This window comes from Phoenix dactylifera, chromosome 4, assembly GCF_051530095.1.
Source record: "Phoenix dactylifera cultivar Ajwa chromosome 4, Ajwa_hap1_PhDact_Kaust_v1.1, whole genome shotgun sequence".
In the NCBI taxonomy this organism is placed as follows: domain Eukaryota; kingdom Viridiplantae; phylum Streptophyta; class Magnoliopsida; order Arecales; family Arecaceae; genus Phoenix; species Phoenix dactylifera.
In genome coordinates, this window is record NC_143193.1 from 40,437,375 (window position 1) to 40,509,463 (window position 72,089).

General features: G+C 37.5%; 1 protein-coding gene across 6 annotated transcripts; it reads left to right on the forward strand.

Moving 5' to 3' along the window:
- The first annotated feature begins 22,585 nt into the window (after window positions 1-22,585).
- LOC103724199 (uncharacterized) lies at window positions 22,586-52,696 on the forward strand. 6 transcript variants are annotated; one of them, XM_088719860.1, is made up of 17 exons: window positions 22,630-22,876; window positions 22,963-23,094; window positions 23,207-23,325; window positions 31,540-31,656; window positions 35,119-35,169; window positions 36,105-36,194; window positions 36,322-36,468; window positions 36,582-36,734; window positions 39,124-39,195; window positions 40,049-40,801; window positions 43,926-44,096; window positions 49,814-49,976; window positions 50,050-50,177; window positions 51,237-51,515; window positions 51,617-51,751; window positions 51,848-52,029; window positions 52,507-52,696. In XM_088719860.1, exons 3-17 carry the CDS (start codon window positions 23,305-23,307, stop codon window positions 52,571-52,573), a joined length of 2,529 nt encoding a protein of 842 aa, XP_088575986.1. In that variant the 5' UTR covers window positions 22,630-22,876; window positions 22,963-23,094; window positions 23,207-23,304; the 3' UTR covers window positions 52,574-52,696. The 6 variants fall into 6 exon arrangements, with proteins under 6 accessions (XP_008813612.3, XP_038989822.2, XP_008813611.3 ...); XM_088719861.1 differs by having other exon boundaries at window positions 36,582-36,692; XM_008815390.5 differs by lacking the exon at window positions 23,207-23,325 and having other exon boundaries at window positions 22,586-22,876; window positions 36,582-36,692.
- Window positions 52,697-72,089: the final 19,393 nt, after the last annotated feature.

A 72,089-nucleotide genomic window follows, 5' to 3' on the forward strand; every position in this document is an offset into this window, starting at 1 on the left:
CAAGATATTTTGTCACAAAATTTATAATTTTTTAGTGATGCTAAATTGGTCGTGATTTAGTAAAGATTGTCACAAAAAAAATTCCCTCCATATGATAGAAATTGGCACAAGATCTTTGGTGACGTAATTTTTTGATAAAAGTTAGTTTTTGTCACAAAAAAATGACTAATTCTAATAGCATGAGAAAAGATAATTTTCATCACCAAAGTTATATTTTTTATGACGAAATTTCTTTTGTCACTAGTAGTCTCTTTTGTTGTAGTAAGTTAATTAAATAATCGTGCAAGAAAACTTTTTCGGAGTATATCTCCTCCCATCCCATGGTCAATGCTCGTATTTATGATAAAACAAATAGGTCCAAGGGAGGAAGTCTATAGGGTATTAGATCACAAATATTCTATTAGAGAATTATCGTATAGACTACAACAAAGGGTTTGGGCTAATCTTGACAAATTCTATTGAGAAATTAAGATACTCATTGCAATGCTTTTAATATGCTTTGACTACAGAAAAATCCAATTGATTTGTACCATGTGTGTAATATATAGAAATCTAAAACCAAGTCCAAGATCGAATACAATAGGTTTTCTTTAGATGGATACAATCAATACTAAGCAAGGTTCAAGTCCACATGACACATCACTCATTGCACAATATAAGTTACACAGGGATTTTTCTTTATGATTTTATTAGCTTTAAAAATTAAACCTTTTGTAGGGGATTGTTGGAAATATTTATTTTCTTTTAGAAAAGATTTCAATTTTTAAATGAAAATTTTAATTATTTCCTTTTTGAAATGATTCAAATTTTTAAAATCTCATTCTTAATAGTCTGATATTGGTTATTTAAATGAAAATATATTTGTTTATTGATGTCTCATTCTTCGAATCCTAAGTTGGGTTTTAGGGGCTGGTGAACACTTGCATGCTTCCTTTTCGAGCTCGGCTCGGCCATGCCATGCAAATGCACATGGCGTGGCGAGGCGATGCAAGGCAAGGCATGTGCATGGGTGGGCATGGCATGCACGAGCATGCTACATACATGCTCATGGGTAGTACGCACTCACAACCTTATTTCAATCTGAATTTAAATATGAACTTTGATTTCAATCTGGATTGTAATTGTTACAAATCAATTTTAATTCGTCTTTGACTTTGGAATCACAGCATATGCATTATGATTTGATTTGATTTGAGTTACGATTAGATTTGTTTTGAATTTCAATTCAAAATTTAAATTGTTGTTTTAAGCTAACTTATCCATCGTAATGTATATGTTATGGATTATAAAGCATATGCACTGTTGGTTAGCAAGCCATTAAGGCTTTTATTGAGAAAGTTGTTGAGGCCTTTATGGCCTCTCATTGGTTACTTGGAGTAAGCCTAGCTCTAAGTTCTGGATCTCAAGTACAACACAAAAGACATATCAGGCCCTATGCTAATACTCTTAAGTCTGAGAGAGCTCCCCATTTTGCTCTCTTTTTCCACATTTTTCTGCTTCTTTCAATTTTTCCTAAGTCTTCTTGTGGACAACTGAAGGAGTTGATTGCATCAGGCCTCCCACATGATTATGCTCGTGATAGGATGATTCAAGCTGAGTCGAGTTTATTGTACCTTGAGGATGATCTTGCTGTAGACCCACATGAGAAGGTGAATTTCATTCTTAGAATAGTATCTTCACATATCTGGTACCAGGCATATCTTCTAATTCTTTAATTTGTTTTGTTATTTAACTTTTGAAATTATTATTTTATGTAATTATTGGCATAGAACCACACCTCCAAAATAACATTCCCATGAACTTTAGCCCAATCTCTGGCCATGATGATTTAGCTATGATCAAGAAAAATAATAGTTACTGATTTTGGTTATGGGTAAGCTCTTACCATCACCAACAAGCACCTAATCCAAACCAAAATAGTTTTGTGATTGTTGCAAGAGAGAAGGATCAAAAGTTATGTTGCTTGTGGCACTTGAGTCCATGATCCATTGAGAATCAAAAGATGCTTGAGGTTGCCTTGTCCTTGTTGAGGTCCAAGATGTAGTCCTCTAAATGCTTGAGAGGGATTACTATTATAGGAGGTATTATACCTATAATAATATTTGTCAGCCAAATGTCCTAGTTTATGGTAGAACTGTCATTTGATTGGAGGATACCCTTGTGAATTATTCATTTGGAAATCATGTGCACCAAAGTTGAACTTGAAATGGTTAGATTGCTCAGTTCTCGATTGTTGCCATTAGACCATTGAGCTTTAGTCTCATGAAACGAGAAGTCATTACAATTCAAAGATTGGTAAGGGCATTGCCTGCATCTATGTTTCGATTTAAAAATAGGTATGTCTGATTCCCTATGTCTCCAAGTGATGTAGAGCTTTTTATGATTGCTCTCTTTGTTTATGACTTAGCAATCTAGCATGAAGCTCAATGAAAGTGGATATTTTAACTCGATTTTTCATTGCCATCACACTCTGATAGTAATCTAATCCCAAACCATTAAGTGTAATGGTCACCGTGTTTCAACTAAAAACTCTATGGCCAATAGTAGCAAGTGAATCGGCATTTTTTTTATATTTTAATGATAATAATGGTTTTAGAGCTTGTTTTAGTGCTATGAAGTTCATCAGAAAGACATGATTTCTTTAACCTAGGATTGTTGAACAAATAATTCATGTGATATGTTCCAAACTTCTTATGATGTCGACAATCCTAGAACTTGGGTGGCAAGACCTTCAGTAAGAGTAGCATGAAGACAAGATTTTACAAAATGATTTTTCATCATGTAATACATTTATGATTCAAGGAGGTTTTAGCAAAGACTTGGTTAGGATCCTTTCAAGGTTCTTGTAGATTGTTCAATTGACCCATCAACATATCCAATCAAATCGGTACTAATGAATATGAATTCAATCTAATTTCTCCATGCTAGGTAGTTGGAACCATCCAACATATTCAAAATAGGTTATGTTTCTAATGGGAAATGATGAAGATGATGGAACAAATGCTATGTTTCAATAGAGTGGATTTGACATAAAAATAGTGTAGCAAGAAACAAAAGTAAGAACAAGAAACGAGCAAGCAAAGAAGAAATATACACTTTTGAAGAAATGGAGAAGAAACCAATTACTTCCTAATGGTTAGGACAGATTGACTTGTTTGATTATGGAATGAAAATCTGCTTTTGTACTATGCAACAATTGGTGCTAGTGGGCAAAGTTTTGTGGTGACATACATAAGTGGGTTCACAATGTATATATATATTTGTTTTAGTTTATTGCAAATTCTATACTGATAAGAATAGAGTATAATTTTGGATGATATTTATAACCAAATATATTTGGTATAATAGATAGAGTTGTGGGGTTTGTCGCTATTGTTGGCAAAGCTTTTCATAATGCAATGTGTTAGTGTTATCAGTTCAAGAGAGAACATCATAATCAGAACATGCATTTATACATCACTTTAAGCAGTACATTGCTATTGTTCAAGTTAACAGTGGTAGAGAGTTGTTTATCAATTGAAAACTATTTTCATAATGATAATGAGATTTTGGGTGGATACCATGCACTTCGTCTAATCTTTAGTTAACTAAGAAAACTCTAAGAAGGATTGCAGACATCAAACGTGCAAATTTTACGCATCAAGTAGTGGTCACATGCAAAATATTTTATCAAGATTCGGGTATCAAGTAACGAACTAAAAACAAATTTACATAAATTGGTGAAGAAAGGGAATATGTACGAGAGAATCTACTTTAAAGTTCATGTAAGAGGAGTTCTAGTGCAAAACCAAAATAACAGTCTCATTTATGTGCTCTACATGCCTCAAGGTTCATTTACCTAACATACATTTTGTTAATACATCACAAATCTATGCTCCATATATTACCACTTGAGAATATTTGTATAATCTAGAATGGAAAGTAAGAATCTATAATTACTAAAAATTCAACAATGAAAACCAATTTTCATACTAACAACTCCTATAATGCTTACAAGTGGGGAACATATAAGAAAACAATAAGCTATGTGATGCTTTATTTTAATAAAAGCTAGTATTCAATTATTACCAAACTATTGCACTTCACTTCAAGCAAGGGACTAGGCAGACAACAAAGTCTCTTGTAAAAGGTTGTCTGTATATGGAGAATCACATGATATTGACTTGTATCTAAATTTTTAGATCCTGCAATTCTGAGGTTTATAGAGCCTCACGAAGTTTATATATAGCCTGCTTGTATAGAATATACATAGGGATGTCATTATATGAGATTGAAGAGTTGTGGTGGAGTATATGTGATTAGAACATAGTCATGCATAAAGTTGCAGTGAAAAATTAACCATACTTGACGAATAAGGCAAATTAACACCACAAATTCATGCACAATTAAGAAAATTAATTATAATAAGTAGTTAAGCATTTTCTGATGTTGATTTTGAAGAATATGATACTCCTAAGTAATGCAAAAATCATGAACTTAAAAACTTTATTTATCAATCGAACAAGATCAAGGCGATCAAGGCAAGATAATAATTCAATAAGGTTTGCAAATTTAGAAGAGCATATCGGGCAAGAAAAGAGGAAGGAAAATAAAGAGCAAGGAGTACTAAATGCCTAATCTTTTAAGAAGGTTAAATCTTATTTGCTTTGAAAACTAAGGTAATTTATATTATTTGTGCCAAGCATCCATGAACCTTCAGATATCTTGCTTGGCATCTTGGCCACAAAGGATATCTTATAGTTAGAATATTTTCTTTCCAAATGTAGCAACAAGCAATGTTTGAAGTGAATAGAGGATAACCAAAGGACTTGTGTGATGACCCAAAGATTGATTTAAAGATTGATTTTGATGATCACAAAACCTTGAAGTATAAATACTAACGTTTGTGTTGCAAGGAGAAAGATAGTTATTTTGCAAGGAATATAGCAAGTTGGAAGAACACAAGAAGGCCTCCAAAGCTCTCAAGAAAAGTTGGAAGAAAGCTACAATTTATTGACCCAAGTTTCAAGTTCAAAGGACTCAAGTTGGAAGAGCAAATTCAAAGAAAAATCCAAAAGAATAGTCCTCGAGTCGACTCCTGGATAGTACGAGTCGACTCCAGGGAGTAACAAGGCAGAAACACAGAGAAGCTATTTTGGACCCTGAGAGCCGAGTCGACTCCTGAGGAACTCGAGTCGACTCCGATGGTTGGCAGGTCGACTCCAAAGGAAGCTAGAGTCGACTCCCAGAGGAAAACAAGCAAAAAGTCAGAGAGCCAATTTCAGACACTGAGAGCCGAGTCGACTCCCGCAAAATCCGAGTCGACTCCGAGGCAGCGCAACCCCAAAGACAGAAGACGGCATTTTCGTCCCTGAGAGGCGAGTCGACTCCAAGACAGTTCGAGTCGACTCCAAGGCAGCGCGACCCCAAAAGACAGAAGACTGTTTTTTGGATACTGAGGGCCGAGTCGACTCCGAGACAGTTCTAGTCGACTCCGAGACAGCACGAGCCAAAAGACAGAAGCTCGGGAGTTCGGACTCTGAGCACCGAGTCGACTCCCAGAATTTTCGAGTCGACTCGAGTAAGCAAAGTTGAAAAATGCATCCATGGATTCCTTGGGATGAGCCGACTCCAAAAGTGCAAGGTCAGCTCCAGATTTTGGCAAGTCGACTCCGGGTTAAGTCGAGTCGACTCCCAGTCGAGAAGACCACTTTAATTCAAATCTGAAACAGTTGCCGAGCCGACTCCAGAAAAACATGAGTCGACTCCTGCTACAGTCGAGTCGACTCCAGATCGCGCGAGTCGACTCCAATCCCAACGGAAACTTTGTCAGGAGTTGCAGACTGTGGACAACGGCTCTATTTTTGTCTCTAACGGCTAGATTTCTGGTTCCACGACATGTAAAGCTATAAAATCAAGAGGAGAGCTAGGGGAGACGGTATGGAAGTGGGAGAGAACATTTAGGGAAGAGATTTCAAAGAGATTACAAGGAAAATCTCCCATAAGCACAAAAGGGCCATCCAAAGCGAAACAGAGAGAAGAAGAGCATCCAAGTGAATCCCAAAGCTTCCTCTCCATCCGTGTGCTGCCTCGGTGATCCTCTACTTCGTGCCAAATCAGAAGAGGGTCAAGTAAAGAAGAAGCCGAGCTCCTTCATCTTCAAAACTCGTTTAAGGGCTTCTCTTTACTCTATTTGTTCATATTGTTATATTTGCTTGTTTAAGAAGCTTTGATTTGTTTTAAACCTTTGTTTTAATATCTTGTAACTTGATTCAATCAAGGGATTGAATCAAGGGGTTAAGGTTTGTTGGTGAGCCAAAGGGGAAAACCAACGGTGTTAGGTTGTGGTTGGTGAGCCTTTGGGAAAACCAACTGGGTTGATTGTGAACCCGAAAAACAATCGTTGTAAGGTTGTGGTTGGTGAGCCTGTGGAAAAACCAACTGGGTTTGATTGTGAACCCGGAAAAACAATCGGTTGGTTCTAGTCGGTGAGCCGGTGAAAACCGACCAAGTTCGTTGTTATCTTGCAAAACAACAAGTTGGGTTGTGAGCTTGTAAAACAACCGGCTGTAATCTGTAGGATTATAGTGAAATTCCCAAGAGGTCTTGGGGAGTGGATGTAGGTGCTGGGGTGCACCGAACCACTATATATTTGTTGTGTTTGTGATGCTTTTTGTCATTGTCTATCTTGCTCACTTACTTACCTAGATAAATTGCCTGCTTAACTCTTCTTCGTGCATCCTTTAGTTGCAAGCATATTCAATTTACTTAATCAAGTCTCATTCAATTGAATTGCATACTTGGGCAAACCTAGACTAATCTTTTATTGAATCCGCTGCTTAATAGTTGATTAGATTAGAATCATACTCTTGCTAAGTTTAAATTTCACTAAGCATCCATACAACTTAGCTTAATTAACTCTAAAAGATTAGAAGTAGTTTAAAAGTTTTTAAAAGACCCAATTCACCCCCCCTCTTGGGTTGTCACCTTGGGCAACAAGTGGTATCAGAGCAGGTGCTCAAATATTATTTGTAGTCTTAACCGACTAGAGCCAAAGATCATGACAACCCCACATAACGTATTACTTGCTGAGGGACTTTTCACAAACAGACCTCCACTGTTTGATGGATCTAACTATATTCAATGGAAAGCTAGAATAAAAATCTTTACTCAATCACAAAACTATGAGTTATGGAATGTCATAACAAATGGCCTACACACACCCACGAAATTAATTGAAAGTATGTTCGATAAAAATTTGGCTGAACTAAATGCTAAGGCTATGAACCTTCTCTACTGTGCATTTAATAAAAATATTTTCAACCAAATTTGTATATGTTCATCTGCCAAACAAATATGGGATACTCTTGAAGCAACTTATGATATTTCCGAAGAACCCCATGTTAGTTTACTTGAGGATAATTGCAAGACTAACATTGAGCATGCAGGAAACACTCTAAATCAGGAAGAAAGATTCAAAAGCTTCCTAAAGACAAAGAAGAAGAGGAAGCTAGAAGAAAGGAAGAAAGAGATAAAAAGGAAGAAAGCCTTGACCAAGAAAGAGTCAAGCAAGAAATTAAAAGTTAGGAGCAACAATGATGATATTAGCTCCAAGGAACTACAAGAGGTAACTAACTCGTGCTTTATGGCACAAGAAGACAAGGTAAAATCTGAATCTACTCTTACCTCAAATGATTTTCAAGAAGAATTCTCTTATGATGAATTATTAAATGCTTTTCATGATTTGTATGGTGAATGTAGAAAATTAGCTGTGAAGAATAAAAATCTTAAGAAACTAAATCTGAAAATTTCAAAAGAAAGAAATTCTAATGATGAAATACAAGATAAACTAAATTCTGAAAATGAAATTTTAAGGTTAAATTCAGAACAATTAATTCAGAAAAATCAGAATTTAATTAAAGAAAATCAAAACTTAAGTAAAGAAATTAACCAATTGAAGTCTTTTATTAACAAATTTACTGTAAGTTCAGAAAGATTAAAAATGATGTTTGAAAGCCAACATGCAGATTTTGATAAATCAAAATTTGGCTTAACTCCTTCACTTAGCAATGAATCCCTAAAGAAAAAGGTTATCAATTCACCAAGCAAACCATTAAATAAGATAACTTATTTCAAACATGAAAAGAATGGGCATAACAACTTTACCTATCGTTCTAACATAATTAAATCAAGTAGTAAAGTTATTACAATTAAACAAATTTGGGTTCCAAAAGGAACTATATGTCCTAACTCTCAAGAACCCAAGCAAGCTTGGGTACCCAAAATGAAAATATGAGGATGTAGATTAAGGTGTGCCAAGATACCTATGAAACAAATAGAACTTTCATACAAATGGGTGCTCTAGACACACATTAAAGAGTGAAACTTAAAATACACTTATAAAAATAATAATAATAATAATAATAATGAAATCAGTAATCCTTGCATCTCATCATTATTTTTGCTTTAGTATTTGATTAAAATATGAATTGCATGTATTGATCAATTTTGTGATATAGAAAATACTTTTGGAAATATAATCAAATCACTTCATTTTATAGTATACTTTACTCACTATTGGATAAGTTGCTAAATGATTAATCAATTTATTAAGAATAACTCTATGAATTCTCTATATGCTTGATTGAGAGTTTTTATCCATGGCATTATTGTTTATTGATCATAGATATGATAATGTGTACTTGGTGTGCTTTTGAATATATGCACTATGAATACCAAGATTAAAGAAACCATCTTTGGCATATAAAATCAACTCATGCTAGTATGTACTTAATCTCAAAAGACCTTGCCATTGGCTTACTTAGATTATCTTCTGAAAGGTCAAAGTTTGCTATGCATGCTAACTCAGAAAACAAACAAAAATCAATTTCTAAATCTAAAGATGTTGTTTCCATCACTAAGTTTTCAAAAGCTTACATTGGATTTGTTCTTGGCAAATAAAATTGAAATATTTTCTGTATTTGCTAAATCTTGTAAAAGTGTTTCAAATGATAAAGGTTTCCAAACTATGAAGGTAAAGAGTATCATGGCACAGTGTTGAAAACCAAAATCCTGATAAAGTTCATACAGAAATTAATTATTTCAGCACCAAGGACACCATAAGTAAAATAGGGTTAATAGAATTCTTGAAGAAATGAAAAAGACAATTGTGTATGATAGTCATCTACTTAAATATTTTTTTAAGCTATCATCACTGCTTGTCATACATATGATTTCTATTAGATCTATTTTTGATGAAAACTCCTTTTGATCTTCTGAAAAATAGAAAATGATCTATTGCATATCTTTCATATTTTTCAGTAACTTATGATATGCTTGATTTGGTCTTTTGAAAATAATGCCAAATCTGATACAGATATTTTTATCTTTGGATATCATTCATCAAGCAATGCATATAGAACATTCATGAAAAGATTCTAGTTGTAGAAATATGAATTCATTTTATTCTCTATGAGACTAATGATTTATTATCAAGATACTAAAATTAGATTATATATGTATATGGTTAATCTTTTACATATAACAATCTGAAAACTTGTTAATAATTAGAACCAAATTGAGTTTTTCAGAAATGCACTCAATAAAGAAAAATTGATAACTACTAAAAGACTAAATCAAGAAAAGATGAAATAGATCTTGATGAAATTCTTGCATGATTAGAAGTAAAGATCACCATTATCATCTGCTTGCTTTATGAGCTTTATATTCTGTCAAATGAATGTGTAGAATACACTTCTATGTGGTTATTTCATTAAAAAGGGATCTATGTAAAATAACCATCTTATTTGAAAACACTCATTACAAAAATGATAAAGCAATTTGTGATTTGGAACAAGCATCAAAAGCATGATAGAATAATTATTTAATAGATCAGACTGTGTGATCATTATGTGCCCTTGTGCAAGACTTCAATCTAACTCTAATGAATCATAATTTATTGATAACAAATGAATCATAATCTGAATTTTGATAGAAACAATTGTTTAAGGCAATTTGATCAAAACTTAGCTAGCATGCCTTATTGATAATTATCTTAAGCAAATAGAATCTAAGCTAAATTGATGTTGAAAATAAGAAATTGATTTGATCTTGATAAATCTTTCTATTGTCTCACATGCTTGTCCTTGAACCTTCTTGGTTAATGAAACTATCTCTTAAGTTCAAGTGACATGTGTTTGCTTATATTTAGGCAATCTCTTGAGTAAAGTGACTCAACATTCAATTGTTGTCATATCCTATGATTGAGTCACCCAGTTAAGAAATATGCTCTATGAATGTTTTGTATCTTGAAGAAACTAATGACTTTCTTTCAAGAAAGAAAAGGAGTTTGTTAATAATGCAGGATCCTTGAGCAAGAAAATGAGAGATTTCTACTTGAAGGATATCTCCATGTAAGATACAATAAACATTCACATGCAAACAAGAGAGAGGACCTTCATCAGCCAAAAGTTCATACATAAGAAATCTAGTAGGTATTTGACTGAAGAATGTAGAATAAATTGGTAATTCTAGATACCTCTCTCATAAATTAATTGAGCAAAGTCAATAACTTAAATCTTATTATGGCATGATTAAGATCTTTAATTGTTAATTTTTGATATCATGTCTATATATATATATTGATTGACTTATACTTTTAGAAATTGTTTCATGGTTTGCCCAAACTAAAATATATCTTTGCCTATGTCATAACCATGAAATACACAAGTTTATGCTTAAAATTTTGATTTAAAATAACTTGTGAGAAATTATGAATCCATGAGCTTAATGAAAATGTTGTTTGCATGATATACATCTATATGATACATAAGATTATTTCTTTATTCTGTTCTTTCATGTAAATTACTTGAGAATAACAAAAAGAGAGAGAGATAAAGAAAAGAAAATGGATATTATTCAAGAGAAGGCAAGTACTCCAATCTTAAGCAAAAGCAAAAACAAGCATAATATATTCGGCACATTTGTGATACTTGTGTGAGCATTCTTTTGGAAGGGATAAAATTCGTAATTAATTACACTTAAATAGAGAGAGTTTCAAGTGAACATTTTAACCTTTCTATATTGCTCATCATAGGGATGGTGCCAATGCGGAGGCTAGTGGTAGTACCCGGCACTATTTGACCCAACTATTCGGTGTAGGGCATATTAGGGACGGCACAAGAGGGAGGCTAGTGGTAGTACTTCGTGCCCCTTCCAACTCCACCGGATAGGGAGCAAATAGAGTATAGAGCACAAGAAAGTAAAAATGAATGACAAAGTAAATGAAAGTATAAGAAGAATCAAGTCAAGCTTTAATCACTTGGAAACACACCTTAAGAATGAAATCAGTGCAAGATTATATTTAAATAAGGGGAGTTTATTTGAAAAGAATTGATTTTGGTCCTTGACATGCTTATTCTTAATATTTCAATGTATGACTTAACACATAATCTATTTTGCATATGGCATGATGTCTTGAATTATGGGTTCTCAATATTTTGTAATGCTCCATGCTTGGATAAGTTGATTGGAATATGTCTTAACTTTGCTCACAAGTTTTTGCTTCACCCTTGCCTCAAACTAACTTGTGTTCCAATGCTTGAATGTTTGAAATACTACATAAAGTTTTTAAGTAATATTAAGAAGAAATTTCAGTTTTATCATTCACGATTATCTTTGGAAGTTAAATAGATTTACAAAAAGAAGATGAGAATGATACTTCTATTTAGGCAAAATGAATTAATCTTGATCTATCTTTCTGCTTGCCTAACTTTGATACATAATGTCCTAATACTTATTAAAATATCCTCCATTGTGTATCGAAACTCAATATTAAATATAAAGATTCTGAAAGTGCTCTAATGTTATTGAAATATGTGTTTCCAATCTTAGTGATTTAAGATGAGCTTCAATGTGAAAGATACATATCTCAAATCATGATTTAAAAGCCTCTATTGAAAATCTTTATAAAATTCAGAATCTGATTTTGTATAAAAGCTTAAACTCAATATGATTCCTAGATAAAAACTACAGTTTAAGAAAAATAGAATAATTCTGATGCCTTGATTGTTTGCCCCGATACGCATCTGAAACATATCATTTCTTATCCTTACAGTGTACCAATATTGGTCCAAATGATGTGTCTTTCGATGATCTTGATTGCAAACAAAAATTTCTAAATATATAATTTTATTTTGATATGAAAAAGGGATTTATTGTGTTTCATGTATACATTGCTGAAAAACTGTGATTAAGTAATTGAGTTCTATAAATCTATATACCTCAATGATCATCTATATATTTTTCTCTCCTACATTCTTCAAGACTTCCATCAGAATATATATAGAGTGAATGATCTTAAAGCTAGAAATATTTCAGCTCACTCAAATGATTCTAAAAGAAAGAAAATGTAAATGCTTTTGAAAGAAACTGAGCTTAAAATGAATCATTTTCTGTTTAATATTTCTATACATTTTCTCTAAGATTAAGAGAAAGCATAACTTGTTCTTGAAGGATTAGAAAGAGTAATTGCCACAAATTTTGAATAATACTAGATTACTCTACATTCTCGATATCATAGAATTTCAGTCTTATTCACGTTTATCATTAAAATCTGAAATTCAACAATAGAAAAGAATGATTAAAGAAGAATGCATCTTTTGAGGGGGAGCTTTAGATATTCAGTATCTTTTTATGGATTGATTTTAATGAACCTTCTTATATTGCAAGACTTGCTTTAATTATATAATGAGTTTATACCTTGAGATGGGTTCTATAAAGGTTGTCTTATCTCAAACATTGAGTCTTATGAAAATAAGCTGAAACTTATAGAAAATATTTTTTTTTTGCGATTGACAATTTTACTGAACATTATCTTCCAATTCTAAACTCTTAAATGGAATGATCAATTGAGGGGGAGAAAGAAAATCTCAGAAGGAGAGATCTTATGGAACTTAATCGCATAAATCTATAACTAAAGGAGAGAGAAAGCATACTAAATGAAAAGTGATCCTAATGCTCTCCAAAATGTATCATCTGAAATTTAAATATACAAATTTTTATGATACACCTTGAGGCTTGTTATTTGGTTAATATATCTTATGCATAAATCATGAACCAAATTGCAATTCAAACAGTTGATCTTAAGAGCCTCTAACTTAATGAAAAAGGGGGAGAATTATGTGTTGAATTTTCTTGAGTATCTCTTAGAAAACCTATTTTTGAAATTTACTGATGAGGTCTCATTGGCTTGTTCTTTAGAACTTCAATTTTTGTGCCAATTCATTATTATATGTACCAAAATTTTTTTTAAGGATTAAAGTTTTTATAAGAACCTTCAAAGCTTTGAATTTTATGTATGCTCTAAGATATATCATAAATTGCATGAATTCATGTTTTTGGCATTTATGCCACAATATTTTTACACCATAAAAGAACTTTGCAATCATACTTAATATACTGCACTTATACTCTGAAAATTAATTAAATTGCTCTCATGTTGATAAAATACTTAATATATTGGGCAAAAGATCTTAAATGAACAAGCTTTCATACTTATTATTGAAGAGAGGTTAGATTTCCATTCGTGCTTTCTTTGAATATCATTCGTGGTACTTCTTGAATTAACTTAAGAAAGATTCCATCTACACTTGAGTTGAAAACTATCCTTGGAATCACATTCGATGTGTTCTGCTCTGAAATTATCTTAATTGGCTCTGATCTATGCTCATTAATCTTATTCTAATATTATTGCCTTGAGTTATATGATTCATATCCTTGCAATAATTTGAGTAGTCTTATCTTTGTGCTTAATGTTTCACTATCTTTTTGATGTTGTCAAAAAGGGGGAGAAATATCTAAATATATGTTCACAATGCTTTATGTTTTGAATTGAATACAAACCAGCTTAAATTTAGATATGTTGATTATATTAAGCTGATTAAATCTAAAGCATTATCATGAAGTATGTTTTAAATATATATGTTTTCTACTTCATGCAACTTAGCTATGCACTACTTCTAGAACACAATATATTTTATATTGCATATACTCCAAGTTTTGTCATCATCAAAAAGGGGGAGACTGATGACCCAAAGATTGATTTAAAGATTGATTTTGATGATCACAAAACCTTGAAGTATAAATACTAACGTTTGTGTTGCAAAGAGAAAGATAGTTATTTTGCAAGGAATATAGCAAGTTGGAAGAACACAAGAAGGCCTCCAAAGCTCTCAAGAAAAGTTGGAAGAAAGCTACAATTTATTGACCCAAGTTTCAAGTTCAGAGGACTCAAGTTGGAAGAGCAAATTCAAAGGAAAATCCAAAAGAATAGTCCTCGAGTCGACTCCTGGATAGTACGAGTCGACTCCAGGGAGTAACAAGGCAGAAACACAGAGAAGCTATTTTGGACCCTGAGAGCCGAGTCGACTCTTGAGGAACTCGAGTCGACTCCGATGGTTAGCAGGTCGACTCCAAAGGAAGCTAGAGTCGACTCCCAGAGGAAAACAAGCAAAAAGTCAGAGAGCCAATTTCAGACACTGAGAGCCGAGTCGACTCCCGCAAAATCCGAGTCGACTCCGAGGCAGCGCAACCCCAAAGACAGAAGACGGCATTTTCGTCCCTGAGAGGCGAGTCGACTCCAAGACAGTTCGAGTCGACTCCAAGGCAGCGCGACCCCAAAAGACAGAAGACTGTTTTTTGGATACTGAGGGCCGAGTCGACTCCGAGACAGTTCGAGTCGACTCCGAGACAGCACGAGCCAAAAGACAGAAGCTCGGGAGTTCGGACTCTGAGCACCGAGTCGACTCTCAGAATTTTCGAGTCGACTCGAGTAAGCAAAGTTGAAAAATGCATCCATGGATTCCTTGGGATGAGCCGACTCCAAAAGTGCAAGGTCAGCTCCAGATTTTGGCAAGTCGACTCCGGGTTAAGTCGAGTCGACTCCCAGTCGAGAAGACCACTTTAATTCAAATCTGGAACAGTTGCCGAGCCGACTCTAGAAAAGCATGAGTCGACTCCTGCTACAGTCGAGTCGACTCCAGATCGCGCGAGTTGACTCCGATCCCAATGGGAACTTTGTCAGGAGTTGCAGACTGTGGACAACGGCTCTATTTTTGTCTCTAACGGCTAGATTTCTGGTTCCACGACATGTAAAGCTATAAAATCAAGAGGAGAGCTAGGGGAGACGGTATGGAAGTGGGAGAGAATATTTAGGGAAGAGATTTCAAAGAGATTACAAGGAAAATCTTCCATAAGCACAAAAGGGCATCCAAAGCGAAACAGAGAGAAGAAGAGCATCCAAGTGAATCCCAAAGCTTCCTCTCCATCCGTGTGCTGCCTCGGTGATCCTCTACTTCGTGCCAAATCAGAAGAGGGTCAAGTAAAGAAGAAGCCGAGCTCCTTCATCTTCAAAACTCGTTTAAGGGCTTCTCTTTACTCTATTTGTTCATATTGTTATATTTGCTTGTTTAAGAAGCTTTGATTTTTTTTAAACCTTTGTTTTAATATCTTGTAACTTGATTCAATCAAGGGATTGAATCAAGGGGTTAAGGTTTGTTGGTGAGCCAAAGGGGAAAACCAACGGTGTTAGGTTGTGGTTGGTGAGCCTTTGGGTAAACCAACTGGGTTGATTGTGAACCCGAAAAACAATCGTTGTAAGGTTGTGGTTGGTGAGCCTGTGGGAAAACCAACTGGGTTTGATTGTGAACCCGGAAAAACAATCGGTTGGTTCTAGTCGGTGAGCCGGTGAAAACCGATCGAGTTCGTTGTTATCTCGCAAAACAACAAGTTGGGTTGTGAGCTTGTAAAACAACCGGCTGTAATCTGTAGGATTATAGTGAAATTCCCAAGAGGTCTTGGGGAGTGGATGTAGGTGCTGGGGTGCACCGAACCACTATATGTTTGTTGTGTTTGTGATGCTTTTTGTCATTGTCTATCTTGCTCACTTACTTACCTAGATAAATTGCCTGCTTAACTCTTCTTCGTGCATCCTTTAGTTGCAAGCATATTCAATTTACTTAATCAAGTCTCATTCAATTGAATTGCATACTTGGGCAAACCTAGACTAATCTTTTATTGAATCCGCTGCTTAATAGTTGATTAGATTAGAATCATACTCTTGCTAAGTTTAAATTTCACTAAGCATCCATACAACTTAGCTTAATTAACTCTAAAAGATTAGAAGTAGTTTAAAAGTTTTTAAAAGACCCAATTCACCCCCCCTCTTGGGTTGTCACCTTGGGCAACATTGTGCCTCTCTTTTTATCAAAACATATATCACATGAGTACATGGGAAAAGCTTTGGTGGTTTTGCACCAAAAAGATGACTATAATTGAATGCATGGGGTTCCAGAAATAATATAAGAGATGTCTTAGGGAGGAACAACATAATCTAGTAATTTTCTTTCACTTTTAACAAACTTTGACCTAGCTTAAATTCCCGAAGCAAAAAAGAGAGAGGATAAACTCCAATAACTTCATTAATGTACTCTTAAGAATCTTAAATCAATTGAACACATACCGAATATTGCAGTCTAGATTAGTTAGTCAAAAAAGAGAATTAAATTTCAATAATATCATCTTTTTGTACTATCAATATATATATATAATATTACCATCTAATCCTTGGTCAATCTTATCAACTCTAAATTTGATCATATTTTTCAATCCACTCATAATCTCAAATTGGTATACACTTCAGGATCTATAGAGTGGGCTTGTCATTGGACCCTTACTCAAGCCTTAAGAAAAAATATGCCATGTTGAAGCAGCGCCAAAGCATAAAATTGGTCTTGACTAAAGTAAAGCTTCGGGTTTGGTATTGACTATATTCTACTTTCTTAGCTCGTTGAGGGGCATGGAGGTCATACTAGGCAACTTATTGATTCATATAGGAAGCTTTTGACCATCATGGAGGTATAAGATTAGCTAATGATTATACTAATAAGAGAATAGAATAAATATTACGAGTGACATCACCCAGGTGAAAGGCTAGCTAACTACTATTTGAATTATTAAGGTGCCTGGCTAAAGGCTATCAAGTAAATTAACCATTTCTTTCTCTCTCCATTTGCTTATAAAGACAATATAAGGACCTTATAATTAAGAATATTATGTTGAGTTCCAACCAACCTAATTATTAGAAACTAAAGTAGATATTTGTCAGCCATCAGTGCTATAATCTTTCTTTATGCTTTTGGTGCTTACTATTTCAAATTTTATGTGGTTTACAATGTTTTGGTAATTGAAAATAGGGTTTGATGGCCTTTAATTAGTGAGAGGATGGTATACTAAATTGTAGGCCAAGTAATATTTCTACTTTATAAACTAATCAAAACTTGAATAAAATGATCATATTTTTGTCTCATACTAGAAATTCTAAATAATATCTATCATTAATCATGCTTATTCCACTATTCTCCAACTTCCTTTTTTAATAAGTTGATAGCTAAAGTGAAACAAATCTTTCTTTAGTTTCATCCATTCATCTACTTTTATGGAAGAATAACTTCCAGAGCTGGAAGAATAAATATATATAGACCCATATAAAAATACATAAAAGATATTTGACAAAGATTAGGAAGATAAAAATTTGCTTGAATCGGTAATTTCTGTATATGGAGAACAAATGCTGCAATAGCTACAAGTTTTAGATTTAGTTAATCTTGATATACACAAGAAAAAGCCAAGTAAATAATATAGTAGATAGTCTCAAAACCAATATTTGAGCCTAAAGCAGAGATTGAACCAAAAATTAAATTTTTCTTTTGTTTTACTATGGATTCCGATAAACCTATTTAATATCTCATGTTTTTGTCCATACAAAGTGATAGGAAGAAAAAACTCTAAATTCTCCAGCAAAGATTCTTAAGTTCCTATTTGAAACTTAAGATTCGAGTATAATTGCAAAGCTTGAACCAAAAATTTGAAGAATATTTGGCATCCAATGAATTCCTTTCAAGTAGAATCAGGCAAATACTACTCGGTTATCTAATTTCAAGCTTTTTTAAGGTTTCTTTATTTTTATTATTGAAAATAAAATTTGATCGAGAAAATGAATGGGGTAATAACACTGTAGTGGTGGTGATGGTGGCTCCCCTAAGGAGGACGTGGTAGATGGATGTGGGGAGCAAGGGATGAAGAAAGGAAGAAGCAGCCTGGCCAATTGGTGACCCAAGCAAATGGAGAAATAGACACTAATAGAAGTAGTGATAATACTGACGAGTACATGTGTTGAGCTACTAAGGAAGTAGTAACCCCTAAAGAGGCTAGAGCAAGACCCTTATGCCCACGTCCGGCTCGAAAAAGTGACTCTCTTGATGAATGAAAGAAAGGGTTTTTAATCCCTAGCCCGGGGCATTTTCCTTCCGCTTTTTCTGGACCAGAAAACAAAATGCTAAACTCTTTGCTTTTTAGTCAAGCGCTCCTTGCGCAAGTTGTAGATGATACTGTACTGCCTTTTCATAGAAAGAAACTAGATCCCTAAGAACAGGGACAAGTACCCGCTCTATTCCTAACTCTTTCAGCAGCGAATTGTCCATACAGATAGAGGCAGTGGCTGATGTGAGATGGAAGCAAAACGAGGAGAGGCAAGCAAAAGAAAGAGAAAGAGAGGAAGATAAGAGAGACATGGAAGAGAGAAGAGAGAATTCAATAAGCAATTAACTTTTCTCTCTTTTCAGTTCAAAACAAATACTACTTGCTTTCAATTGAAAAATTGTCATCATCATTGAATCCATTTCTTTATGAAATTATGAACATACAATTACAATTTAAAGGCCTTGCTAAGGTACACTTTTAATATGTATTATTTAGACAAAGATGATATCAACCCATGATATTATTTAAACAAAGAGGATCTTAGCTCTTGATTCATCATGGGTAGAAAAGTAAATTTATTAATAATTGATTGTCAATTAGTTGCACTTACATATCTTTTTTTAATTTAGAGAAAAAATAATTGACAAGTGTTGACTCCTCCTTTCTTTTGTCTCACAATGATTTGAAACTATGGCTATTGTCTTATTTCTTTTTTATGGGCGAAGAGTTCGAATATGACCACTAGCTAGAAGTAGCAGTTAAAAGCATGGAAGACATCAGCAAGATGTGGGGTGGACCCCCAAGGAGGGGGGCAGGTGGGAAGTAGGGCATGGCGAGTGATCATAGACAACCTTCATGGCCAAGAGGGTTGGACATCAACAAAAGGATAGAGGGAGTGATTGCTAGTGGTAACAGAGAAAAAGGTATCAAGAGAAGGATCAATTGATATTCCCTTCTAGCACTGCCTCACTAGCATCAATAACGGTGAGGTGGAGGGTTTTATTAAGGGAGGAGGTAGTGGTGGCTGGTGATAGGATAGGTTAGGGGTTGAAGGAGAAGCCATGGTGATGGCGAGGAGGAGGAGGGCGAGGGGGAAGTGAAGGAATCTCTTCATATTCATCGCCACATTGATAGAGAAACATAAAAAGTTTAGCATTTATGACTACCATTATAGAAACTCTGAGATACGATAGAAATTGCTATTAGAGAAGCTTTGAAGGGTTAATGAATGGACTATGTGTTGGTTGAAGCAGATTTTCTGAATTTTCATTTCTTTCTTCAATGCGTGCACCAACAGTCATCTTGTAGTCTGAATTAAAATAGAGACGGAGAAAGACAACCCCCTTACTTTCTCACTTCCAAATAAAAAGAAACCTTACACTTTTTCTAATTACTGTACTTGCCGCTTGCACATAGTTCTAGAACCAACTATTAGAAGTCATATTTGGATCCATCGAGCCATTCATTCTATGATGAATAGTATCATTTTTTTTTTGTTGCAAAAAATAAGATAAGGAATCTCGAGATTATCGTATCAAAACCTTTAACCCAATTATGGAGTAGAAAAATTCAGCTCTCTAAAGTAGGAAAAATAACCGATATAAATCCAATATATGAGGTAAAGCAAAACGAAGCCATGGTAAGGGTAGAATAACTTTGTATGATCCATGTAATATATAGTAGGCCTGACTTGCAAACCCAATAGGTCAAGTTTTATGGAGGATACTAGTCAGCTAAATGGCCGGGTCAAAATTTGCTAGCTTGCCACACCATGACCACCCTCTAGTTGGGCTACCAGCAATCATAATTTGTTCCATCAATTATTTTTTTTTTTGAAAAAATTATAATGACACTTTTTCAACTTTTCGTGACTTGCACTTACACTCTAAAACTTCTAATTTTTTTATTGCAATGAAGCCCAGTTGTCCATCTCCATTAGAATCCATGAACATGTGATTGTCACGTGAAAATAAAATATTTTTTGAAATTTCAAAAATGCATTTCTCACTAAATTAGTAGGGAGCCTTTAGCACCAACCCACCCCGCTATGCCATCTTTGTTTTTCCTCCCATTCATTCCAAACACCATTATCCTCCACCCACTTAGCCACCTCCACACCAAAACCCACATGACCTACCATGCCTATAGTAACCCATCCTCACCATTCATCCAATCCTTACCACTCCAGCCATGGCTTGCCTCTCCATCATCATACATTCACTTCCACTTTATAGAGCCAAACATTATTCAAAGATACCTCCCTGGCCAAGAATATACCACTTCTACTTTGGCTCTTTCATCTTCTTGTCCTATTTTTTCTTTCTTTTCTTTTTTCGAAGATTAAAAGTCTTTTTAATTCAATATCTAAAATATGACCCTTGCAACTACTATCAACAATAATAATAAAACGAGAGCTTGAGAAGAAAGCACGCTATAGTGATATTAGGTGTCATATTTATAAGAGTTCTTGCTATGGGCTTCATAGACTACTTCAACGAGGATTATACCTTGGTGTGTCGTATCATACACGAGTTCTTGCTTGTTCTATTCCAGTTTGGTAGCAGTTCAAATTTTTGTTGTTGTGAGGGTTAGAAAAATGAGTATATGAGGGGACATTGGATTTTTTTTTTTTTTTTGCTTAAAAAAAGGGGTAGGGGGGAGGAAGGGACAAGCCCACCCCCGCATAGCAGCCCCACTGAGCCCCCGCCCCGCCAGGAGAATGTTCGATGCGGGCAGAAATGGCCGTGTGTTGGGCACTCCGACCGGTTTTACTCATACCCTCCCCACCCGTAGGCCCGGCTCAGCTACTCCTCTGAGCTCTGGCTCGAGTCCCACGTGTGAGTACGTCACACCCGGCACCACCCCGGCTACTAGCGGTTCAAGAGCGGTCCTACACCACAAGTCCAAGCAGTGGCCAAAGTAGTGAGCTCCGGTCCACAATTTAATCGTCGCCGCAGCGATTCGAACTTGGGACCTTGTGGTTAGAATTGCTGCCCAGTACCACTAGGCTACCACCTTGGTGGCGGACATTGGATTTTCTGCTGTAAAATTTAAAGAGAAAAAGGAAAGGAGCACATGTGTCTCTTTAAATTTGTCTCATGAGACCTACAATGATTTAATTCCTTTTTGTTATCATACTTATTTTGTGGTTCCCTTCATTCCATTGGCACTATAAGCTCCAAGTGGTGATATTATAATCTATATTTCCCCACTCACTTGAGAAGATATAGTGTGAAGAAGAGGGAGGGAAAAGTCGATTGCCGTTGAAGTGTTCACATCAATATAGCACTTTTGGAATTTTTGGATTTTTTTTAAGCTTATCACTACCAAAAAAGAATGGATGTTTTCTTAGTGCTTGGTAGCTGAACTTTTGTTTGGGATCGATGGAACAACCATTACAAGAGCTTGAGAAGAAACTACAATAATAAAACAAAAGCTTAAAAATAATGGCTGTTTTATTCTTTTTGTTCTATTTTTTCTTTCGAAAGTGTTGTTCTTCAGAATCTCCACAATAGTCACAACAGCTATAATGTCATTCTAAGAGTTGAAAGCTCAACTTCATTATGTACAGTACATACCTTTTGGTGAGGTTGATGTAAGAAGAACAGTTTCTTGGTATTAGAAATTTGGATATGATTCTTCTTGTTTGAATCAATAACGCTGAGATTGTTCCCACCCTTCATGATCTCCACCATAAGAGGATGCAATTGGAGAGAGAGAGAGGGGCAATGCTATTTTTTCTTTTGAGTTAAAATATATCCGATGGATTTTTTTATGAAGATGGATGACTTGCTTTCTTTAAAAGGATGGGACTTTTTGTAATATGGGTTGCATAATATTCCTAAGATACTAAATGGGAAAGAGGAGGGAATCACTAGAGGACTGAACATAAGGAAAAGCTTTAAATTTAGAAGAGCTAGAAGGGGAGGAAGGAGAAGAGAAAAGGGGAGGGGAGAGATATTAGTGGGTAGTTTAGAAAATGTGGGCCCTCCCATCCTCTAAATATATAGGATAAATTAGTTATTTTTTATTTTATATTAACATGCTGATAAATGACTATGCCATATTGCAACAAAAAAAATAAATTTTAAAATTTATATAAGTATATATCATGAAAATTTAAAAAGTGAAAATCGTGAAAAGCTGAAGGATGTCTCACTATTTTATTCTCTTGCTTCACCGAAATCCATCAATTCAGCTTCATAATCAGTTAGGTCATCCAACATCCCGGGCAAAGCCAAATGAACGGTCCTGATCATCAAATGTCCTCACGGACGTCAAGATTAGCGTTAGAACAGTAAGAATATAACAGCCGTAAGAGACCCTCGTGTCGTTCCAGACCTCTTCAGATTTGCCCCGAAAGAACCAAGGCCTCCGCTTTCCACGCCCCATACTCTCCAGTCCGAAACCCTAGAACGAAGGCGAAAAGCCTGAAAGTTTGAGATCCTTGGATGCTCGGATTCTGCGACTCCGAGGCGATTTCACCATGGGAGCGAGCCGGAAACTCCAGGGCGAGATCGACCGGGTCTTGAAGAAGGTCCAGGAGGGCGTCGAGGTTTTCGACAGCATTTGGAACAAGGTTTTTCTTCCTAAATTTTCTAATTTTTATTGGTTTTCCTATGATTTTTTTGGATTGTTTACATAATTTCTTGGATTTTTTGGTAGGTTTATGACACGGAGAACGCCAATCAGAAGGAGAAATTCGAAGCGGATTTAAAGAAGGAGATCAAGAAGCTGCAGCGATATCGAGATCAGATCAAGACATGGATCCAGTCGAGCGAGATAAAGGACAAAAAGGTGAAGCTCTTATGTTAATTCTAGGGTTTTCTCTTAATGCTGGGATATCTTTGTGAAGCACTGTTTCGAGCACATTTGTAATGTGCTCGAATTCTTTGTGCATGTGTTCTAGTAAAGAGAGTATCCCAGAAATGGAGGAGACAGGACAATGTGCTCGAATTCTTTGTGCATGTGTCCTAGTAAAGAGAGTATCCCAGAAATGGAGGAGACATGCCTTCTGCTGAATTTAAGGTATAAGAGCATTCAGTTACAGTTAAACATGAGCAGCATTCCATTGAAGCCAGGATAATAATCAAATAAAAGAACTGGAGTACCCAACCATCATGATTGGCAGAGTTATTCATATGCCATTTTAGACTTATTACCCTCAACAGCGTTGCCAACAGCACAATGCAAAAGGAGCTATTTGAACATGAAATGTTGTTTACCCAAGTACCTGCATTTCTAGCTTTGTTATCCTAGTAAGATGCTTATACTTCCTTAAGGTAATTTCTTCTAGCATCATCTAATCCAGGTTCAAATCTATCCAAATATTAGTCATTTTGTTGGTGGAAGATCTCAGTGGATTCTAATTGGGGTATCATTAGGGGAACGTTATAAAATTTCTATGTTTTAAAATCTGAAGGGAAAATGCTTGGAGTTATCATTATGTTTTGCACAAATTTCCAGCTTTTTGTTCCAGTCTTCAAAATTTTTAGGATCTATTATTGGAATTAGTGTTGTTTATTTGAGTCATAGGTTTTGGAAGTTTAGCATTTTCATCCATATCATCCTGAATTACTTGGCAAACTATTTGGAACCAAAACATTGTGTACTCAAGTACCTACTCTTCTATCTTCATTGTTCTGTTAGGTTGCTTCTTCCTCCTCTAACTGGATTTTTTTAGCATCATATCAATATAAGTTCTAGCTTTATCCAAACATTTGTAACTTTGTTATAAGGTCTTAGTGGATTCTTATTTTGATGCCATTTGGGGAAGCTTTATTGATTGCTGTAAAATTTTTGCTAATGCTATGGAAGGCTTCGAGAATATGCTTCGTAATTGTGAAGATCACAACGGATGCTGATTAAGATGTCATTCTAGAGAGCTTTGTTGAATATTGTAAAATTTATGTAACTCTGTTGTATCTTCAGAGAATGTGCCTAGAATCATTTGCTGTTCTACCCATGATTTTATGTCCCCCTTCTAAATATTCTTTTGAATTTTTTAAGATTTATTATTGAATTAATTTTGCTAATATTAGTTAGAGGATATAGAATGTTAATTATCCCAGAACAGCATATTGCAAGTAACTAAAACATCGTGATCCAAGTACTGAAACTTCTGGCTTCCTTGCCCTACTAAGTTGCTTCTTCGTTAAGTGAGTTTCTTCTAGGATTGCCTCAATATAGTTCAAACTTTCAGAATGTTAGAACATATATTGGAAATATTGTCAAGACAAAGGATTATCAAATGATGTAAACTATACTACATCTTTATGGAATATTATGAGAAAATGCTCAAAATCATTAGTAATCTACCTTTAATTTCTCCACTCCCCTTATAAACATTCTTTGGAATTTCTAAGATTAGTATTTGTGTGCCATGCATGTGAAAGGAAATATACAAATGGCATGTGATTTGTTGACATGAAAGAGAGGCAACTTGCCCAATTTATTGAGAGTGGAAGGAACTCCAAATAGGAGTACTTATTGACAAAAGGATAACCTAAAGATGATTAACTCATGGCTATTGAGAACAAACTGAATCAGTTAGATCTATTTCTTAATCTAACACGCTTCTATGGAACCATAGTTGAAAGGATCGAAAAAGTCAGTCATTCACAACTAGTGATGATGGATTCCTTAAAATGTTAAAGATCAGTAATCCTTTTTAGAGATTAATGGATTTAGTGTTATACATATGTGAGGAAGGTTAGGAGAAAGAGACAAGGATAAGAAAGAACATAGAAGGAGAGGTAGTAAGAAAGAAAAACATAGTAAGAAGAAAGGAGCAAACTACTCTCACACTCTTTGAAAAACAATGTCTAATTTTGTTGTTTCGTAGAATCGATTACTCATCTTGAAAAGGATCCATGATGCTCTTTGAAATTACATTTTGGTTGCTTTTTCATGATTGAAGACATGAGCTCACTTGAATCTTGAGTTGTGACTATTGTGACTATATATATATATATATATATATATAATAGTATAGATGTTAGCCTTACTTAAGAAGCAAATGTTCGTATATAGTATAACTTTACAAGAAAAACTGTAATACAATCTACAAGTCTAAGACTAATACAACTTTAGGATAAAATCCATAGTACATAATAAAATACTTTTGAGATCACAATAAAACCAGACTATGCTAATCTACTGTAGGGTTTGTGCTGCTTCAACAATCGCCCTTGTTGATTCCTCTTTGTTCATGAACCAACCCTACTCTTACAAATCATTTTGAAATTTTTATGATAAAGATTTGAGTGAGTAACATAACTTATTAGTAACTTCAACATAGTCTAAGGAATTTAAGTCTAATTTGAAATCAAATAGTATTAAGCATATGCTTCATAAATCAAATATATAGAAAATGTCAGATAAAGGTTCCATGAAACCATTTCAAACAAAGCATTGAAAACAGAGTCTTCTAATTAGAGATTCACGTATTAAAAAGAGGTCAAAAAGCAGTGACGGAAGATCTTATCCTGGTTCACATGGATAACATTTTCATATAATGAAAGTCATATCTTACTCTTTTACCCTTGGGACCACATAAATCCTCCTTGCTATTTAGAGAGGGGGAAATCCTCCCTTGTAAACTAGATCAGGACATATACATCTTCACTCATAAATCTGTATTTCGGATGAGGTCACATAATCCTCAAGTTCCACATATACCACTTGGCCAAGAGTTCCACATAAATCATCATGCATAATCTAAATGAGGCCACATATACTGTGACCATAGAAATCCCACTGACAGTTCAAATGGCTCTGAAAATATTTAGTTATGAAGGGGTTTCACCAATATGAATGTAACATGTATTAGAAAATTCCAAATAAAGGTCACAAATGTATAAAATATTTTCATAAAAAAAATTCTAAACTTGTATTAGAAAGTTCCAAATAACGGTGACAAATGTATAAAATATTTTCATGACAACATATTCTTAATTCCATAAACATATAGTTTAACAAGTATCAAATATCTAAAAAGAAGCAAGGGGACATATAGTTTTGAAATTCGGGAATATTTTTACATTCTGAAACAAATTATGGGGTCCAAAATCAAAGAAACCCTGAGTACTAACTAGTTTTATAGTCTTTGAAAATAACACTAAATTCAAAAATGTACAAAACTTAAATCTGTTTGTAAGATTGATGACCAAAACTGAAAAAGAATTCTTGGTCTCTAGGGTTTCCAAGGAGATTTTAAAGGTTGCTGAGTTTTAGGGTTTCAAGGGGACATATAGTTTTGAAGAAACTCGAATGTAAGGTTACACGAATAAAATCTAACTTGAGTTTAGGAGGCGGTACAAAAATTACATAAAAGAAACCCTAGAATATGAAATTTGACTAAAGATCGGAACACACAAAGGGATTAGAAGCTTGCATAACATTACTTAAATTCAAAAGAATATGGAAAAACCACTTACTTAAAATGTGAATAAAGCTCCTAAGTCTCTTGTCCATGCTCCTCTTCTCCTCCTACTTAGCTGGTCTGCCACCCTGTAATTTGTAGGCAAGTTAAGTCGGTTCCCAATGTCACCATGGTAGTTGGTTGGGGCAAGGAGCTCAAGTAGGTAAAGGTCCTCGTTTTCATTTTATTTTCATTTCAATTTCCATTTACTTGAGACATTACATGTAAATTAAGGAAGGAACTCCTATTTGAGTTCAATAACATACTCAAAATCAAACTACAGATTTAGCATTGGGTCAAATTCAACTTTAAAATGCTAGGCTGTTTCTTAAATTTTTAAGATTTTATAAATTCTAATATACCAAAATATTATTAGAACCCAAAAGTCCTGTAGAAACAGTCTCTAAGATACATCAGTTATTTCAGTACAATTCAACACTGAGCTTATCAAGATAAGGTGCATATTCAGTCTTGCACACATCCAGACATATATCTATGCATTCTAGATTTTCCAACCGATAGCCAAAACATATCTAAACTCTGTCTCCAGCTTTTCCGAAACATTGCTTATCCCATGCTTGGATCTAACTGAGCCTAAACCAATCTGAGTTTGTTTTCTTTCTTTGGCTTTTTGATACTTAATGGTAAACAGTAGCTTGAGGTTCTCGCAAATGCCTCTCATGGAGGGGCAATCAAGAATATATGAATGACTGTTTTCACTTGGAAGTTGCCGAAATAACAACAAGAGTGATGTTCCAACCCTTCTTAGCCAAAAGTTAACCACGCTGAAGAAGGTTTTTTTGTACTGACCATATGTAAATTCTAATTTTGTTAGGGACTGAATTTTTGAGCAAAGTAAAAGGGACAAATCAAACCACTCAGTTCAAAAATGAGAAGATGGAATGAACAGAGTAATTTTGAGTTGAAACAGTTTTCCATTTAGGTATAGTAAGGTCACAATAGGATAGAAAAGGGCCAGAATTTCTATTAGGTGATTTCATTGGTGTCTTCCTCATGATCTAGAGACTAGAGGTCTTGTCACACCCACATCCCAAACACTGTTTATACTCCATGTGGAAGCCACAAATGCCTCTTTCTTGACACAAGATGGGAGATGTTGGAAAAGGGAGAAAAGAGGAATATCCCCAACCTAAGCATCCTCCCAATATCTGATGGAATGACCATCACCCAAAATGAAGGAAATGCAACAGCAGAATGGATTCATTCTTTGGCAAATGTCATGTCTATTATGATACTCCTTTTGCTCTGGGGTCCAAATCTTCTTTTGCTATAATAGCTGATATAAAACATACCAAGCCTTGTTTGAAAAGTAACTTTTCTTTTTTAGCTTTATAGGCATTTTTCCAATCCACTAAGTAGGAGAAGCTGCTGTAGCCAACATGGCTTGCAATTTCTTTTTTTGATCAACAACATTTTATTTATTATGTGATTTGACAAACGGACTACAGATGTATTTCCCTTGTTTTTCCTTCTTAAAAAGGAGGTATTTAATGAGGATGAGGGTAGTTTTAGGGGCGGGGAAAGTGTTGGTGGGATTGGTTCGATGTGTACTTGATGGTCCTAGATTATATTAAACTTATGTTTGGATGCAAGGCTTCACATTATATATTGTGATAGTGTGGGCCATGTGCAATGCATATCCAAGGATATATGGTTATATGCATGGGCTTGCGCAATGCTCATGAGGGTCAACTCCCTATTTGATTAAAATTTTTTTCTCCTTAATTGTTTATATCTTCTCAGTTACCCAACATTTTTTGGATGCTTGTGAGAGAAAGCATAAACGGATATGATGTCCATTGGCTAATATAGTTGGGACCTGTGTCCCTGCTTGATAGGTTTCTTAAGGAAAGAGATGATATTGCATTAGATATAAAGATGAGCATAAAGAAATGATTCTTCTTTTCATGGTTCCCATGCAAGAAGGAGATGTATCACCATTGAGCATTAAGAAAAAGAAACAGAAGAAAGCCACTCAATTTCTCTCCCCTTTTCTAATGCATTGAGACTAATTAAGGATGACCATAAAGAAGGTAGAGGAGTTCGGCTAAAAGGAGGGGAGTCCAGTCATAAGAGGCTTCTCATTTAAATGATAGATGTACTTTTGGAATTAATGATATTTACTTTTACATGGGCTTTGGAGGTCTGATTAACATACTTATCCACAATGTTTGCTATGCTTATTGCAAAAGAGACTATTTGTAAACAAAACTTTGTGCACTTGAATACTTGCACTCCTAGCTTCTTTTCCTTCCAAGTTGCTTGTACTTAAGCTTGTTTCTTCTAACGTTGCATTAACATTGGGATCTTTTGTGAATATTAAGGTGTAAAGCCAATTGAATAAGCACTTTTACCTTGAAGAGATCAATAAGCACTTTAACACTTTGTTTTGGGTTGGATGGCTAACCCAGGTCAGGATATGCTACTTCATATTGTTAAGAAAGGAAGATAATCATCTCACTAGGAGATTGACAGTCCCTAGCATTGTGGATGCTGATTTAGAGCAAACAAAGGTTGGGGGAAGAAGATCTTGAAACAAGAGAAGAGCAATTGAGATCTCTTCAAGCAAGTAGGAGTGAGCTCTCTTTTTATCGATGGAGGCAAACTTTAATAAAAAGTGAAGTGGCCCAAGAATTGTTGAAAGAAGTACTTTATTTCTTGAAGACTGAAGCATGATTAAGGGATCAAGCACAATACACTTGTTGAGAAACTCAATCCTAGAAACATACAAGATCCCTAGGAGGTCAAGATCATAACAACATTGGCATCTCAATCCTAGCTCAAACTTCATGCAAATGTTTGTAATGTTGTTTGAAGATCTCAGGTGCTAATTCATGTATTATTAGGAGAAAGGTTTATTTGGTGCTGTAAAATTTGTGTGTACTTATGTTGGAATCTTCCAAAACATTGCACAGAATCGTTACTATTCTACCCATAGATTTTTCCTTGCCCCCCTAAACATTCTTTGAAATTTTTAAGATTTGTTGCTTGGAATCTTTGATGTTCACTTCAATCAAAGGGCTTAAATTTTGATTAACATATTCAAATGGACCTACATTGTGGATTTTGAATGTAATGTCTTATTGCTTTCTTGTAAAATTTTTTGTTAGCTTGTACTTTATAGGGTGTATGGTGATTATTTCATAATCTCCGGAATACTTGTTTCATTCATTGTACTTCAGTAAATGGTGAGCCTTGTGCAATAGTAAGGTTGTTCCACCGTGACTGAGTGTCACGGGTTTGGAACATAAAAACAACTTCTGTGCATGCAAGGGTAACGCTGAATCCATTTGACCCTTCATAGGCCCCACATTGGTGGGAGCCTCGTGCATTAGGATAACCCTTTTTTATCCATTGCATGTCCATATTTTTCATCACATAATTTATTTTTTGTTTTTCCATTGCTTGTGAATTAAGAAAAACACTACTAACATTGTATATTTAGGGCTTGTTTGGCTATTCCTACATGATTGGGCTGAAATCCTGTAGGATTTGTGGATTGGGCTGTCCATTTATGCACGACCCTGTATCGACCGAACTCCACCCAACCCAAATTCCGTGGGAAGAAAAAATAGACCTCCATGGGTCTTTTTTTTTCTTCATGCAGTCCAAAAGCTAGGATCCGAGTTGCGTTTGAACAGGTTCTTAGAAAATGGAAGCTAGATGGGCCAATAGGCCTGATTCCTACATGATTTTTAGCCCAATTCTGTAGGAATATCCAAACAGGCCCTCAATATGCTAATTATCTTGGGTTTCTAGCAGTAGTGCCCCTGCAACTGCTCTGATCTGGTTGTTTAGGATTTGGAATACATCCATGATGATTGAATTAGTGGGATTAAAATCATTGGTACAAATAATTTCATGTTTAAGATATTTTTTTGATGCTTCTCTCATTTATGATCAGTCTGGGATGTTTTGTAGCCTGGCAGTCATAAACATGATAGTGTAATGGTTAGAATTATAAATTCAGGAGAGACAACATAGAAGATGATAGAATCAATGACTAAAGTGGTTTGAGGTAAAGAAGGTCTAAGTTACTGAGTGATGGCTTTTGTTTCTGATTGTATTTGTAGGTGAAAAGCTGAGAATCAGAGAACTGTGTAAGAACTAAGAAGTGATTTTTCTTTTTCTTTCATTTACACATGCTCATATACATTAGGTTTTTCTTAAGAGAAAAATGGTATATAATGCAACTTAAGAACTACATATGTTGGATTGCATTCATTGTTAGATGCATAAAAATTTCTTATTTTTCTCTTTCAAACCGGTATTTTTTAAAAGGCTAATATCAAGATTGGAAAAACTTCTAATTCTGAAATTGAACACTCAGTTCATGCTATTTGACAACAAAGTGCTATTGTTCTTGCTGGCTATTGGATTTCGTTTGAACTTGACTGTTGAATCAATGTGCCTGTTGCTTCTTAATAATTTGCTTATTCTAAGAAATATGACTATACTTTTGACGGAAACATGTGCATTTGATGTTTTGTTCTTAAAGCTGGTGACACTTCATATTTCACTATGAAAACCTTCATGATAGGTTTTTTGATATTTTGTGTTTATGTTCAGAAATGTGCATGATTTCTGTTTCATTCCAATAATTTTGCTTGTATGATCACATATTATATAATTCAAATGTCTTATTTCCAAATGTATAAGTGTATTTACTTCATTTATTAACTATACATTAGTTGATGCTGAATAAATGATACTCTCCTATAAATGTAGGCTCATGACTCTGGGGTTGACTCTCAGTTTTGTGATATATGTTGACATAGGTTAGTGCCTCTTATGAGCAGGCTCTCATGGATGCTCGCAAGCTTATTGAGCGTGAAATGGAAAGGTTTAAGGTTTGCGAAAAGGAAACTAAAACAAAAGCCTTCTCCAAAGAAGGGTTAGGCCAACAACCAAAAACTGTAAGTGGCACCTTATCTTTTACTTCCATGTTTTAATTCTCACGAATTAAGGTCATTTGTTTTTTATGGAATAACAAAATGATTTCAATATGCTAGTTTTGCTACAATCAACTACATAATCTCTAATATTGCAAGTGCAACAGCTGTAGTTTCCATTTCTCAGAGGTCCATTTTCAGATTCTTTTTTTGATGAAGCTTACCCAACAAATAGATGCTATATTTATTGATTCGCAGAAGCATTTCTAATAATAACATGTTCATATGATGCACATTGGAAGAAGAGATGGTGGGAATTTGGTTGGATACTTTTGAGGGCATGAAGTGGGTTATGGGACTGACACGACATCTTGAGCTCATTATTATTTCATACTATAAGCATGACATGTTGCAATTGAATTAGGATTTTGGAGGGTTCCAATCTTGGGGAAAGTAAGATTCTACGTGATGTCCGAAAAATTTTTGAATACAGAACTTCCTATATGTTATTAAAAAAAGCTGAAAGGTCTAAGAAGGGTCTATAGATGGGCAAGAATGCAGTAAACCTGGTATGCAATAGGTGCGGATGCTAATCATGTATAAATCATGTCCAGCTAGCTGCAAGTAATATAATTGTGGCATAGAAACAACCTTGGGATTATCAAAAAACACAAGAATAGAGATAAAAGAAGTTCAAAAACTTGCTATCAGTTCCAGTTTGATTGGGCTAATCATTTTGAGTTTGGCAATTTTTGTCTGAGTTTGGAGTTTTAAGGGAAAAATATAAAATCCAAGAGAGCCTACGAAAAATTACAAAAAAAAAAGGTAAAGCAAACCAAGAAATAGTTATCACAAAACTTTTAGACTATCTTGTATTGAAATCATTGGTAATAGGTTTTGGTGCTTTCAGATTGAAAATCTAAAGTGGTGGAAAAATTCATGGTTATATTAAAAAAAAAATAAAATGTTGAAAAAATCTTGTTGGGCATCAATTTGAAGCATGCATTATTCAGTTGAGTATATAACCATATAGTTATGTATAAGAGTAAAATATGCAAATATAGATCTACCTATAATTGTGCCAAAACTAAGAATGTGATATATAAAATTTGAAAACAATACTATGATTATATATAGCTCATCCAGCTATTTATGAATTTTATGAATTTTAGCTTAGATCATATGGACTCTTTTCTTTTCATTACTTTTGGAACAAATCTATCAAAAACTGAAGAAGCCTCATTAGTGTAGAGAAAGGTCCATCATCTCTTGAACTTCTTGGACTAAACTCCTAATTTGTTCCAAGTTCCAAAATTCTTAGAAAGGTGAAAATATTTATGTTTTATCGTTAGAAAATGCTTCATAGAGCTCACAAGCAGGCAAAATAGTATATTTAGTTGATTTTATGTCACATTTATTAAAATTAAAGTGTTCATTTTGGTCAAACACTCACTTTTCTCAATGCATAAAACTAAACATATTTAGAAATCATGGTTTTCACACATCTTTCCATTTCATCCTAAACAAATTTTTAAGTAAATGGCAATCATAAATGTATTTGATTAGTAATTTTCTTAACCATATCCTTCTGAGATGTAAGAGAATATTTATTTATTTACATATATTTATTAACCACACCTAGTGTTTTTTAGTGAGTGTTGGATAGTCAAAATATTAGTTGAACAAGTAAATTAGACATCCAAAGAATCATAACTCAATAGCTAGTTTCTAATACCAGATTGGCTAGTCTTAACCAATGAAGATAGTATGCTTGCCTAGGATGAAGTTGGCAAAGCGGACGAGGGCAGTGACAAGGTCATCAAAGATGAGGTGGGTGGTGGCTTTAATATTTGAAGAGAGTGTAGAAGATCAGGTCGGGATGGGAGTGGTAAGAGAGAAAGAAAGTGCTTGGAGAGGAAGCACCGAGCAAGAAAATTTGGATTTTTGGGCTAGTCACCACTTGTCATGTAGATCGGGAAAGTCTACAACAATTTTAGCCATGATGGAAGTTCTTGATGACATCTAAAGTTTTTGGAGACTTCATCCACCATCAGCACAATCAATTATCCTGTCTACAATTGACATTCTGGATTTGGCATCTAATTTTGACGACTTCAGTTGTGGCTTTAATCTTTGAATTGTGATGCTTTTGACATGACTGATGTCCTCGTTGACTTTGTCCATGATTAACATCTTTGACGGCCTCAGCTATGGTCAGCAACATTTTCATTTGCAATCAATATCTTCAAGATCTCATTCATGACCCTACTATTTAGTGACTTCGCTTGCAATCAACAACTTTGTCTATGATCGTCACGACTCAAGTCTATGATGATTCTAGATCTTTGTCTATGATTTTGCTACGTCTATGAGAAGCTTTTACCATCCCTTCTACCTTGTTATAACCACCTCATTCGATAAGTTATCATTAGATAGCCTATGGACAATATTGATTGTCTATGATCACTTGTAGTAACTATTCTCAAGATATCTTTATGGCCTGTGGAAACTACCTTTATCCACCTCTTTGATATCATATGACCTTTATGGAAATAACAATTACCTCTTTGACTATAAACTTAGAGAGCACTTGGCATGGGGCAGCAAGCAACAATAAGGAATCAGCATCAAATCTCAGAGATTTTGACAGAATATCCTACACCTTGAAGATTGAAGGTTTTCAAGATATTAAGGGCATGTTTGGGGAAATCCTATGCGATCTAGCAGGATCAAGCAAGAAGGGCCGGAGATAGAGAAGGAAGAAAATGGGAGAGGGGGAGAGCGCACGCAGTAGGGGTCGCAGGGTCCAACCCCTTTAAAGTCTTCTTTTTCATCCTGTGGCGATCGGGCCCCGCAACCACACCATTCTCTCCTTCCACCTTTCAGTTTAGTTCCTGCTTTAGCTCCATGCTTTGGAGAGGATGAGTATTTGCAGGATTTTAACAATAAGTTGAGTTAATCCTAGTAAAGAAGTAAAAGATCTAAAGACATGAGGTTGAAGAAGTCTTTGAGTTTTGATCCTTGCCTCACCATAATGATTATGTACTGAAATCATGCATTTAACTGCTTAGCTATAGTCAATTTGCTTGCAAACATATAATGTTACAACATGATTGATTTTGGAGAAGGGTCATAAACAATACCTTTAGTTTAGGTGTTCCATCCCTAGGCGTTCAGATTTAAATGAAGAAAATGTTGGAAGTTATTTCTGATGTCTTTTCTTCTGAACAAGGTCAACTGTTACTCAGGAAAAAAATCCTTCTTTGTGCTTATTGCCAAGTGAGTTGAATTAATTGTTTTTTTACAATTAAACATCCTCAAAATTATATCTTTGCTATACTAAGTTATAGTCAATATTAAAGCTCTGTAGACAACTGATGCTCGCACATTACTACTGTAAATATTGTTTATTGCCGCAAATGGTTGGGAAATGTACTTTGAATTCTTAATGCTGTTACGTTTTTACTAAGTCCTATTTTTGTGTAGGATCCAAAAGAAAAGGCTAAATCAGAGACAAGGGACTGGCTCAACAATGTGGTATGCAAACATTCTACCTCATCTTTTCCCCCCTTTGGACTGTTGCAAGATTTTTTTCTCATATTGTTTGTGAATGACTTTCTTCAATCTTGAACTCTATTAATTTATTGTTTTTAGCGTCTGTGTGTGTGTGTGAGAGAGAGAGAGAGATGCTTGCCTGCAGTGTTTTCAACCTTCATCAATTGCTTAGGGGTGTAGATACCGTTGCACCAAGCTGCTGTAACTAGTTGTCTTGGAATATTATATATAATGATTAACAACTTCATTTCTTTCAATGTGTTATAGCTATCTCTATGACCAACTATGATGCCGTGACATGTTGAACCCGTATATATAGAATGTCTTTTTTTTTAAGTTAGGCATTGCTTTGTGCCTTGATGATTTTGTGGACGATAGGAGATTGTTAACAATTCATTTCCAGTTTGAGGAAGGTACTAGCAGTTAAATTTGAAATTCCAATTGGTACTTATGTTATTAAATAATTAGATATAATCTACATTTCAGTGCTATTTGGAGATTAAAAGTTTGAATAAAATTAAAAAAATGTATTTTGTTCTTTTATGCAATTTTTTATGTAACTGATAAGCTCTTAAGATTTGTTTGAATACTGACTTGTTCATAAAAGTAATTTCTCAGAAGAAAAACTTGTTCGTGAAAGTCCAGATGACCTGCTGGTTTTCATTTGAACTTGCTTGTGCATAGATTCATCATCCAAAATTAAGAAATCAAATTAAGGATCAGATTGGCTTTATGTTTTATTTCTTGTGATACATGAAAGACTGGCTAGGTTGCTCTAGTTAATGTATATTTTTTTTTCCAACCTTTTTCTTTAATGCTTGGGCTAGAATTTTACATTTCTTTGTGTTTATCCTTTTTATATAGTTTTAATGGAGTTGGAGATAGTTGTTTTATATGATTCTAAATCTTTCCTGTAGGTTGGAGATTTGGAAAGTCAGATTGATAACTTTGAAGCGGAGGTTGAAGGGCTTTCTGTAAAGAAAGGAAAAACAAGGCCACCTCGACTGGTATGTTCAGAAGGAAATATCTCATCTGATTTTTGTAATAGAACATTATTATCTAGTGTCAATTTGTTTTGTTTCTTTCCTCTGTCTGTCTTGTACATCATTTGGCAATTTATTATATTTATTTCAGACACATTTGGAGATGTCTATCACAAGGCATAGGGCTCACATAATAAAGCTGGAGTTGATCTTGAGACTGTTAGATAATGATGAGTTGAGTCCTGATCAGGTCAATGATGTTAGAGATTTTCTTGAAGACTATGTTGAACGCAATCAGGTCCATCTTTATCAATTCTGTTCAGGAATGAACTCACATCATTTACAATTAATTAATTCTTGTAAAATTGACTTTGTGGGTTTGACTTTGTGAATACTCAACTGCCTGTGAAGGAGGATTTTGATGAATTTAGTGATGTCGATGAGCTCTACAGCACTTTACCTTTAGACAAAGTTGAAGCACTTGAAGATTTGGTATCACTTGGTCCTTCTAGTCTTGTTAAGGTGATCTCTATTTACTGGTTGTTATCTTCTAGTCTTGTTAAGGTGATCTCTATTTACTGGTTGTTATTTTTTGCTTTTAAATGTTTCTTGTCCTGAAAATTGGACAGATAGAATTTGAATGGTCCTGTATTCGTATGATTGGGGTATTGCCTGTCTGATGCTTCTTTCCATCATCAAGGAACAGTTTTTAAGGACTTTTAATTTAGTTTTAGCTATTTTTGAAGATGTCATTGTTATTCCTAGAATGTAGCCTTCATTGTCTTTTTATCATACTTTCTTTCCACTTTGATTATTGCATCCTGTACCTATCATTTGTCATGTTTGATGTTCTCTTGGCAGGCTTTGTTAACTTTTATGTTTTTTTGGATCTCTTTGTTACCATATACGTTTTTAGTTTTGGACCACCAAACCATTTGATGCATTTCTGCAGCTGCTTTTACATGCCGACTTTTTCATGATAGATGCGTCTTAAGCATAATGACTACCTACGTTTATTCATTATGATCAGTATGTTAACATGCCAGCACGTGAAGATGCTGAGTAGCTGGAGGTGAACCGCAGCAACTCCAGTTACAGTAATGTGAGTTAAACTCATTAGATACTGCTGGGTTCCCTTAGCTGCTTGAAATCAATCTACTGGGCATATTACACTTACAGGGAACCATGCATCAGGATTGGGGTTACTTTATATAGTTGGAGTTACATGTGGTGTCACACTTACGGGGTACCATATGACTTTCAAGCCCTGATTTTCAGGAACCTTTTCTTTGTTTGTATAAATAATTTGATTTGAATTAAGTTTCTGCACGTGACTATGAAAATAAAAATGTGGAAACCTAAATTTTTTAGATCCTTGCTGGCCTAATCTTTTAGATCCTCACTCAACTTTGCTTGGCAGTCTTCTGGATCTTATAATGCCTGTCAGAATGATTTTTGACGACTTTTGACATTTCTTCTTATACATTTTATTCACACTGTTATACATGCTGTTATTTATGATCACTATCATATCTATGCTGACCATCTGTTGTAGGAATAAAGAATGTGTTGTTGAGCAGTTGATTTAATAAAGAATGTTTTGATTTCATATCTATTCTGACTATCCGTATAACTCTTTTATGCAAGAGAAGTGATCTTCTAGCATCACATAAGAGCTTTCCACTGCTAACTAATACTAGCTCAGAGTACCACGTTGAATGTTTACAGGTGCTTTTGTGATGCATTTCTTATTGATTGAAGTCTGAAATTAGGGTTTTAGAAGGCTGTTATTATTTTAAATTTAGTATGGAATTATCTTTTGGCTATAGTGCAACAAAAATCACTTCAAAGTAACAAGAGAAAAAAGAAAGACAGGAGAACTGGGCGAGGGAGAAGGAAAAAGGAGAGGAAAATTGAAGACTCTGGATCTGAAAGGAAGTAGAAAAGTTATTCGTTCTTCTGGAACTTTCTTAATCTCCTAGCAATACGAAATCTTCTATGTAAAACAATCTGTTAGCCAAAAAAAGGAAAAGGCCCCTAAGATGCCCCTTGCTAAAGCCGGCCACTTTAGAATCTATAGAGGTAAGTTGTATGGATGCCTGGAGGGGGTGAGACATCTGTCCACCCCTTACTCTCCTTATCTTGTTTAGTCATGGATCAGCCCTATAAACAGCCTTGCTACTTCATTAATGCTGATGTGGCAGTCAATGATTACAACATCATACATTGACTTCAACCCTCCAAAATTGAGATAAGACTTGGCGATCTCTATCAGCCATTAGATATCCACTAAAATGAAAATAATGACTAGAGACTAGAAAACAAAAATTAATCGGAGATCAAAGCCTAAAAATCAGCATGCATCACACATAACCAAGTAATCAAGAATTTATCATGTATTTGTTACCTGCACTCTTAGTTGAAGTATTTGAAATTGAATTTTGCATCTGACATTTCTTTGCTATTTTTCTGCAAAGCTCTGAATTTTTTGTAATTATTTTGCTCCTACTGATTAGCAGGCCACAATTATGGTTTCCATATAATTTTTAACATAAATGCCTGATCAATAGTCCCTGTTGTTTCTCCAGGGGCACCACAAAATAATAGATTTTTATCTGTAAATGTTTTGACATGTTTGTTGTTAATCTTGCTATTCTAGTTCTTTTCATGCTTGATAAATGAAACATAATTTTAATTTTTTATTTGATGCGGAAAATGGTAAGAAGTTGGACATGCTGCTAAAACTCATGTTTCTACCTAGACTTGATTAGTTTTCATGTCCGCTGTGGGTCTATTCTGTGCTTTAATATTTTCTGTTATAAATAACATTTGTTATTTGACCTTTGTGCCTCAATTGCAGTTCTCTTTTTGAATATCTTATCATACCCCATAGTGCAGATACTTCCATTTTTTCTGAAGTTACCTATCCTTCTCTCTCTCTCTTTTTTGGCAGGGTGTCAGTTCTGTTTCTGTTGCTAGTGCAGCTTTAGGTTCGAAGAATTCTGCTGCAAGTTCCCCCACTCAGGTACCTTTAAATTTCATTTGTTGACGAAAATTATACTAATCTTAGCTTCTGTAGCTTATAACTTGAAGTTGTTGAATCTGCTTGCATTGTGATTGTTGAATGATTATTGCCAATTTGGAAAAATTAATTGAGTCTCCAATGCATTATAATGGATATTTCTTATGGATAACTTGTCGCAGCTTGCAGCATCTGATGTACGCTTCATGCAGTCTATATGCTGACTTAATAATTGAGTCTCCAATGCATTATAATGGAAATTTCTTTTAGATAAATTGTTGCAACTTGTAACATCGTACCATTCAATGCAGTCTGTGTAACATAATTTGTTGGGAGAACATTTTCATTCACAGCCAATGTTCCGTGTCTTTATGCACTGGAATTTTAATTATGAATTTATATTGTTGCTTATGCAACTTTTTTGATGGGATGAGCAACTTAGTATGAGTCTTCATTCATTTTGCATATAGTTTTGCTCTTTGTTCATTCTGGAAACACTTTTTATTCTGATTATATACGTGTACATATATGTATATATGTAACTTTATGTATGTATATATGTTTGTATATATGCATTTATATAAATTTTGAATTTTATATTTATGAGGCGTCCTTCTGCTTTACTGTTATAGTGCTGCTGCAAACATGTGTAGATGATGTCTAGCATTTAAAATTATTCATGGCCTTTTCTGTCATACTAAGATGCTGAAGAATCCCCTTATAGCTCACTAGCTCGCTGATTGATGTCTAAAGCTGTCTTGAAGCTTGATGGCTTATGTCTATCTAGTTACTTTGTCTCTTTGGTGACTAAACCATTTCTTTGATATTGTATGATTTCATGTGCTATTTTTCCCAGGCTGCTTTGTCATCAACTGCATCACAAAATACTGCTCAAGACCAAAGTGAAGAAACAGCTTCTCAGGACAGTAATTCTGACATCGCTCCTAGAACACCACCTTCCAAAAGTGGAGCCATGGGATCTTTGGTATCGGCAGCTTCCCCCAGTGTCAGTTCTGGGACACCTGCAGGTCCTACTTCTACTGTCACTTCTAATGTTTCTGGACGCCCCTTGGCTGGTGGGCCTACTGTTGCAGCAATACTCTCTGGTCCACCAAGTGCTCGAGGTGTTACAGATAACTCATCTGCAGCTACGTCTGCATCTATTACTAATTCATCAAGTTCAGTGAAGGAGGACGATAGCATGATGTTCCCTGGTCATAGATCATCTCCAGCAATCCCTGAAACTGGAATTGGGAGAGGTATTAGCCGAGGGATATCCAATCAAGTACCCATTACTGCTCCAATGAGTTTAAGCTCAGCTAGTGCTGCTTCAGGCAATGGAGCACTTGGTTCAGTTCCTGCAGTCTCTGATTTGGCTAAGAGAAACATGTTGAATGTTGGAAGTGGCAATCTTTCACAACCATTAGTTTCTCCTCTAAGTAACAGAATCCTATTGCATCAGGCTTCAAAAACTAATGATGGAACTAATTCAAATGACTCTAATAGTGTTAGTGAGGGTGCAGTTGTTGGTGGAAGAGTCTTTTCACCTTCAGTTAGTGGAGTTCAATGGAGACCTCCAACTGCAACTTTTCAGAGTCAGAATGAAACAGTACGTGTGCTTTTTTTTCTTGTATAAACAGTTTGCTGCTCCCTTCTGAGAACATTTTTTTTCTCTCTAATTTTTCTTCCCATTGCTTCACATAATTTGTCATTACGAGTTATTTTCTTATAAATGCTGATGATTTATTTGAAAAGTATTTTCATTCATACCTGTGATTTCAACTTTGGAGAAGAAGCAAAGGGAAAACACATGAATGCTAAGAGAATAATTATGTCCATCAAATTACCCGAAAAACAAGGGATCAACTGGAATGTAATTTCAGAATCATGTGTTTAGTTGGTAGAGTTGTTAGTTTGTCTGCCTCTTTTGATACCAGAAAGAAAGTTTGGTTGAAGATGCCTTAGATGCCTTTTATGTGTGTCCTCAGATGCATATTCAGGCACTATCGATAAGTGATACATGTGAATCTTATATTGCTGGGCATGCTTTTTTTATTGCATGTCTAGCTTCCAACCAAGAGACTGAGACATGGTTGTCATGGAATCTGAAGGTTGCTGCTGGATCATGGAGAGAACTCGGAAAAAAATTATGCTTGTGGTTGTTTCATGGATTGTTTGTGGACTTGTGGTGTAGGATCATATCGTTTGAATCTCACTTATTCCTTATCATTATGATATACAGTTTTCTTAACATTAATTTGACTCACATAATATCATTGATGAAACTGACCATCCACTTTTCAGCAGTTTGTTGAATAAATAGATTTTACACTCCTGAGCAATGATTCTAGTACCAGTGCCTGCATGGTATAATACTGATAAAAGGTGTGTACCTCAATTTGTTGTGTTGGCTATTGGTATGGTAGTGTAACACTCTTATCAGTCCAGATCAAAGTTCACCGTCTTGGTACCGGACCTTGTACCGGTGCCACACTAGCACTGTGTGGGTATGGTATGGGGTCTTTTTGGCGTATCGACATTCGGTACACCTCTCAAAGTGTCGGTATGCCTCTCATACCGGATATCGGTATCGAACCGGTACGGTATAGTACGTCCCGTACTACTTGGTACAGGCCGGTACGGCGAACCATGGTCCAGATCATATCGGTAGGTACTGGGATCAGTACTTTCACGCCTTACAACTTTTGTCCTTGAGCTTTTATGTTGAGGAAGTTTAATACCTTCTAAGAAAGTTTCACATTAATAGTTTAGCACACATGTTTATTCTGTCGAGTACAATGTTTAGACAGTATAAATTTCAATCCTGTTTTTGAATCTTCTAAATTATATTTGTATTAAATTTTTATTAAGGTAGTTTTCTATTTCAATTCTTTTATCAAGGGCCTATTTTTATTTCTATGTTTATTGTAGTTCATCATGTGTAGTTTAATGTTTAATACTAATTATTACAAAGCTTAGGTTCCTACCAATCATGACGACATTTGGATACTTCCATACATCAATGCTGTTTTGATTGATCAAAGGATGAAAGGCTTATGAATTTTATATCATTAGTTGCATGTTTAACAGGACAATTTCAGCAGGAGAAATGAGGAGTGGATAAACTTGTTGCTTTCTCTGCATATTGTAGTCGAATGTTCTTGAGGCGTCTGCCCTTATTCTCATCTCAATACCCTTTAGCCACTGGCTCCCTCATTGCATTGGTTGAATGTCTGATATATGATTCTTGTCTGAATGAGAAGCCAAAAAGTTTGACCAAATTAGGGTTCTTTGAAGAATTGTATGTTCATGGATATGCAATTCTTATGTTTTATCTGAAACAGCCATTACTAGATTCTTCTTCAAATCATATGGAGTTAATTACTAAATTAGGTGTTATGTGGCATATATGCTTGTCCAACACCATCATCCCTCTTATTAGAAGAAAATTGTCAAATGATTAGCATTTGATACTTTCACAAAAATGATTCTTCCTTATTTGTTTATGGAGTGTGTATGACATGCATCAAAGTATGCATTGAAATTTTGAGATTGCTGTTTGCAAGGTAAATCCATCAGCATCAAAGTTTGCTAACATAAACGCTCTTAAATGCATTTTTGTAAAATTAATTTCTGGTGTTCTTTCATCTGTTTAAAGTAATGTTGCTTTCTGGCTTAGTACAAGATCCATTTTCTGCAAGAGGGACAGGTTGCTTAGTTCTTTGACTTGGTGGATTCAAGATTTCTTTTTCCTTTGTGGGTCCCAAATTTTCTTTCTTCCTCTTTAGTATTCTTCTATTTTTACCTTACCTATTTGTTTTCCTATTTATCTCATGATTTGTTAATTATACTATTATTAATATCTACTTAACTCCAAGTGTACTCGTTCATTTTGTCAATTAATTGTGATTCATGATTGTGTCTTAGTTCCCAAAACATTTGCTCTATGCAATTGCTCGTCACATCAGTTTTGAGATCGGGCATGGTTGGATATAATTTTAAGCGATATGACTTGCAAAATATTGAGGAGTAAATATTGATTGACCTTTGCGGCCATAATATTTCAACAAATTGGTGGAAATAAAATTGCTTCTAGATTTGAATGTTTGACATAATTTTTCAGCAAACTATGAATTAAATTTGTATAGTTCATATTGCTAATAAATTTCTTCTTGCTTTGGAGTTACCTTGTTTTTTAATATGAAAAAAGAAAAAAATATAAGAAGAAACAAAAAGGGACAGGGATTGCCATCCTCTATGTATTCTATAGAATTTTTGGAGTTCCTTTTCAAAATAATATACGTTCCCATATCACATTTTAGTTTTTGTTTTAAACTTAACTGGATTGACAGTTCTAATTCAAGATACTTGTGAATAAGCTTTTAGAAACAATCTGGCTGATTGCTTGATTTTTGCTGTTGACATGTCGATTTACTTTATTTTTCTTTTTTGTTTTCCATTTCCTCAGCTGAATTTAGGCCTTAAGTTAGTTTTACCCTGGATGAACATTTATTTCATGATGTCAACTATGACTGTTAGTTTTACCCTAGATGAACGTTTATTTCATGATGTCAACTATGACTGAGCTGCCATGTTTTGCCTTTGAACTACAGCTCCCTGGTTTTCATCTATGTTTTAGCAACTCTGAACTCCTTTTTGAGGCATAATGTAAGAGTTTGATGCATGATCAATAAAGGTATCTGCTTAAGAATCAATTTTTGGATGTTTTTCAGGGACAGTTTCGGGGACGGCCTGAGATTGCTCCTGACCAGAGGGAGAAATTTCTGCTACGACTGCAACAAGTGCAGCAACAAGGTCACAGTCCCCTTCTTGGTGGTCCACACATACCTGGTGCGAATGACAGACAATTATCCGCACAACAGCAAAGTGTACTTTTACAACAGGTCCTTCCCTCCTTGAACACATAGCTTATCAAATCTTATGTTTTTAATCAACATTTACTATTGTGGTATTGGACTTTGCATTGGTACCATCCTATTACAGTGCCGGTATGCTCGGTATGTAGGGCTGAAAGCAGGTCGAATTATATCCGATCGTATCCATTTCCGTATTTGATTCGGATCGGATTTGCATACTGTTTTTTTAGTCCGATCAGATCTAGATACGGATTCGGATAGTTAGTTCAAAAAGTAACCTAGATATCGGATGACCGTCACTTAAGACAGTAACTAGAATAGGAAATACCCGATTTGAATAAAATTCTTCGAATCACCCTGCACGCCAGAAAGCCTCTTCGTCGTTTTCAAGCAACTAGGGTTTTAGGTTTCGTCCATTTTCTACTTTCCACCCGACGATTACAATCGGTGACAATTGTGAGATGCCTTGGAGGGTGCCCTAATTCCGTCTACTTTGGTGATGAGCAACCTTGAGCGGTGTATCCTTTATGAAATTATTAGTTTTTATTATTGATAAATGCTTGTTAAAATTATATTTTTCTAATTGAATCTTTTCTTTATGACATGTCTTTATTGCTAGTTTTTATCATTGAATTTTGCTCAAATTTGACTAATATCCAAAAACGTATCCGATTTATATTCTTATTCAGATAAGAAAATATAGATATATTTAATATCCGATTCATATCCGTATCCGTTTATAACAAATAGGGATATGCTTAATATCCGATTCGTATTCGTATCCGTTGAGAGCAAATATGGATATTAATTTTGGTATTCTTTTAATATTTGTATCAGTATTCGCTAAAAAATATAGATACAAATATGGATATATCATATCCGGTCTGTTTTCAGCCCTATCGGTATGGTATCTCGTTTGGTGTAATGAGTGTCGGTACGTCCCTTGTAGCATGCACCGATTCAGTATCGGAATAGTTAGGTTGGTATGCACTAGTACCGACCGATATGACAAACCTTATTTTCAAAAGAATTTTATCTTTATTATTATGATTTACATATAAGAGGAGGCCGTGAGACTAGTTTTAGAAATTTTAAAGAATTATTTCTTTACTGAAATTTCTTTTCTGTTTTTGAGAAGATTTTCTTGGTTTCGAACTATGACAATCCTAGAGTACACATAATTGGTCTTGGAAAGTTAATCTTGTCATGATTTTTTGTGGATGTGTATATTGTCAATTGCTATATATTTTTCCCTTTTTTGGTTATTGCCATTCCTAAAAGAACATAGTTTTCTGTCTAAAGTAGATTAACATAAAGAATCAGGGTATGGAGCAAGGTTCGCCATCTCGGCATTGGATTTCATAGCGGTACCATCCTATTATAGCATTGGTACATGGTATGGTACAAGATGACGAGGTATATTGAGTGTCGATATGGTACGAGACTGCATATCGGTATGCTACGGTTCATTCGGTACAGTATGGTACCGACTAGTACGACGAACCTTGGTATTGAGTTTTTAAAGCAGTGGCATTGTTTTTGGCTTATTAGAATGTTTTAGAGGCTTTAAGCCTGGGAGGACCTGTTTGGTTGCAAGATATACCAGCCAAATTGCACCCTAGGAAAACATGGGATAAAAGACTTTGGCAAGAATAGCTGGAATAAGCTCTTAGGGTACAGTTTCATGTAAAACTGTATACCAAATGTTGTAGAAGTATTCTATAGAAGGAATGTTTTCGAGAAAATCTTGAGTTTATCCACGATTCTTTCCTTGGCAGAATGATTTTCTGGATTATCCTCAGCTAAATGAATTGACCAATGGCCTATTCATATTTCACCAATTACATGATATTCTCACAGAGTCATGGCTTATTCTAGATATATTCATGGGCTAAATTATCTGCTGCTGCTGATGGTGGTGTTTGGGTTAATTGTTTGATGTTCTTTCCTCCATGCTTTTTTTTTTTACCCGAGCAATCTACAAATCTATAAAAAGCTTTACTTCCTTTACGCTCAAGGACGACCGGATGGTTCCGACTGTTCCGAGCCGTACCGGTGGCTCACTGGTACGGTTTCGGCAAAGAAAACGAAATCCGTTGCTGGTTTTGGAGAAGAAGGAAGAGAGAGCGAGCGAGGTAGGAAGAGAGAGAAAGAGGGCGGGATGCTGGTGGAGGCCACGGGAGGCTGGCGGAGGCCGCGGTTGGTTCTTTTATTTCGTTTGAAACGGTAGTCCGGCCGCGGCTTAAAAAATTTTGTGATTTTGAAGTGAAGTCGGTAAATCGATTGTGAAAGTTTTTAAGCTGTGTGTGGACCCTTGTTTCGTTTGAAATATAGGAACAGACTGCATCCATGCCTGCTGCGGCCTCCGCCGGCCTCTCCCTCTCCCTCCCTCCCTCTCTCTCTTTTCTTCTCTCGCACGGTACTGTGCCCTCTTCTTTGTCGGTACAGGCCTGACATAGCCTGTACCGACTCGTGCCACCGGAGAACTGGTACGGTGCCCGATACCAATTCCGCCGACCTTGTTTACGCTATTGCTTTTCTGTTACTGTTTTATTATTGGAGTTCTTTATGAACCATAGTGATTTTTTTGCATTTTTCCTGATACTAAATTTATGCACCTAGTGGCTTGTTCCGAAATGTCAAACTTGTGGATTTGGTTGGCAGGGGTAGTCTTGTGACTGTTGTCATCATTAAGGCCTTTTTTTTTAAACTCAAATTCTGCAATTGATGTTAGGCCAATACATGTTATGTAGTTCATGAGTTATTTAATAACATTGAGGCCGTGCATACATGAAGCAGGCTTCAGCTTATTTGTTGTGGTTATGAATATGAAAGATGAGCATCATACTTATTGCTTAATGCGAATGTCTAGGACAAAATGCCCTATGCATTGGCATATTGGAGTGGATAGGTATTTTGGAACAACACCATCTTGGTATTTGCTCTTTGGTTGTAACCTAAATCATGTTTACAAGGTTAAAGAAAATGGTTCTAGATGGAGCCTAATATAATGTGTCTTGTCTCAATACTTTAAACATGTACATCTGGTAGATTAGATCCTATTCATTGATGAAAGAAACTACTAAACCTTGTAGAAGATGAAAAGTTTGGAAGTCTAAAGAATTCAGAATAGTATCTTATACCAATGATCATTGAACTAGTACCGGATGCCGTACCGATTGGTGGCCAGTATAGTATGTTACTGGTACATACTGTAGTAGCACATGGCATGCTGTGGCATACTAGTTTAGTACCGGTACATATTTTTTATTTGTTGTTAATTTTGTTGTTTTTCAACTATTGTTATGAGGGATCATTCTAATAATATTTGTTTGCTTTTAATGCTACTTTGATGTGTTGAGGGATTATTTTAATGATTGTTGTTGTTAGTTGCATTACAATTTTAATGCCATATTGATGAATTTTTGTATTATATTGGTCTCGATAGTCCGTATGGTCGATTAGTGAATATGATTGTAATATGATTTGACATAGAGAATGTATGAATACATATAATTGAAAATATATATATCAAATTGATTTGAAGTACAAAATATTTATCGACATCTGGTTTCTTATGGAGTGTCTATGTTATTTGTAGATGGGATCCTGATCATAGTTTGGGGATGGGATTTAGCTCTAGCCTAGATAATGTGTCCATCCTTGCATCATATAATCTGATCCTCCTAGGTAGCCACCTTGATACTGATCTGATTTTGAGATTGGGTTGGCCATTCCGTTTGAGGGAAGATCGAAGCAACAAAATTTGAATAGTAATTTGGCTGAGATTGTGGAGGATAATAGCTGCTCGAATATGATGTTTCAGACGAGGTTTATCTATATGGGCATACTTTGAATGTGTGGAATAAGATCCAGTATGCGATTCAGATCCAAATACGTCCACGGAACCTACTCTACGTACTAGTTCATTTGCAATAGCAGTGTCGTATCCCGAACCACTTTAGGGTCCCGGCTTTTATATGCAATCATATCATCGTAGGCTCTAGGTTGTGTGCTATGGTCCATATCAAGTTGTTCAATTGCTTCTGTCTGAACAGGTTCTTCTATTTGTTGCGAATTAGGGCAAAGGTGGATTAGTTATGCTCATAGCCACTAGAGGCCGTCTGCAAGAGGATGATTGTTAACCTTCTGAGATGTTTCGATGATAGCCCAAAGTGGAACAATCATTCAGCTGTAAATGTAATCAAGTAAATTGCATATCAAACACTGTTTATCATAGAAATAAAAATATGAGATCAGTTATAAACTTATAATCAATGTCCAAAATATTTGGATTCATGTTCTTTGCTTGCCACAGTTGCCCTCTCATTGAAGCTGTTGCCCCCCCCCCCTTCCTAAAAGCTTTAGTCTTTGAAAGACAAGCGACATATAATGTCAATGGTTTGCCTGAACTGAACATGTAATGATCTTGGATCATATTAAAATTAACTCAGGTATTAGGCTGCCAAGATATATTATAATTGATTTAATTAATAAATAAATAATTGTACATAGATTTAATTTAAATAGATTTTAATTAATTTTACTGCTATCTAGTAATCCCACCTCTGCTCAATGATGTTGATATACTCATTAGCATGATTCATATTCACTCTCTTGATCTCTATCTTAGCAGTCATCATTATATGGTATAAGAAGCCCATTCGATGGTATCTCTCGCTGTGAACAACCCTAAGCACTCGTGTAGTCCTGCAATTGCTCAACTATTCTCTCAGCTTACTTCCAAAACTATTGGCTTGTTATTAAGCCGTTGACATGATGACCTTCTGTGCCACTACGAGCATGTTTGTTCTCCTGCCACTTGGCACTTGTGAACATCTGATGCTAATTTTTCAAACTTCTATGCACTTGTGACCTTCTGTACCTGCATTAGAATCTTCCTGGAAACTTTGTGCATCCGCTTCCTAAGCACCCACTGTTAAAGCACCCCACCTGCTTCCACTCCTGATTCAGGTAACTAAGGCTGAGATTGTTTATCCTATGAAGAGTTTATTTATGTTTTGATACTTAGTGTGCAATTCTCTGGATGATGGTTTCAAAACACTTTCCGTGAACTGGCTCTTTGTAAGTTCAGTCGAGATCTTCTTAACAGAGGAATAAGTCTGTGTTGTGGTACTCATTGTTTGGACAATTGCAACAATCTTTTGGTCTGACCGTGAGTGAATGGGTTTTCGTTGCCTGAAAGATTTCTTTGGCATTGTTCTGTCAAGTGTCAACGTTCACTGGTTTACTTTGAATTTAGGCCATAGGTTGCTCGGCAATACCTATGGTGATGTCATCTTTAGCATTTGAAGATCTATGGCCACCTTAATATATTGTGTTAGATTTTACCAACAGAAAATTTCTATATGGACATCCTAATATTTTGGTTACATGACAACAACAAACAGAGAAAAGCTTAGGATGGATTTTTCTACATTGTCTTTTACAACCTTTTCACAGAAAAATGTCCTGGTTGTAGGTAATGTTATTGGTACACTGCTAATTTACTTACTAAAAAGATTGCTTTTAGGGAAAGCCTCGACTCACCTTTGTTCAAGAAGTTGATTTCTGAACTTTTAGGGATACTGATCGTGCATGAAGCTTACATATCTACTTGAAATATCATGGCACTGAAGTCCTCATTCATAAACTGTATTGACCACTCTAAATCTCTTATGTTGACTGAATAACATTTAAAATCAGTCATCCAAATGATGCCCGACTTGAAATTTTCTATGCAGCTTAATTCGCAAAGCTCTTCTATTTCACCTCAAGTAGGTCTAGGACTTGGTGTTCAGGGACCAGGCCTTGCTTCTGTTTCATCGGCCTCACAACAGCAGGCAACTCCAATTCTACAACAATCCTCCCCACATCCCCTGATTTCAACTGGATCAAAAGATGGAGGTTATTATTCTTTTTATGAATTTGTTGTTTTTACCACAATCAGTTATCAACAATTTTTCATTTTGTAATGCAGATGCTGGACACCTGAAAGTAGAAGACCAGAACCTGCAGAATTTGTCTGAGGATCTGAATATTGAAACTGCTACAAGTTCTGCTTTCAACAAGACTGTTAATGATGAGGAGTTAAAGACACCATACATGGTAGAGACTCATGATTTTTAATATATAGTCCTTGTGCCTTCCTGGTCATGCTAAATTTAAATCATCAAATTTGGATTTGTTTCATCATAAAAATATCTGATTGGGACTGAAATTTGCTCTCTTAGATTTCAGTGTAATTTATAAAAAAATAGGATTCCTGGCATTGTCCTTTCTTTGTTGCTATTTGTTGGAATGATAACATTAATGGCAAATACACTCCTTTCAGATCTGTCCAACTTCATATGCATATTGATTTCTGTTGGCATGAACAGGTTTTTCTGCCTTTAAAGTATCCGCTTCACATGATCTAATCAAGTTTTTTTGTCTTCCTTAGGGCCTGGTTGGGAAATCCAGCAGGATTGGTCTGGATTTCCCCTAGGATCATGGATTACAGTCTATTTAAGTAGGACCCATATCAACCCAATCTTTCTCCAGGCCAAATCCTATGGAAGAAAAAAAGACCTCCATAGTTTTTTTTTTAATACTGCAGGCCAACAGGCCTATAGATGTGATACATGCCAAATCTAGAACGGGCCTTTAGAAGAAAACGAGCTGAGCAGGCTAACAGGCCCAATTCCTATTGGAAATCCAGCCTAATCCTGCTGGATTTCCCAAACATGCCCTTAAAGGTGTGTTATTTGTCCTATAATTACCTGTCATTTGCATTTTCTATTTTTAGTACATCTAGGCATAATTTTCTTTGCCAGTGAAGCTTTCACCACTTCTCTTTTGGAATCTTTAGGCAATTTATTTGTTTCCCGAATTATAAGGTTGTAAGTTCATAACCCTTTAATAGGTGCGGTGGGAAACCCTTGGTAAGTGTTGAAATTGGAATATGTGGATTTAAAGGGGGTTATTTTGTATGCAGCAATTATGTATCTATTGCTTGCTTATCCTTAGTAAAGGCAATTGTTCAGAAATTCTTCTTAATGATCAATGCTTTTTATAATACTTTCCTTTCTTCTTACAAAAAGGTGGTATGGAGAAAGATCAACTTATTAGCATTTGTAATTTCTGAAAACTGTGAAATGTAAATATCTATTTTTTGGATTTTCTCAGGGCGCAGGTTCATCATCTTTGACGGAAGGTAATCAGTTACCCAGAGATACTGATCTTTCACCTGGGCAACCATTGCAGCCCAGTCAGTCTTCAGCTAGCCTTGGTGTAATTGGTCGAAGAAGCGTCTCGGACCTTGGTGCCATTGGAGATAACCTTGGTGGATCAGCTGGGAATTCTGGTGGAATGCACGATCAGATCTATAATATGCAGATGCTTGAAGCTGCATTTTACAAACTTCCCCAGCCCAAGGACTCAGAACGTGTAAAGAGCTATGTTCCGGTAGGGAAACTTTGCAGTGTATCACTGTATGATCATAATATAATTTTTTAGAGTGTCCTTATATATTGTTTCATTTTTACGTGAGGATGTTCCTTTTCCAGAGGCACCCTGCAGTGACTCCTCCTAGCTATCCTCAAACTCAGGCTCCAATCATAGACAATCCGGCCTTCTGGGAACGATTGGGTTTTGATCCAATTGGCACAGACACCTTGTTCTTTGCGTTTTACTATCAACAGGTATCTTGTACTCTTTTTCTCTTTTAATAAGTGATTATAGTGTTACTTTAAATGCCAAATTCTCAATTTGTCCAAATGCTGAATATATTATTGCAGAACACTTACCAGCAATACTTAGCTGCAAGGGAATTGAAAAGGCAATCATGGAGATACCATAAGAAATATAACACTTGGTTTCAACGGCATGAGGAGCCAAAAGTTACAAATGATGAATATGAGAAGGGAACATATGTATACTTTGATTTCCATATTGCCGATGATGGTTCCCAGCACGGATGGTATTTTCATATCCTTAAAAAAAATATATTTTTTTTCTTTTTCAATGAGCTGTGGTTTGTTCAATACAAAGGGGAACATACATACTCTTCATTGTGTACAATTTTACTGAGTATACTAAATTTGCATTTCTCGTTTTGGCTTAATTATTGTAACAAGAAGTTCATTTTTACCACTCTAGCCTCTTGGTCACCTTTTATTTAGTGGTAACCTTTGACGCACCAACTAGTTATGTTTCCTAGGCCCATGAAAATGATATGATTGTCACTCTGAAAGAAAACACTTGGAAGCATGATTGGTTGATGGCCTTGATGATTTGCTGGTCAAGCTAACTTTATAGTTAAAATATTTTTCTTGTTTTAATTGAACGCCAAAACAGAAATTTGAAGACTTTTTCTAAATGCCATTAGTCTTTGATGAAACTTCCTGAAATCCTTTTGTTGCTTTCAAATGTACTAACATCTTGCCGTTGGTTGCAGGTGCCAAAGGATTAAGACTGAGTTCACATTTGAATATAATTATCTTGAGGATGAGCTTGTTGTATAGGTACGCTGAATTGCATTGTATCAACAAATTAATTTAATGTCTTTCACTCTGTCATGTCTAAGGGTTGTAATTCTTTAATGATCAACTTTCAGAACTAATTTTTATAGTCCATCTCTTTTAGTAGATCTACAGGCAAAAGGCACCTGCAATGCACAGAAATGAGTTGCATTAATATAATAAATATTTTTTTATTTAAAAAATAAAAAATAAAATAATTTGATTAAGCATAATGCGTTCGCAAATGCAGTGGGTAATCTAAAATAAGCAAAAATTAATCTATAATTAAGCTTAATTTGATGCTAAAATTTATCTCCATGGATTAAGTATTCTTTTTCTAAACCAAGCTTTGAATTCTAATTTGCGCGGGTGTGGATTTAGCATGGTTAAAGTCAACCCAATGATCTTATGCACAATTAAAATAATTTGATTAAGCATAATGCGTTCGCAAATGCAGTGGGTAATCTAAAATAAGCAAAAATTAATATATAATTAAGCTTAATTTGATGCTAAAATTTATCTCCATGGATTAAGTATTCTTTTTCTAAACCAAGCTTTGAATTCTAATTTGCGCGGGTGTGGATTTAGCATGGTTAAAGTCAACCCAATGATCTTATGCACAATTAAATCTGACCAGAAGAATGTTTTATAAATTAGAGGCACAAACATGTGTCATGTATTAGATAAGAGGTTATGGTGAAACTTGAAGTTATTTTTTTCTCGTGTCATCTACGAACCTAATACAAATGATCTTGATTTCGGTGTGGAGTGGAAGTGGGACTATTTTGGATGTTATCATTACGTTAATAATTATTAGCAATTTTGTTGGAATGACGCGGCTTATCTAATGTGCTAAAGCATATATAAGGCTGTTACTAGGACTCATAATCTTGTTCCAATCCAAACACTTAGTAGACTTAACCTGGACCTACAGGCCTATAAATACAGGTTCCAAGGGAGGCCACTTAATTATTTAGGTTTAGGAGAGTATCTATGAACAGTTTACCAATCAATAAATTTAGGTATCAGTTTGAATTTTAGGAATCCAAACCGCCCTAGACCTAGGTCACAACCATACATTATAGTTTACTCACTATATAATGGATAATTTTAGTCTTACATCTTAAACTTAGAAAATTTATTAGTTATATTTTGCGTATATGTCATTGTGGAATAACTTTGAGGGTAAGAAAAGGATTGATTTTCCAAATAATGGAACCTGAAAATATGACTTGATTAATGCCTAAACCAACCTAAATTCAGGCCAAATCTGCGCATGTTCCAACCTGGAGCTAATCTCATCCTGATCCGAACCCTATGTGATCCAACCCACACCTGACCTAATTTGGGGAAGGAAAAGTTTGGATTCATATATGGACCCAAAACCTCCCGAAGTCCCGGTCTTGGTGTTTCCCTCTTTTAATTGGGATGGGATGTAAGGAGGATAACTAAGTTTATTGTTGGGCTAGGTAATTTTATGGGTATGTCAGTGGAACTAAGAGGAGAAAGTGCTGGGGTTTTGGAATTGATGGGGGGCAAAATGGATCGTCTAGTCGACAATAAAAGGGCCATCCAATTTTGGTCCAATAAGCACCGACGCCAATCAGAGGCCTAGAATCAGCCCGACCTCAGACTCTGTCGAAAGCTCCCTCAACCTCCTATATTCGCTGACTCGTCTGACCAAGTTCGGGGCGTCTTTCGTACTCGCCGACTCGTCCGACCAAGTCTGGGATGTCCTCTTCAATAATAAGCTCCGACCCTTGAGCTCGGGGCATTCCGCCTGGCGCACCTCGGAATCCAGGGTGCTGGGCTAACCATACCATCCATCAAGCTAACCCCATTGAATGCATGATGCGACCTTTCGACGTGCTCGGCCTCGCCAACGGCTGCACCCATGTGCGTGCCTACGCCCTCCTACGTGGCCGTACATTGCAATGCTGCTACGCCACGCTTCACTAGCTGGCCCACGACAGTCAAAGAAAAGCTCCGTGACTACTCTGGCCATACCCTACTACGATTGTCAACACCTTACCGTTCTTAGGAACGGAGGGCACCGCACGCCACCGGCCAGCTCTAGCTGCACGCCATCTGGCTCAGAGCCATCCCCCATCATGATGAAGGTGGGTAATGCCTTCGCCACCTAGGCCTCTCCATCGGGACTATAAATAGTCCCATCAGGTAACACCAAAGGGACCCTTTTTTTAAAGCAAAACTAAATATACACCTCCCTAACTTGATCGTCGGAGGGTCCTCATCGGAAACACCAGTGAGACTTTATGCAGGTACTCTGGCGCACGGGCGGCGGATCTCGCCCTCTTTCCCGACACCTCGGCAGCTCCCTCGACTCCTCCAGCATAGTCACCCTCGGGCTAGATTTGAACCACAACATATTTCGCGCTAGAGGAAGGGACTGAGTTGTGATCATGGAGTTAAGGAGTTATAGAGCTCCGAACGCATCGAGCAGCCAGGTTTCAGCACCCGACTACCCCCTTCAAAGTCCACCCCTTGCAGCGCCTGCACTAGCGAACCAAATTCCTCAGGGCCACCTAGAGCAGTTCTATCTGCTCGCTCAGCAAGTGCAAGCCCTTGTCGCGGTTGTTCAAAGCCTTCACCCGGTAGGGGCTTCATCAATCGTCAAGCTTGACAGGAAGATCGAGGAAGTGGGGCAGCAAGTCCCAATGCTTTGATCAAATCGGTGAATGCCACGAAGAGCGCCATCGATTGAGGAGCCGGTCCCCCCGGAGGTCCGAAAGGCATGTCTCCCTCCGAAGTTTCGAGGAGTACACTCCCCTCACATCCTTCCAGACAGATATCCTTATGAAAATTGAGGGTTACGGCTACCTCCGACCTCCGCTGAAGATGCGACTGTCGAAGTCGCAAAAGCATTTGGACAAGTACTGCCATTTTCATAGAGACCACGATCATGACACGGAGGACTGTTACCAGCTCCATGACAAGATCGAAGCAGTGGTCCGCCAAGGCCTATTGAGTCGATTTGTTTGTAGTCAAGCCGACAGGATGGAGCTCGAAGAATAGAGCCCGGAGACGCACAACAGGCCCGACGACAACCACCCCAACATAGACTCCCTCAATACCGCATCCGTGCAACCCACACGCTAGCAGCCCCTTGATCCTTAGGCAGGGGCAACGAAGGTGCCACATCACTCTCAGCCCGGGCTTGGCGACCCAGGATATAAGCTACCCTAGCCTCTCCAGGACAGTCTTCTTTTTTTTATCCCAGGATGTGTCGAATAATAAAGTTACCCTCTGGGATTTCTCCGAAGTGCCCCTAAAACACCCCGATGGGCTCAGTGCATTCCGGTTGCCCCCACGACGCGAGCAACATACCGAGAAACCTATAAAGTTGTCCCTTGAGCCCGGCTCGGGACGCCTTACAGGATCTAGCGAGAGCCCGAGGGCCTCGCAACTGCAAGATCTATCTGCAAAGTTGTCCCTTGAGCCCGGCTCGGGACGCCCTGCAGGATCTAGCGAGAGCCCGAGGCCTCACAACTGCAGGATTTATCTGCAAAGTTGTCCCTTGAGCCCGGCTCGGGATGCCCTGCAGGATCTAGCGAGAGCCCGAGGGCCTCGCAACTACAGGATCTATCTGCAAAGTCGTCCCTTGAGCCTGGCTCGGGACGCCCTACAGGATCTAGCGAGTGCCCGAGGACCTTGCAACTACGGATTTATTTGCAAAGTCATCCCTTGAGCCCGACTCGGGATGCCTTGCAGGACTTAGCGAGAGCCCGAGGACCTCGCAACTGCAAGATTTATCTGTAAAGTCATCCCTTGATCCCGGCTCAGGATGCCCTGCAGGACTTAGCGAGAGCCCGAAGGCCTCGCAACTGCAGGATTTATCTATAAAGTCGTCCCTTGAGCCCGGCTCAGGATTCCCTGCAGGACTTAGCGAGAGCCCGAGGGCCTCAAACTGCAAGATTTATTTGCAAAGTCGTCCCTTGAGCCTGGCTTGGGATGCCCTGCGGGATCTAGCGAGAGCCCGAGGGCCTCACAACTGTAGGATTTATCTGCAAAGTCGTCCCTTGATCCCGACTCGAGATGTCCTGCAGGACTTAGCGAGAGCCCGAGGGCCTCACAATTGCAGGATTTATCTGCAAAGTCGCCCCTTGAGCTCACCTCGGGATGCCCTGCAGGATCTAGCGAGAGCCCAAGGGCCTCACAACTGCAGGATCTATCTGTAAAGTCGCCTCTTGAGCCCGGCTCGGGATGCCCTGCAGGATCTAGCGAGAGCCCAAGAGCTTCGCAACTGCAGGATGTATCTGCAAAGTTTTCCCTTGAGCCCGGCTCGGGACGTCCTACAGGATCTAGCGAGATCCCAAGGGCCTCGTAATTGCAGGATTTATCTGTAAAGTCATCCCTTGAGCCCGGCTCGGGATGCTTTGCAGGACTTAACAAGAGCCCGAGGGCCTGGCAACTGCAGGATTTATCTGCAAAGTCGTCTCTTGAGCCCGACACGGAACGCCTTGTAGGACTTAGCGAGAGCCCGAGGGCCTCACAACTGCAGGATTTATTTGCAAAGTCACCTCTCGAGCTCGGCTCGGATGCCCTGCGGCGTCAATAGGGAGCCATTGAAGAGCACCCCCGTCTGCAAGATCTTACAAGCACCCCTGATCTGAGTGGGGGGCATCGACAAAGTCACCCCTCGAGCTTGGCTCGGAATGCCCTGCGGCATCAACAGGTAGCCGTTGAAGAGCACCCCCGTTTGCAGGATCTTACAAGCAAACTCCTGATCTGAGTGGGGGGCATCGATAAAGTCACCCCTCGAGCTCGGCTCGGGGTGCCCTGCAGCATCAACGGGGAGCTGTTGAAGAGCACCTCCGTCTGCAGGATCTTACAAGCAAGCCCCAGATCTAAGTGGAGGGCATCGATAAAGTTACCCCTCGAACTCGGCTCGGGGTGCCCTGCGACGTCAACGAGGAGTCATTGATGAGTACCCCCATCCGCAAGATCTTACAAGCAAGCTCCTAATCTGAGTAGGAGGGAGGTATCGACAAAGTCGTCACTTGAGCTCAGCTCGGAACGCCCTGCATTGTGTCGATTGCAAGCCCGGGAGCCTCTGTGACCGCAGGCATCTACCACAGCATTCCTTGGGTTAAGTTCGGGACATTCGATCCTATATTGGTCACACGCCAAAGGAATCTCTCCTGATTGTCGCTGCATAAAGGAGTGTATCATCTGAGCCTAGCTTGGAAAGCTTGGCGATTGCGATATCAACCTATAAAGGTGTCCCTCAGGCTTGCCTCGGGGCACCCTGCAGTTTTGACCAAAAATCGAAGAGCTCCGTAACTGCAAGATTAATTTGCAAAGTCTTCACCAGGCTTGGCGGGAGTTGCATGACAACAGGAAGATTGAGCTCATCACTAAAGCTACGCAGTACGGGTCTTAAGCTGCATAAAGCTAATCTCTATTTCCGAGTTGGTGTCAATCCTCGGACGTACTTCTACTCTCGAGTCGGCATTGACCCTTGAGTGGATTTCTATTCTCGGATAAGAGCTTACCTCCGAGCGCATTTCTATTCCCGAGCTGGTGTCAACCCTCGGACGAGTTTCTATTCTCGGGTTGGTCTCGAGTTAATTTTCCTTCTTCGCTAGCATCGTCTCTTTAAGCCGAGCTCAAAGTAGCCTGTGATATCAAATAAAGAGCTACAAGCTCATTCTACTGAGGAATTATCTCCAAGATGAAAGTGAATGCCAAGCATAAGAACTTTGGAAAATGCCCAATACAGCCCTTGCTATGAAAAATAGATCTCGAGTCTAAGCTACACGGTCCGGATCTTAACAGCCGGACACGAAGCAGGACGAGTTCAAATATTTGGTCAAGGGCATAACATGCTGAAAGGAATGCCCATTTTATTGATGTCAATAAGGGCTGAAGGCCAAATACAAAGAAGCCCGGCCTGGAGGTCGGATTGAATGTAAAAGGCCCAAAAGGCCGACTCTACAAAAATAAAAATAAAAGCTAGTCGACCTGGATGACCTCTACATCAGTGTCGGGAGCGGCCTCCATTCCAGCGGCAACCTTAGGATCGAGCTAGTTTAAGGTAATATATCAATTTCAATAAATTCTAATCTAAGATAACTTGTGCCACAATTCTTCTAGTTACTCTTCCACATTGTAAAACTCTGAATCGAGCTAATTTTTGGATATGTAAAAGTAGTAAAAATCATAGGATAAGCTAGATAACCCAGTAAGTGATGAATACCTTAATAAGATAATTCATATAATTACATAAAATATAAATATAAATTACGATGAATTAATATAAAGACATAATTAATTCTATTTCAGAACACAACTTTATTGAAATTTGTATCTTTCAAATATCCATTTACATAAACAAAAATCTAATTCGAAACAAATCATATTCAATTCAACAACTTTTAACTATGGCCACATTTATACTCTCTGACTAGGCCGGAGACAGAACCACATTTATACCCTATGGAGTGGGCCAGAATACCGCATTTATATCCTTTGAAGTGGGCCAGAATACCGTACTTATATCCTGCGGAGTAGGCCATAATACTATATTTATATCTTGTGGTGGAGCCAGAATTGCTAATGCATAACTCCCAATTGGCATAGTTAGATTGAGAGTTCCAAATCTGATGCACAATAAAGTTTTTTTTAAAAAGATAATAGATATATCATAATCCGATCAAAATATGTATATACGATGTAAGAGCAGTAAATATAACAATAGTCCAAAAAATTATTACTCCAATTTACATATCAATTTTTCATTCAAATCACTATCTTGTAAAATTCATAAATCACATATAAATCTATTAACAATTTATTTGATGCAACAATAATCAATTTTTCATTCAATTAATTTTGAAAATCCTTCTCAAAGCATAATATTCCAAAATTTTACTTTTCATGAGAATTTTATTATAATTATTTCAAAAAATAAAAATCCTAAATTTCAATATCCTTGTAGGGCTGACTAAGCAGGAGTGCTTGACATTCGAGTTAGTCCGATCAAGGTGATTTCATCGAATCATGCTTAGACTAAGGCACAGATGGTTCAATAGAGATCGAGGGTAATCAAATCTAACAGTATTGACGGAGATCAGGATGGGATTGATATATTGCCGGACGACCTCAGATCAGAATCCTTCACTATGGTCAACTCAAAATCACTGTGAAGAGTCTTTACTAGATCCAACTGCTCTAGAGAGTAGAGAAAAAATCCAATAGAGAAAGAATCTAGAAAGAGAATCTTAGTCCGAGTTCAATCAGAAATCTGGATTTATTTGTGAATGGCGTAGGTCAACTTGAATCAATCAACGTGTGAGTCCAGCGAGATGGGAGAGGAGAGGGAGAGAGAAGGAAGAGAGAGACCCTCTCTTTTTCTTTTACAAGAGTGGGGATCCGGTCCCCCTTCCTCCTTGATTGAGGGGCGGCCAGCCCTGACGGAGATGGAAGGTGGGAGGCAAGCTGGGCCGACGGTGGCGAACAAGGCCAACGACGAGCGAAAATAGGCTGAACAAGGCTCCTCTGTTTTGGGTCGAATCCCAACGATTTGCTAGCTCAAATCCATGACAAATCATAGTTAAAATACTAAGATAGGAAGAGAAGAACACGAAGAATACTTACCCCGGTCCGGCGAGGTTCTGACGGCCCTTTTTGGCGATGAATTATGGAGGCTTTTCAGAGAAGAATCATCGAGATCGGCGGCAATTCTTAGAGAAACCGGTGATGGAGTCCAAAGGAGGAGGAGAAGGCATTAAATAGATGGAAATCCTAGAGTTTTTGATAAGGTTTTCTTGCCCTCGGAGTCTCAGCTTTTGGTGATATCGGGGAGGAAGAAGACTCCGATCGAGAGTCTTCTCCTCCACCCATTGTGTGCGACAGGCACGCTCAAGTGCCAATGGGCCTGGCCTCTTTAGTCCGGCCCACTAGGCCAAAATAAAATGGTCCATTCCACATGCAATGGTTGTGTATGCCATCATCCTAGATCAAATCTAGGACCTCCTCAAGAGGAGAGGGTGCCAACGGGCTGTTCCAAGTCCTGTCAGCTAGTGTTTGGTAAAATCGAACATGATATGAACCTATTCTAACTTTTGGTCTCGGGTTGTTCTATGTTGAATGAGTATAAGCTTGGGCTTGCATTTAGTATTTATCAGTATAAATTGGACGAGCAAGTCTTGGGTGGCTTAGGCCGCAAGCTTATGGCAAGCCCTATGACCCAGGGGGAGGATGAGTCCGAGGTTGACTATGTGGATTGTGATCCATGATGATCTTAGCTTGGAACTGCAGGGGGGCGACCAAGCTGTCCTTCATATCCTCCTTTAAGCAGTTAGTGCAGGTCCATTATCTGGAGATCTGTTTTCTTTGTGAGACTCGATTATCTGGCGAGGGGCTTAGACGACTGAGGCAGCGCCTAGGGAGGGATTGGGAGACCTATGCAGTCGATTTCCAGGGGCTGTCGGGAGGCATTTTGGTCCAGTGGAGGCGGGGGGGGGGGGGCAACAGTTGATGTTTTCCACAACTGCCCCCAACAGGTAGTTATGATCGTGTCGGAATCTGACGCTGCTCCGTGGGTGCTGTGTGGTGTGTATGCGAGCACAGATCACAGGGTTAGGAGAGTTCTCTGGTAGGAGATCACCAACTTGGCCGCCCAAGGTATCCCAATGGTGGTAGTTGGTGACTTCAATTGTATCCAGAGTGCGAGTGATAAGAGGGAAGGTGTAGCATTCACGGATAGAGTGGACAGAAGAGAGTTTCACGATTTTGTGTCGCGAAACGGCCTGGTAGACTTATGTTTCTCCGGACCATAGTTTACCTGGTGCAACAACCAGTCTGGCAGTGCTAGGTTTGGGAGCGATTAGATAGGGCCTTTGCGTCCCTAGATTGGATCCTTCGATTCCCTACCTGCCGAGTCAGTCCTTTACCTCGAATTACATCAGACCACTGTCCCCTACTGATTTTCACTTTATCAGGACCTAGTCATCACAGACCCTTCTGTTTTGAGAAGGTCTGGCTATCATACCCCCAGCCTTGGAATATTGTCCGTGATGCATGGCGTGTCTCGGTGCGAGGGGATGCAATGCAACGGGTCTCGCGCAAACTAGAGTTGACCAAGAAGCGTCTTCGCCATTGGAACCGCGTGGTTGTGGGCAACATCATCTAGAGATTGGAGGGGGTGGAGACTGCGATTGTTGAGTTACAATGGAAAAAAGACCTAGGAGGTGCGCTCCCGGTGGATGATATGGTCGACCTTCGGGGGCTTCTAGCGACTCACCACTCACTACTACGACAGCATGAGATCTTCTGGTAACAAAAATTTCAGGTTCAGTGGGTTAGTGAGGGCAATCGTAATACTAGGTTCTTTCATCAGACGATGGTTATTCGGAGACAGCGGAGTATGATCCACTCCTTGCGAGATGGATCTGGCCATCGGGTGGATAGTGAGCCTGCCGTCAGACAGGTCTTACTTGACTTTTTCCATGCCAGATGGATGGAGGATGTGGACTCTAGTGATGGAGACCACCTTCTAAGGGTGGACGTGGGTATTGATGACGATAAGAATGCAACCCTGGTTCGGCCGGTGTCGGCACGGGAGGTGCAGGAGGTAGTCTGCACTCTGGCAGCGAACAAGGCCTCAGGACCTGACAATTTTTCTGAAGGGAAATCGAGCATCGTATGCACCGAGGATTCACCGATTAAGGTGAAAGTATGCAATTTGAAAACAATTTTCAGCGGAATAAAACAGGGCTATTCAAAATAGCCCATTGCAAACATTGGATCTGATCCAATCCTACGAAATTTCCAGATGAATTCGTAGGATATGTGATAGAAATATTCATGCATGGATCACATCGTATGTGTTTTTTGAATTAAGATCAAATCTCAACTCTAAAACTGAAAACAGAACACTAACCTTTCAGTAGGTTGGTTCTAGCTTGCTGCTCCGCAACCGCACAAGCGTCCGGCCTCTACAAGTAATCTACGTGAGGCCTCTGGATCAACCGGTGTCCCGGGGAGTGTTAGCTCGCAGGGATGCAGCAGGTGGCCGAGAGAGAGGGAGAGAACTAGGAGGAAGAGGACTAGCTACCCAATGGGTTTGATTCCTTCAAGTGGGTCAACCAATGTTCATACATCATTGACCTCAATGGACTCCATTTCGGATTTCATGGCTGATGAGAGCACAAAAGTGCGACCTACATATTACTAAAATTAGTGTTATTGTTAACCGATAATGATAAATTCACTGGATTAATATTATATTTGGGTTTAACATGGATTAGTATAAATTAGAGATAAAATGCACATTGAGTACAAATTTGACTTCAAATCAGATCCGAGTCGGGTTCGGAATCGAGTCGGGTTTGGGTCCGAATCGGGTCCATTTCTTTTGTGCTTTTGGAAAATAATTTTGGGCAAATCTAAATGGGCTATATCATAACTATAAGGTACTGGGTGACCCATGACTTGAAAGAATTGCACTTGACCTCCAGCCAGAATAGATGACCCGTCTACAAGCCAAATTTCATATCACACTATTTTTCTATATGACTAATTGAATGGAACTTGGTATCTCCCAGCCTCTCCAACCTTCCATGCTCGTCCGACTACTGCAGCGTGATCCAAGCACCGTCCCCGCATCTCCAGTGGTCCCGAGTCCCTGCTTCGTTCGCATCACAGCGCCCGCGATCAGCGTCAAGCTCCGTTGATCAAGTGAAGCATTCCTCCCAGCCGTCCGCGTTTCTCCCACCGCGTGCCAGCGTCCCCACCTTCCATTCCAGCATCCTCCCCTCTTCCGGATTCAAGCTGTTCACATCCCCCTCATGGCCCAAAGAAGGAAGCTCACAGCCTCCCAAATCAGCGACTCCCCTCACGCGTCCGTGATCTTCTCCTCCGCATCCAAGCATCTGTGCCAGCAGCACCCGAGGAAGGAAGCCAGCGTCCCCACCTTCCACTTCAGCTTCCAGCGATCCCGCGCCCGTGAAGGAAGCCCCAGCATCCTTCCTCCTCCGCGTGTGATCCCGACGATCAAGCCCAGCCGAAGCAGAGAAGATCCTCCGCAATCGTAGCATCTCAGCTCTTCCGGCTTCAGCCCTTCCTCCGCATCAAACTCCCAGCGGCATCGCGTGGCTGAAGAAGGAAGTCCACGTCCCCAAACCGTGATCGGCTCCTCCCTGCAATCACGGAAGATCCCAGCATCCGAAGAAGGAAGCCCCAGCCAAGATCGCTCCTCCTCCGCCTCGCAGCCGTCCATCTCACCGCATCCAGCTCCTCACAGCGCCCGGATCACGCCAAGATCGACTCCTCCCCGCGTCCTCACCGCGTCTGCCATCTCCCTTCCGCGGCTATAAGAGGAGAAGGAGGAAGAGGGAAAGGGGTGTGCTCGGTTGGGGTGGAGGCCAAGAAACAGAGGAAAGGAAAGGGCTCTCTGTCGGCTGGTCCAAGGAGGAAGAAGAAGCTCTGTTTTTGACCAAAAACAGAGGAGAAGCCCTGTTTTCCGAGAAGAAGGAAGAAAAAAAAAAAAAAAAAGCTATTTTTTTTAACTGTTCAACCGAGTTACTTGTTCTTTTTATTTCATTTTTTTTATTTTATGTTCTTGTAATCAATTTCCTTTTCATGAAATCCATCAGTTTCTTTTATGAAATCCGTGTTCTAGGTTCAGTTTAATGTTTGCTTCATATACAATATATTAATTTTCTTTTAGGCAATCCATGCTCTAGGTTTAGTTTAATCTTTGCAGTTTATTTTAAAATTCTTAATTTTAAGATAACTCTGAAATTAATCTTTGCTATTCGACTGGCGATTTTAATTTATATTGTCTTTAGAAATGTCGCCCTAATCTGCATCCAATTTCAATTGCAAAGTTTTCTGTCTTCCCTTTGTTTATTTTCAATTAGAGAACATTCAACATCCCTGATATAATGTTTTTCTTTAATCATTCAAAAATCGATTTTGAATCCGAGTGAACGTTTTAATTTTTATGCAACTCCAATCGCCTCCCTGTGGATCGACCTCTTACAACCACTATTCTTCGGGTAGCACAGGTAAGAGTAAATTAAATTTAACTTTTGTTCGTCGGTTCTAACAACGATCTGTCTAGCGTATTTTTAGGTAGACAGGAAAGGACGAACAGAATTTTGGCGCCGTTGCGGGGGAGGCAAATCGAGAAGCAAGAACGATCACGAAGATCAAATTGGATTTTGGATACCCGGAGTGAACGCACTCCGGTAGTAAGTTTTTATTTTTATTAATTTTTCTTATTTTGATTATTTTTAGTTAAGTAATTTTGTAGTTATTATTAGTTATTATAAGTTTTTTTTTATTAGTTATTCTGAAATTTGAAATTCGAAATTTAAAGTTTTCTAAAAAAGTAAAAAAAAATTGAAAAATTTCCAAAATTCAAAAATTCAAAAAATTTAAATTCAAAATTTGAATTCTGTGATTCGAAATTTGAAATTAAAAAAAAAAAATTTAAAAAAAAAGTTAAGTAAATTAAAAATAAAAATTTTAAAAAAAAAATAAAAAAAAATATATATTATTTTTGCTAGTAATTGATCGGGTGCAATCCTCCGAGGTGATCATACCTCTATTGGGGCTCCTCACGGAGTAATCTCCAGAGCTTATTCAACGGGCATTCGGAGATTGACTGACGCATAAGGATTAGTTTTAGTTTACATTCAAGTTATTCCTATATTAAAAATTAAAAAAAAAAACAACATAAAATTAAAAAAAATTAAGAAAAATAAAAATAAAAAAATTGTTTGCTCATTTAATCAGTACAACCTAATGACATTGCATAAACTTTAAAAAATATTGATTATTTGCTGCATTTAGTATTAAGCATTTGCATAAAGTAATTAAGGGCAAAACCCATTAAAAAGATAAGGTCGGAAAGTCATTACCTGTCCTTAGCCCAAAAATCACCACCTTGCATACTTATCCTAAGCCAAATTAAATTAAAATCAAATTAGACGTTGGCCTTAGGGTTTTCGAGCTCAATTAGGCTCTTGGAAAGAAGCGGCTGAAAGCCACTCCAGTGAGGATTTAGTAATTGGTGATGTCTAGGAAAGTTTTACAACAGTGAGAACTGTTACGGGTATTGTGGTATCGGTGTATCCCTTCTGGCACCACCGCACACCCCGGGACTTTCCTGGTCACTGGTTACTGGATCACTTAACTGGTAAGCTCAAGCTTAATCTGAAAGGGAGATTAGGAGCTGTCTAATCTAGAGAGAATTTCAGAAACTTTTTAACCTGATAAGTCTCTGTGCAACTAGATTTAAGAAGCTACTAAACCTCACTTAGCTCTAAGACTAATAGGGTCAAATTGTTATGTGGTGTTTATTGTGGTCATCTGTGTCTAGCCCTTCTCTTCTCTTTTAGGATTTCGTCTAGGAGTCGAGTCTAATTAAGTTATTGATAATGTATGCATGGTAGAAGATCATTAAGGGATAAATTAACCCCATTTGATCCTGAGATTGACAGAACTTTTCATCATAACCTGCGAACTGTAAACCAACCATCGATCTCTACAATGGGTGAACATATTAGAACCCTGAATGAATTGTTTGCACCCGCATCCGCTAGTCCCCCTACTTGCATAGTATTACCAATTAATAATGCAGCCCAATTCGAGATTCGGGCTGCAACAATAAACATGTTACCCAAGTTTCATGGGTTCGAGAGTGAACAACCCTACATTCATCTAAACAAATTTTTGACAATCTGTCAAACGTTTAGAAATCAAAATTTAGATGAAGAGGGTATTAAATTAAGGTTATTTCCCATGACTTTAGAGGATCGTGCTGCTGCATGGCTGTATTCCCTAGCTTCAAATTCCATCACATCATGGGAACAACTATCTAGGAAGTTCATGGCTAAGTTCTATCCCATGGTGAAGACTGAAAAAATTAAGGATGCTATCAGAACTTTTAGAGGAAAATCTGAGGAGGAATTTTCTCAACTTTGGGAAAGATTCCATGATCTTTTGGTCAAGTGCCCGCACCATGGGCTTGACAAGGCTGATCTAGTACATTTCTTTTACAAAGGACTACCTCCAGCACATAGAAACATGATCGAGTCCATGCACAAGGGTAGGTTCATGAACCAAACCCCGGATCAAGCCTATGAATTTCTTGTTGACTTAGCCGAGAACGCCCAAAATTGGAGTAGCTATGGTGAGGAAATAAATAGAGATGAGTTCGGATCTAGAAAATCAGGTAATTATGAAATGAAGGCAGACCCAGAACTCAAAAATGTCATGTCCAATCTGGTGACTGGAATGAACAACTTAAGCAAGAAGTTTGATGCTTTCACTGTTTCTACAAGCTCGAGTTCATACAAAGAGTTAAATCCCATAATGAAAGTGGATCACGAGCCACATAGTTTATGTATCTTGTGTAATAGTTCTGAGCATCTAGTGGAGTGCTGTCCTAGTTTACCCAACATTAAGGCTGAGCAGGCAAATGCTCTAAACTCATATAGTGCCTTCAAGAAGCCCACTCCCAATTCATTCAGCCCAGTTTACCACCCTGATAATAGGTTCCATCCAAATTTCTCATACAAGCAAAATGAACCTATTCAGCATCAAGGTGGTCCACCAGGTTTTCAGAAGAATTTTTCCAGGATAGGTCCATCACAAATAAACCAATCATTGGCTCCACCTATCCCTACTTATAATGCCCCTATCCCTCAGCAAACTACATCATTAGAAGCCATGATGGCTAACATGATGAAGCAGCAACAAGACTTCATCCAACAACAACAACAGACCAACATGGCTCAAACCCAGACTAACCAATTCCATGCGCAAGCGATTGCAAAACTTGAGGTTAGTCTGAGCCAAATAGCCAACTCTCTAGGGGATAGGAAGAAAGGTGAATTGCCCAGTCAGCCAGTGCCTAACCCTAGTAGGCAACAGAATCAAGGGCCGAGAGGCCAGTTTCATATTGATTCTAATGGAAACCCTATCCATGAAGTCCAGGCAATTACCACCTTACGGTCTGGCAAGCAAGTGGACAACAAGGTCCAACTTTCTGTGCAAGAAAAAGAAGAAAAGCATGAGCCAAACTCCACCCAGAAAAAGACACAAGAACAGGGAACACAAGGAATAAAGGAGAAACCAATAGAAACTTACACACCTAAGGCTCCCTTTCCTAGTAGACTACAAGACTCAAAGAAAAAATCTCAGTACGATGAAATCATGGAAGTCTTTAAAAATGTCCAGATAAATTTACCCTTCCTAGATGCCATCAGACAGATCCCCTCCTATACAAAATTTTTAAAAGACCTAACCACGGTAAAAAGAAAAACCAGTATTCCTAGGCAAGCTGTGATGGCTGCACAAGCCTCATCTCTTATTCAACAGCAGATTGCCCCAAAATACAAGGACCCTGGTTGCCCCACTGTTGAAATTAAAATAGGAGAAACCATCATTCGGAGAGCCCTATTAGACTTAGGAGCAAGTGTAAACCTATTACCCTATTCTGTCTACACCGAACTAGGTTTGGGGGAATTAAAACCCACAAACATTACCTTGTCATTAGCAGATAGGACTGTGAAGTATCCCAAAGGAATTGTAGAGGATGTGATTGTAAAAGTTAATGAATTCTACTACCCTGTGGATTTTGTAGTCCTTGAAACTGAACCAGTAAAAAATCCAGAAAGTCACATCCCGGTGATCCTAGGTAGACCATTTTTGGCCACTTCAAATGCTGTGATTAGTTGCCGAAATGGAATAATGACTCTAGCCTTTGGGAACATGACTGTCCAGCTCAATGTTTTTCATCGTAGTAGTCAGTCAACTGAGATGGACGATTTGGAAGAAATTCACATGATTGAGAATATAATTAGCAGTTCTTTTGAAGAATCGAGTTATTCTGACCCATTAGAAAGATGTTTGGCTAATTTTGGTCAAGATTGTGTGTCAAGTCAAGAGGTTAATGCATTGTTAGATTCCATTCCAGTGATGGATACTAGCAGATGGGCCACCAAGTTTGAATCATTGCCTATTTCGGAATCTCAGCTAGTGTCATCCAATGTCAAACCTCCACAACTAGAACTTAAAGACCTTCCCGAAAACTTGAAGTATGCATTTCTTGGAGAAAACAAGACCTTACCTGTTATAATTGCATCGAATCTAACTAAAGAACAGGAAGAGAAGCTGTTAAGTATCCTTCGGAAGAATCAGGAAGCTATCGGTTGGTCTATAGCTGATATTAAGGGGATTAGTCCTTCTGTGGTCCAACATAAAATCCATCTAGAAGAAGATGCAAAAATTTCTAGAGAACCACAAAGGCGACTTAATCCAATCATGAAGGACGTAGTTCGAGCCGAGGTCATCAAGCTTTTAGATGCAGGGATTATATATCCTATTTCTGATAGTCAGTGGGTAAGCCCAGTTCAAGTCGTACCTAAAAAGTTTGGCATCACTGTGGTGAAAAATGATCACAATGAGTTAGTCCCTACTCGAGTCCAGACGGGATGGAAAGTATGCATCGACTATAGGAAGCTTAATGCCATGACTAGGAAAGACCACTTTCCTCTACCCTTCATCGATCAAATGCTAGAACGGCTAGCTGGCCACTCCCATTACTGTTTCCTCGATGGTTATTCTGGATATAACCAAGTCCCTATCGCACGTGAGGATCAAGAGAAAACCACATTCACCTGTCCTTATGGTACTTTTGCCTATCGTCGCATGCCTTTTGGGCTATGCAATGCACCAGCTACATTCCAACGGTGTATGATGAGTATTTTCTCCGACATGGTGGAGAAATTTTTAGAAGTTTTCATAGATGATTTTTCTGTATTTGGATCTAATTTTGAGGAATGCCTACACCACTTGACACTTGTTGTAGAACGCTGTAAACAGAAAAACTTAGTTCTTAACTAGGAGAAGTGTCATTTCATGGTAGAATCAGGTATTGTTTTAGGACACATTGTGTCACAAAGGGAAATTGAGGTGGATAAGGCCAAAGTAGAATTAATTGCTAAATTGCCACCTCCCAAAACTGTTAGGGAAGTCAGATCCTTTTTAGGGCATGCGGGTTTTTACCGCCGCTTTATCAAGGATTTCAGTAAATTGTCGAAACCCTTATGCGATTTGTTGGCGAAAGATGCTACTTTTAATTTTTCGCCAATTTGTATAACTGCTTTCGAAAGACTAAAGTCTGAACTAACTTCAGCACCCATCATAAGGAGTCCTGATTGGAGTCGTCCTTTTGAAATCATGTGTGATGCATCCGATTATGCCATAGGTGCTGTCTTAGGTCAGCGAGTAGAGAAGCTTCCCCATGTGATTCATTATGCGAGCAAAACTCTGAATGACGCCCAACTTAACTATTCTACCACTGAAAAAGAGTTGTTGGCAGTGGTTTTTGCCCTAGATAAATTTCGTCCCTACCTGATAGGATCTAAGGTTCTTGTTTATTCCGATCATGCCGCCCTTAAGTACCTTCTCACAAAGAAGGATGCTAAGGCAAGGCTCATTCGTTGGATCCTATTGCTCCAGGAATTTGATCTCGAAATTCGAGATAAAAAGGGATCTGAAAATGTTGTAGCTGACCACTTGTCCAGATTAATTGTTGAATCATCTGGAGAATCCATGCCTGTGTCCGAGACCTTCCCTGATGAACAATTAATGATGATTTCCCATACCAATGTTCCATGGTATGCTGATGTAGTCAACTACCTTGTTACTGAACAAATGCCCAGCTCTTGGACCAAACAAGAGAAATTTCGCTTCCTGGCTCGTGTAAAATGGTATTTTTGGGATGAACCATACCTGTTCAAATACTGTCCTGATCAAATCATCAGACGATGCATCCCTGAACACGATCAAAGGAATGTCCTTTCCTTTTGTCATGACCACGCTTGTGGTGGTCATTTCAGTGGTAAAAAGACGGCTGCAGAGGTCTTGCAGTGCGGATTCTATTGGCCCACACTATTTCACGACTCACACGAGTATTGCAAATCATGTGAACGATGTCAAAGACTAGAAAAAATTTCAAGAAAAAATGAGATGCCCCTGAACCCAATCTTAATTGTAGAAATCTTTGATGTTTGGGGTATTGATTTTATGGGTCCTTTTCCTATGTCATTTGGGCACCAGTACATACTCCTAGCTGTTGACTATGTATCTAAGTGGATTGAGGCTATCGCGTGTAAGACCAATGATCACAAAGTAGTGATCAAGTTTCTTAAGGAGTCTGTCTTCGCTCGCTTTGGCACCCCTCGTGCTATCATTAGTGATGGGGGGAAACATTTTTGCAATAGAATTTTTAAAGCCCTTGCTAGGAAGTACAACATCACCCATAAGGTCGGTACACCATATCATCCACAAACGAGTGGACAAGTTGAGATTTCCAACAGAGAAATCAAGACCATCCTTGAGAAAACTGTCAATCCATCTCGAAAGGATTGGTCCCTTAGGTTAACAGATGCATTGTGGGCATATCGTACGGCCTACAAAACACCAATTGGAATGTCCCCATACAGGATTGTCTATGGCAAGGCTTGCCATTTACCTGTCGAGTTAGAACACAAGGCCTATTGGGCAATCAAACGCTTAAATTTCGATCTCGACAAGGCGGGAGAACATAGAAAGCTTCAGCTTGACGAGCTTGAAGAAATTAGGAACGATGCTTACGAGTGTGTTAAGAAGTACAAGGATCGTATGAAAGTCATGCATGATAAAATGATTACTCGTAAAGAGTTTTACCAAGGACAAAAAGTTCTCTTATATGATTCTCGATTACATCTATTCCCTGGAAAACTTAAATCCCGCTGGACTGGCCCATACACGGTAGAGAAAGTACATCCGCATGGTGCGGTAGTAATATGCAATACTAAAGATGGTAGGTCATTTCAAGTTAATGGACATCGTTTAAAACCATACCTTGAGTATTTGAGTCCAGAAGTCGAGGAGACACTTCTGACCGACCCTGTGTATCATGAATGAATTATAATTGTCTGGCTGAAGACATAAAACTTAGCGCTCTTGGGAGGCAACCCAACATATAAATATCTTCTATAAAAAACAAAAATTACTAACATGCAGGTTTGGGGAATTTTACCCCAATTTTCAATTTACCTACCCATATCAGGTAACTTCTCCTCTGTCCTCTTACTGCTTTAATTTTTCTTTAACATTGAGGACAATGTTAGATTTAAGTTTGGGGGTATTTTTAAGCATTTGGAATTTTTATAAAAAAAAAAAATTTTTTTTTGGAAATTAAAAAAATAAAAAAAAAAATTAGAACACACAAGGTATATAAAATCTAAGAGCCCAATGACTAGTTGGAAGTAGTGCAAAGTGAGTTCTTTTTATTAAGTTCCTTTTAGTGAGTTGTAAGCTAATTAGTGCTTTGAATTTCACAACACATCTGGCCTGCATTTTCTAAGGTATAGGTTCGACATTGTATTGAGAATATGGTAGCAACCTCGAATCCTGATGAACCATCTTTTTCTGATCCAAAAAAAAAAAAAAAAAAAAACTAATTGGTGGATTTAGTCAGGTACATCGAAAA

Coding starts and splice junctions, on each gene's coding strand:
- LOC103724199 (XM_039133894.2), top strand. CDS start 22,784: ATGGGAGCGAGCCGGAAACTCCAGGGCGAGATCGACCGGGTCTTGAAG. Junction 35,170..36,104: donor GGGACTGGCTCAACAATGTG/GTATGCAAACAT, acceptor TCTTTCCTGTAG/GTTGGAGATTTGGAAAGTCA. Junction 36,469..36,581: donor ACTATGTTGAACGCAATCAG/GTCCATCTTTAT, acceptor CTGCCTGTGAAG/GAGGATTTTGATGAATTTAG.